Source organism: Trachurus trachurus (assembly GCF_905171665.1).
Source record: "Trachurus trachurus genome assembly, chromosome: 23".
Lineage (NCBI taxonomy): Eukaryota > Metazoa > Chordata > Actinopteri > Carangiformes > Carangidae > Trachurus > Trachurus trachurus.
Genome location: NC_139912.1, coordinates 8,684,960 through 8,748,656, shown reverse-complemented (window position 1 = coordinate 8,748,656; position 63,697 = coordinate 8,684,960). Strand labels below are relative to the sequence as shown.

At 41.7% G+C, this 63,697-nt stretch overlaps 1 protein-coding gene across 1 annotated transcript; it reads right to left on the bottom strand.

Moving 5' to 3' along the window:
• Positions 1-4,178: 4,178 nt before the first annotated feature.
• On the bottom strand, positions 4,179-43,184 carry syt1a (synaptotagmin Ia; the record flags this gene model as incomplete). The annotated part of the gene is made up of 8 exons (XM_083999165.1): positions 4,179-4,385; positions 6,764-6,897; positions 14,890-15,007; positions 18,954-19,121; positions 21,248-21,415; positions 27,371-27,496; positions 31,260-31,432; positions 43,013-43,184. 8 exons carry the CDS (start codon positions 43,182-43,184, stop codon positions 4,179-4,181), a joined length of 1,266 nt encoding a protein of 421 aa, XP_083855291.1.
• Positions 43,185-63,697: the final 20,513 nt, after the last annotated feature.

Sequence of the window (63,697 nt, the reverse complement as noted above, 5' to 3'; positions counted from 1 at the left end):
ACTGTGATGAGGCTTGCCGCGCCTCAGAAGAAAACATGACATGATAAGCTTCTGTATCAACAGGAAATAAAACATTTTTATTTATCATTTGTGTATATGAAGTTATATAACAACAGTCAGAAAACTCCACAGAGTGAATCACTACACAAAGTGAAACAAAACTGTAAAACACCTCGTCAAAAATGAAGGTATACACAGCAAATATAACTGTCAGCAGCTCGCCGTCACTGCGAGCGATATGGCAGGAAAAAACACCCCAAACAGTTCTACAAGATTACAGAGAAAATTTCCACGCACAAAATACTCAAGCAGGCAGTTGATATACACAAAGGCAACTAGGATCTTTCTACAGCATCAGATTCTAATACTTTACACAGCTTTGTTTTTGAAAGGTCAGTGTGGCTTTGTCGTCGGTGTCACCGGAGAGAATCGTGAGTTCCTTGTCACACAGAGAGCTTGATAAGGTTTTTTTTTTCTTTTACAAAGAGAAGAATTATTTGGGGGTTTGATTATGCATGCATACTTTGGTAGGAAACCGTAATAAGAGGAGCATTGCGTTGCAGTGCAGATAATGGCTTTTTGCTTTGTGCAGGGTTTCTTTTTTTATATATATACCTTCCCCTAACACACACACTTCAATCGCAATCCGATGTGTTTCTGCAATGCTGCCCATTACTGAATTCCCTGATACGTTTCTACAGGTGTCCTGTCGCAAATTTTGTATGATTTTCTTCGGTAGTACAACCATTTTTGCACTTTTTGTGTTCATATTGAATTGCTCAGGCCATTTCTTTTTGCAGAGCATTTTTCATTTATACCTTGTATTATAATCCATTTTACGTTTAGATCTGAAGCTGTACTGGAATTCATGAGTCTACAGATGCAAAACACGTCAAATAAAAGCATCCCTCCGGCGGAGAGGGATCGGGAAATGCAGCTGTATCTAAAGTATATTCAATGGTTTTTGGGATGCTATTGGACAGGGGAGGTTTTACCCCCCGAAGGGTTAAGTAAATTAAGTCATAATAGTTGAAAAAATATAACAAAATGACTATTTTTTGTTTGTTTGTTTTTACAACAAAAAGTGCAAAGTACATCTAATCTCACGGTTAAAGAAATCTACACTAACACAGTCCATACTGTACATTCAGAGTTTTCATCTCAAATATAAAAGGGATTTTTGAATCAACAGGGCAGATAATAAATAATAATAATAATAAAAAAAAAATCCATGATGGAAAATGAAACGATGACAATGATGACATATAAGTATATGGATGATAGATTAGAATGATATTTGCGGCTGAATAATCATATTCATGTCACTTTATATTTATTCTAGATATACATTTTGGACATGATTATGTAAATATATACATGGCATTTTAAGGGGATATCTAAATGTAGAATCTCGTTTGGTATTTAACTAATACTCCCTGAAACTTCTGATGCTGGAACTGTGTGCAAGAAGAAGAAAAAACAAACCTGCGAAAAAAAAGGGAGGGAACCCTAAACAGAGGTCAGCAGGTGTCAAGCTCCAACCTATATAAGCTGAATCTACGTGTGCTGTGTCCTAACCATCTCACTGGAAAGGAGGAAACGTCTCTCTGGACTGGGAATCATCCACCTAGGGTTAGAATCTATTCTTTCCTCGGGCTACGCCACCCACGTTAACACTATGGGATGAACATACAAGTATTGCACAGTGCTCAACAAAATGCTGTGTGAGGCGACGACCCCGCTTGCACTCGGATAAAAACGTCTTTTAGTTTCGTGTTTTTTTCTTTTCTTTTCTTTCTCTCTTTCCATGCCCGTGTGCAGTCGGGCGACGCCATACGCTCTCTCTTTCTCTCTCGTTCTTTCTCTGCGTGTAGAAGGGAAAAATGGCATTAAACGCTACGACATCACTACAGAACAAACTGGTTTCGCTACCTACTGATAAGTCTACATCTCTAAGCACACACGGCAGTCACAGTGATACACAAAGCAGTCCTCAGAGACTCCTATGGAATGACAAGTAGCTTTTTTCATAATAGTGCTATCAACTACACAATAACATTGAAAACATTTAGAAAGTCCTCCTGAAGCTAGCATCGAGTATATGCAAGAGGTTCCTCCAAGATAAGAGACTTCATGGTTTTCATGGATTAAAACTCATTCCTTTCCTAATTGGACCCGTAGTAAAGGACATGATGGACTAATAGCCTACACAGACCATTAACTTTTACGGTTATTTCTCATTCTCCTGGTGTAGTCCTGTGCCAACATGGAAAACGAAACTGATGTAACTGCTGTTGGCTGAAACGTGATTTGTCATCATTGCTTTTTCTTCTTATGTAATTAAGCTGATCAAACAGAACAGGAGGAGTTTCTGGCCCCCCTCACCCCCCTGCAGGTGTCCTGAAATAAAGCCAGCCAACAATCGTCCAGAAATGGTTAATAAAGAAGTCAACAAGCTAAGTTTTAAAGACATCCAGTGCAAAAACAGCAGCCACATAAAAAGTTAAAACTGGCAGTAAAACATGGCTAGCTCTATTGTCACTGTGAGAAAGGCAACGCAAAGCAAAGACTGCGATTCAGGGCACCATTGCAGCCAAAGACATTGTTCCCAATAAACCAAAGCTACAACCACTAGCAAGTGGGAGTGTGCATGAAAGAGAGGATATCTACATAAGTCACCTCCCTGAAAATGGCAGTGTTTAGAAACTCGCTTCACCTCCGTCAATAGTACATTGACCCCAAGTTACTCTTGATTTTCTTCCTCTCCTCTGATTGAAGGCAAGGGGATAGTATCAGAAGAGCATCCCCTGGTGTCAGTAGATCTCCCCCCGTCCCAGCCTTTAGTAAAGATTGTAAAAAAAATCATGCAGTTTACGAAAAATAGTCAAGACGTTGAATTGCTCTAAAAAATAGTCCTCTTAAAACCAGGAGTCACGACTCTATGTTTTTTTTTTGTGTTTTTTTAAACTCCATCTCAAAGATCGGACCCTGGCCTGAATGCGATATACTTCCAACAACGACAAGGCTGTTTAAAGTAAGCAGTTAACAAAATATTGTTAAACGAGCTTAAGGACACAATGGCTACAGCTTGGTGCTTTTTCACATGGGGTTTGTTGCTGAAGGGTTAAGAAATGATTCTTTTTTTTTGTTTTCTTTTTTTTTTTGGTGGTTTTTTTTTTGTGGAGGCAACATTTTTGACTGTCGGAAAAGAAAACAAGCCCGTCAAAGTGAATGATGGCCTTTAAAAAAATGAGGATGTATTTCACTTAGAAGAAACTGCTAAACGTGGAGAAATGAAACGCTAACTGGTTTGTGTCGACTATTGTTTCTGGTGTGCGTCAAGCTGAAACGTATAGGTCCTCTGACTGAGAAATAAGTACAAAAAGTCGTAAGAAATCATGTGCTTGTATAATTTCCAGCAGCATTTTTTTCCCACAGAACCATAGTAGTTAATGGCCTTGTATTTTAGAGTTTTTGTGTGAATATATTCATCCGTTTGTCTTTTCTGTGATGACCCTTTCCTGAACTTAAAGCCAGACATTGTCCTTTACAGTGTGAATATATTTCCACGAGCATCTCGCAGGTTGGAATTTGTGTTTTTTTTTCTGGAATGCAATAAGGTAATAAGGTAGAATTTTTAAATCCTGGGATATATAATATTGGCTTTCCTCTATATCTGCATTTACATAATTTAAAATAGAACATCTTATTAAAAACATCAAGATATACACAGATTAGGAAACGGGTAACAACATACAAACACATAAACTATAAATCATTTTTGTCTGCATACTTATATATACAACTGTGGTACAATAAATTCTTTCAGTCATGCGCTATCTATACAGATCATATTGCTTAAAAGAAGGGGGCATTTGGTCGGGGCAGTTTAGGGCTCGGAGATGGAAAACAAATAAAACGCTGAATCAGAATGGAACGAAAAATAAATAAACGAATAAAACAAAAAAAAGTAGGAACCCGATAGAAAAAAAAGCAGAGGACAAGATGTCACAGGGAGTTTCAACAATTAAGACTGTGTGTGAAATTCGGGGCAGTAAAGCTGGGTGAGGCGGGGGTTAAAGAGGGCAGGGGGTTACATGGATGGACCCATATATCACTGAGGTATTTACACATACTGGCTAAAGAGTACTACAAGGCGGGTGCTGAAAGGGCCCTGCCTATTTCTTGGTGGAGAGCTGAGCGTCCACCTCCTCCTCGGGCTTCAGCACGTGCCACTGAGCGATGGGTCTCCTGGGGTTGGCCAGCATGTCGGACCAATGGCGCAGCTCCGTCCCCAAGCTGTTGAGGCCCACAAAGACCTTGCCGATGGCATCGTTCTTGCCGATCTTGTCATAGTCCAGAACAGTTATAACAATTTGCACTTTCTGCAGAGAGGGAAGAGTGGGAGAAGTTGTAGACGGACAAATAAATCAAAGTGTCGTCGGCATATTGTCGGTTACATCCACTGAAAGCCAAGTTTGCATCAAAGACACAATTCTAATAACTTTGGTTTTATATTTATTGTTTGTGTTGAGTTTATAGTGTTCTATAAAGTTAATGAAAATTATTATTATAAAAATTTGTACCAACAGAAATCAACTGCACAGAGGGATATACAGTAATCAGAGACTTGATCTACAATATAGGCTCCATTCACAGTAAGTGATAGTCTGAAGGAACCTTTCTTCTGCTTTAAGAGGAACAGTGATACAAAGCATGATGCTCCTTCAGACATTAATGTAGCTAAACAGGATGTGACACTCGTGACCGGGCCTCAGTTACATCCAAAGCCAAACACTGCAGAGTGTTTGACCACTCAGGGGCCGGCCTGCGACTCAGCCTTGGTGGTGTGTGTTTGTTCAAAGGGACACTGCAAAGAGGAGTGACCTGGACATCAATCTCTGGCAGAGAATATGAATTAGTGCACAAAGAGCTCTGATTAAGTTTCGATCCAGTGGCACAACTGAGACGGAGCCGCCGCCACCTGCATGAGCGCAGAACCACTGTTGAAAAAGAGCATGCCTAATCCGCCATGTAATGAAATACTGAATAAGGTTCCCAGATGGCCAGTTGGGGTTAGTTGATTTTTAAAGGGACAGTTCACCTTCAAATTACTCATTAAAACAAGACTGTTTCATGGGGAATTAGCAGCGCCCATTCATTAATTAGCACTGACCAGTCAGTATTGTCCTTGCTGTGACTCGTTTACCAATAATAATCATTATTGAAAAGATACATAAATGTGAACGTTGTGTCAGTCTCAGCAAACTCTTTTGTCTTTATTTGTTTTGTACTTTCTTATTACTGTGTTTTCATTTGATGTATTAAATATGCTATTTAAATTAACTTCCCTTGTTTAGATTGTTGTATTGCATTTCAAAATCAATCTATGAGCTGATCAAGAACCAGAGTTTAACCAGTTATGTGTGTGGTTATGGGGAAAAAGGCTATGGATGAAAACAAATGCAGCTAAATGGTGTCACTTGCTGCTTCACAGCTAATTGCGTGTGTGCTGAGGAGACTGTGAAACAACCTTAGTCAATAACAAACCCTCCGTCAGCGCTACGAGACAGACCAATTAAAAGAAAACAGTCTTTGCAATTCCCACGCAATCTCTGAGACAATTAAAATCTTTAAATTAATTACACAAATAGTCCCAAGGTCAGCTTTAACACAAATCCAACACTACGCCTCTGCTGATAAAAAAGCGCTTCATCTGTGACTCCCTATAAGCACGCGTTGTTGTAAATGTTAACAGGATGGGGAAAAGAAAAGTGCCTGAGAGATCGATGAACAAATTAAACTGTATTTGTTTTCTCTTAAACACAAACAAATGAAATATTGTGGGAGTAAGTCTGTGTCTTTATCTAAAACCAGATTCAATACAGCCAGAGGCCTAAAGAGCCTAAAGAGCTGTCTGTCGGTTGTCCATTAACTCGAGGCTCACTACGACCTCTTTAAGGAGCCTCGTTGGCATCTGCCATGACTTGAATACTATTCTTAACCTCATGCCTTTGCGGAGAGCTTCCCATACACCCAATCAATAACAAGTTTATGATTCAATCAGTGGCACTAATAATTATTTAATGATCGACCTGGCTCTAGGTGATAAGACAAGAAATGCAAATTTGGACAACCTACTGGTATCAGCAGCACTAAATAAGGGCCTTGATTTGGATGAGGTTGATTGGGATCAACACTGTTTAAATTGAATCTGAGGCTTGTGGACCCAAACCCGTGATTTGTGAGCTGTGACAGGCTTAATCAATTTGACTCAATTACTGTCTTGCCTGAAGAGATAATGTTGTTCATTGCTATTCCTTTCTGGCACGGTTTGTGCATTTTTTATTCTTTGTTTTATAATGATCTGGAGAGAGATTCCTACTTGTTCTGTCACAGATACAGCTTCCCTATGCTGTAGTAGTCGGTGTATGCACTCTGCCAACTTCACCTAAATCCTAATGTGCATGGTAATCATTGTAAAACATTGTGATGTATATGCTACAGGTAATAACAAAGTGCAGAGAATCACATCCACGCAGCAATTGGCTTGTCAAATTGCGAAACCGAGGCTGATTTAAAATGAAGTGCCTTTGATTATACTGTTATGATGAAAAGCCTCTAAACTCATTATTTGGTAAATGAGCTCCCACTTATCAGTTGCTCATATGAAACTAAATCTTTGCTGGTCTTTATAAAACAATTGGTCTCTACGGTGTCGCACAATATGAAGGATTTTTCTGTGCATGGACAAAGGATGTACCTGGATTTGTTCAAACGGGACTTCAAAGCTAAAAGACTCGTTGTAGTAAGGGTTGAGGGTGTTCTTCTTGATTGTCGTCTTCTTCTTCTTCAGCCTCTTGCCGTTTTGCATCAGATGGATCTTCACATATGGATCTGCAGACAAAGAATAGAATAAATTCACATATATATTTTAACCTATTTTACTTCTTTCACAAAACTTTAAAGCCACTTTTCTATTGTTCTTCTATTTGTCAGCACAAATTATAGGAGGTTAGAAAGGGTATTTTGTGGAGCAAGTGGTGATGATTGATGCTTATGCTGTAGCAATAGTAAAATTTACAAATGGCTCATGTATGTTAATGTACATTAATTTGCTTTTTTTATTGGCCGCCACTGACATCATTGGATGACTAAGGCAAGCATGTTCGTAATCAGTTATCTATTACTTTTAAAAGCTAAAGTTGGGGTTTGGGGTAAGGGTCCATAGCTGAGCTGAACTGCAGAGACAGGAGATGATTTTCTGTAGGTTTGTCCCTCTTCACAAACATGTTCTCTGTAAATATACATTTTATTATAGCAGCTTTAAGCCGACCTCCAAAACCAACAGTACCAATGGCAATAATGAATAAATATCTCCAAAACAAGCAATGGTCAGTTGTTACAAAAGGCAGCCATGAAAACCATGTCTCTTTACATCACTCGATTAACCTTCCCCCATTCAAGAGCCTCATTTTCTTCTGTCCCAATGCCATCTCAAGTAGTAGCCAAGTGGTCTGCTTCGTCCATCCTCATCCACTTCTTTATAGCAATCAGGTTGAGTGTGTGTCTGAAAACGGCGAGCCACCCATCGCTTTCATTTATGACGTGACGCTGCTCCTCCTGATTTGTTTACGTCCTCCCAACTGTCATCACAACTAAATTGGACGATCTAGAGGAGAGCCGGTGTCTTTGTTTAGGCTCAGAGGGAAAAAAACGGACAAGTGGATAGTGGCAGTAATCACCTCGTCAAGCTGTGAAATAAATACGTTTTCACGTCTTTAATTGGTCCATTAACAAGACAAGGTAAAGCGGTTAATTTTCACATTCAAAGAGATCCAAATGAAAAGTCCAGGCAGCGAGAGAATTCCTCTTTAAGTTTGAGTGGCAAACAAAAAGGACCCAAAAGATGAGTGACGATTCAATAATCACTGCGGTTCAAAGAACATGTCTTCGTCTCATTCATTCCCTTTATTCTCACTAAATTTGATCTATTGTTGCACTTGGTTGGTGCTTATTAATTTTGGAAAGTCAGAAAAAATATGTGCCATGTGTATTGTTGAGTCGTCATTTATGTTTTAACACACAGAGAGCGGACCAGCCAAGACATCACTGCAAGTACTGTATAATCTTTACTCTTTATTAACCCCATGTGTGTGTCTGTCATTTCCCTTTTTATTTCAAGCTGCTTCTACTCTTCTAGTCAATCGACCATCGATGGAGAGCTGTTGGGATGTTCATCTTTCAGCAGGTTCTCTGATCTTCATTAAGGACGACTGAAGTTCTGTTAGAGTCACCTTTGGCTTTTATTGACCGAGGAACTTCTTGCCTTATTACTTTGACCAGACACCATTTACCACAATTACCACAAGCCCTGGTGGCTCCAAACTTGTAAAAGTCATAATTACAAAGGTCACTGTGGAAACAATCAAAGCTTTAGAGATGGTTTTAGACCCGTCACTGGATTTGTGATCTGTGTTTTGCTGTGGGAGTCTAGTTCTTTGGACTTCTTGCTTAATTGTTTATCCTGACACGCAGTTTGACTTCTGGGATCTCGTATACCCAGATGTCTGCCTTTCTAAACTATGTAAAATCATTTCATTTGGCCACAGATGGGCTCCAATCAAGTCCTCAACACATCTCAAGGATAACTAGAAGGGCACTCAGAGAGTTTCCTCCGCCGTCAAGGCCGATGTCAAACAACATACTACGCCAGACTGAGGAGGAAAGGTGATTAAAATTCATAGTAAATGATACTCAAAAAAATATTATTCCTGAGCACTACAGCTCAACATGTGTAAAAACATTCTTTCATTTTGATAAGATTGTTGTAAATCCTGGTGCCACGTGAGAAGAATATACAAGGTTTAATGATGTCAGACCTCAGCCCACAATCGTGGAGATTATACAAGAAAACGGTAATGAAAAACACCTCATGTCATTTATCATACAAGACAACACGCTGCTTTAGCAAGACAAAAACAAATAACCATAATGATCTCAGAGATGCTAATAAGGTAGTCCCTCACCGGAGGCTAACAACAATGCCCCCTCTGCTAATACTCAATACTCCACCTCAGAGTTGTGCACTGGAACAAATGAGGAGCAAGACTCTGAATCGGGTCTTATAATTGGTTGTTGAAATGCAGTTTGCCCCGATAATCTGGATTTATTCCTGGATCCCATCAACACAAAGTCTTTATTATGCTTCATGTTTTTCTGTTTATTGATGTGTGAGGCTGCTTTGAAAAAAAAAAATAAAAAATAAAAATCAGTTTTTAGATGGAACATTGGTTGGATTTCGAGCAATAGCAAACACCGAACAAGCTTAGCTCCCTTAATCTTTTATCCAATTTAGGGAGGGGGGGATAAGGACCTGATTGCAGACGGACAGACTCATCCAGGGCATCTGACATGAATATAGACTAGAGAGAAAACCACACAAACAGAGTAAGAGAGGGAAAAAAAAGCAGCAGCATAAATAGATGACGGAGACGTGAGTGAAAAGGTAGTGGGCTCCTAATGGAGTGGGTGTCCATTATTACTCTCATGCTGAGAAGAGCTGGAGTGCTGGGATGATGCAAACAGTGAATGAGGATGTGTTGTCACTTTCTGCTGGAAATGGAGAGATATAATAAATAGTAGGGAAATAAGAAACCTCTCCAGCCTTATCTAGTATATTTTGTCAAATAGCTAAATCAGCCTATTATTTACTGTTTTCATCCATCAAGTCAGTGTCACATTTGTCACAAATTTGACATTGCAAAAGACTCAACTTTGGGAATCTTGTCGACTAAACTCAAACTCTTATTCTTTTGGGATTTCTCTTCTATTTCTGCACTGAACTCCCATAAATCACTTGCCAATCCTGTCATATTGTCAGCGCCTGCCCTGGGATGAATGAGTGAGTGAAGTTTCAGCAGGTTTTCTTTGTGTGATCAGCCATGGGTGGCCGTCGTGGCTCACAGAAACTCCTCAGTTCTTCTTCAGTCTCCTTATTTCAAAGTAATCTGGCGTAGGCAGGAAGAGCGAGAGAGAGAGAGCACCGAGGTCTAAAAGTCGAGCACAAAGGCTGAGGAACCGCAAAGGGCAAAGAGAAAGAAATAGTTGAGCTTTAGGCGTAAGGAATTGGGTTTGATAAAAGACAGATTACATAACATAACATCACAAAATTGGACTGGACTCATTAAAACATGATGTAACGCTAATTTGAGGCCGCAGCTGCATATCTGATTGATATTTGGATACTCAGTATAGTGATATCTATAGGCACCATGTACAGTAGAGGTCATGCATCCTCTTATTTTGGCGACTGAGCTTGATTCAACAAAATAAAACAGCTGAAAGGGAATATGCAAGATAACCCTTTCTCAGGCTTTAAAAAAAAAGGCAAAGAAAACACACCTGTGGCGCCACATCACTGCTATCCAGACGCTCTTATCTTTCTGGCCAGCAGATGAGAGTTTGGCATTATTGAGTTTTGGGAGGCTCGCCGTACCTCATATCCGGCCCATTTTGCCGTCTCATCCCTGACGGATGTAATCTCTCCCATTTTATGGATGAATGGCAGCGCCCCTGATGTCGGAGCGCCTCCTCACATATGTGTACAGCACAAAGGCTCGCCTCCGCTATCCTAAGGGTAACTCATCTGAGCGGATCCTGGATCTCGGCCACGGTTTCATGAGGCGATGCGCTATCAGTAGCCCATACATTTCCCCCAGGAGGCTTGCATGCAGCAGGTTTCTGGATAAGTGATGAGCTCCGAGCCAAATCAGCTGCAGAGTTAAGTAGAGCTGCTAAAGTGGTCTAATTTTAAAAGTGGTTACTTGTAGTTTTGTATTTCAAGCTGTGAATAATTGCCAGCTGTGAGTCATTTGGATTATTCTAGCGAGGACGCAGCGCCGTCACAGCTGAAGCCACAATACTTTATTACGTGCACAAACACGCAGAATTTGTTTCTTCCTTGAGTGTTTCCGTGTTCACCGACTGTGGCCGCTTGACGGAGCCGTGCCAAATGAACACCAGTACAAAGCAGGGTTAAATATAGCCCGGCTGTCATCTTAGCTTTTCTCCCATCATTTTGGATTTGCCACGGTGGGTGCACCCAAGGGTGACTGTCGGTTTCGTTTTTACACACACAATTCAGCCGTGAATCACACACACACACACACATGCCACAGTGACACTTCCACAGGTGCAGACCCACATGAACCATAAAACCGCCTCCACACAGTGTGATCCACATTGTGTTGCAGAGTTGTTTACACAATGAGAATCTTAATCATCTTGGAAATCCTTCTGTAACTCATCTGCTTCTCATTATCTACACATCTTTGGGATTTGTATCTTTATAAAGCAGAAATTCTGGCAAAAATACATTTCGCATCATTCCCTAATCACTTTCAAATTGCTTTCTTTTCTCCGGCTTGTTCATCATTTTAATGATCCCTGGGTGCGCTGCCTTCCTGACTGTGAGAAGAAAAAAAAAAAGCCTCTTATAGTCCGACCAGCCAGAGGAACAAAACAAATAAACCCTTTAGCCGAGAGGTTTGATGGTGAGCCGGAGCACCGGGTCGGGGCAGCGCGGCTTCATTACCGTCGACACGGCGCCTGTGTGCTTTGATAACCTCCCCCACTGCGGGCCATTACCTGGTTATGTGCCGCCTCACAGCCCTCTGGGACGTCTTCAGAGCTACAAAGAGGGTGGGACAAAACACTTTTTTTCCTGCCACTACCTGTACAAGACCACATGTCCTCATTCAGAGTCGCTTCCAGGCTCTTAGCCTTTGTGTCTGACACTGCTTTTGAGCTTGACTCACCTTTTGATGGCGCACCGTGCCGAGGATGCACCGCAGCAGCAGGAAATACTGAGAAATGCATCGTTTTAAACAACTTTAGCGCAAAAAAATAAAATGACCGAGCTGTGGGAGGCTGAAAGAGCCGTTCACTCTTCCCGCTGCTGCTGCTGCTGCCGTCACCGGCTTTTACGACTCACTCTCTCGTCTTTAAGTCTGTTTTGGAAAACTGTGAAATTACACCATTACGCCACCTGGAGTTTCAAGATTTCTCCGAACTCTGATTGTCTACAACTCAACAAAATGGGGTGCGTGTTGGAACTATACATCGCTGTGGAGCCAGCTAAAGTGGAGAGAGGAGTAACTCGTCTGTAATGAGGCCGGGATTATTTTGAGACGACAGCTAAAGAGCATGGTGCTCCGAGCGTCACCACCGTTGAACAGCAATAAGTCAACTGTAAGTTCAGAAACAACAACTTTAAAAGTTTTTTGGGGTCTTTTTTGTTTTGTTTTTTACCTTCACAGCATGGAGGTGGATTTTATGAGGAGCCAATCAAAAGAATTATTTCTGATTATACATTGGTTAATGATAATACCCACATCGTCCACAGTGAGCCATAATTAGGCATGGTAAACAGGATGACAATAGAGGAGAAGGCTGATCCCAGGCCATCAATTACTTGTCCTCCTCCTTAAGCTCTGGCTGAGCCGCCTTGTGGATGTAGGGCTAATTATTGTTATTAGAGACCTGCCCATTATTTCATCCATCTGCTGTACTTTTTAAGTCTGTTCTCGGAGCAGGAAAGCAGTCGCAAACCATTAAAAAGAAAAATCAAAACTCAAACTGCAATTTGGAGTATATTCTGGTCGTGTGTAATTAGAAAACGTGCAAGGTGCTATTACTGTATGCTAATAATTCACCCTGAAACCCACAGACGAGCGCACACAGATAAAACATGCTCCAATTAAACGTGACATACAGTACACCGGTGTCAAACTGTCTGGCTTCCCTGCTATTTCCCATCTCTGTCAGAGAGAAACCTGGCCTTCAAAGTGAACACATTCACACCTTTTTCACATTCTGGCTAGTCAACGTGGCTGACAACTGAAAATGTTGACGATCCCACGATGCAAATGGACACAGGTGAGAGCTAATGCCAGTAGCATAAAATGGTGGCGGGGGAGTTTTTTCTCTCTCTTTTTTCTTTTTTCCCTGCCAAATGGCTGCTCACGCCGGTCTGATAGATGAAAGGGAGCTCTGAGCTTTTAATGTGTGCTGTGTTACTGTACTGCAGGATGTTAAGGCTTATATGGAGAGACTGGGCTGTCAGGCAGAAAGTAAGTGGACCCAGGTGTATGGTAATTGATGGAGAAATTACCATAGGAGGGAAGTGCACATCGGGGAATTTAAAATGAAACCACTGAAGAAAGTCAAAGGAGAGGCAGGAGGGGGGGCGAGAGGTCGGGTTATTGTGTGTGTGTCTGTCTGTGTCTGATATGATCAAAAATGACCAGTCAATACTGTCTAGATCTTGAAGGTTTGAATATGATGCTCTGCTTTTTCTTTTTTGTATCACCCTGTCAATATTAAAGCGATGCTCAAAGAGAAGCCTCACACTCATTATCATATTTCCGGATTATCAATGAGGAATCTTTGTTAAGGTAAATGCAGAGTGTGTGATAATTTGTGCAGAACGGGTCCTCAGACATCAATAAACAGACCTTGGCTTTAGCACCGACACTGTTACACATGAAAAAACCCTCATGGTTGCCACCCATAATTTCATTATAGGTCAATTTTGTCTGGCACAACCTGAAATGTCACAGTTTAAATGTGTAAAATGTCACTTTAAGACTGGAACCCAAATCAATTAGTCCCTAAAATTTGCAGAGAAAATAATGACAAATGTCCCATCAGGAGTTCCTCAAGATAAAGGATGCTTTCAAAACAGCAAAAATATACAATTAACAGTAAAATAAAGTTATTTAAAGCAGAAAATCATCACAATTTAAAAGCCTGGGAAGCAAGTGTTTAGTTTATTCCCTTGAGAAACATAATTAATTTATTTATAAAAATTGCTATAAATGAATAGTTTCGGCTCCAACTGGAGTATTTTAGGGCAAAGTATCAGCTTGAACCCCAGTGTGTGTGTGTGTGTGTGTGTGTCTGTGTGAGCTCCATGTGCTTATTATAATCACAGAGCGACTGAGGTGTGTTTGGAAGCTGTAATGTGCACACAGCTGGCTCCGCCATGCACCTTTGCCCACATTGCTCACTTGTCCCCACAGGAGACATACAATTTCACAAAATGAGATTCTTTCATTTCCGCTTCACAGTACGACATTAAAACTTTTATGGGTGGAAACTAAAAAGCAACTGAACCCCCCCCACAACAACTCTCTAACTGGGAACTCACAGTGGATTTGTGGTGCGGCGTCCTGGGACTGTGTTAGAGAGCTGGACCTGAACACAACATCTGTCCCTCTCAGACTGATGGAAACACACTGACCCTGCACTGTTTGTGGATTTTCCAGTCACCAACTTTGTGTTTGTGTGGTGTGGTGGTGTATGCACAGTTTCCGTCCCTCCTCTGCTCTATCAAGCGGTTACCATGACATCAGACCTTCTATTCAGACTTGAATATATTGTGATAAATGTCATCTATTGATCTTAATCCCACATGAGAGTATTGTTGGAGCGACGCCACAGCAGGAATGTCTCATTCTATCTTTTCCCCCCTCACATATTGTCTTCATTAGTGCGTGCTACATTCATTATAATCACACGTGTGTGTCTTCCATACAATATTACACTGTTTCTTCAAGGTCTGAACATCTGTGCAAAGATTTATTTGAAGGGAAAAAACTCAAAAAAGTCATGTTTTCTTTGATAAATGTAATCATGACCAGTGATGTGTTTGGGTGGTTGTTATAAAGAAAAAGAAACAGCAGTGTTGTAGGAGAGGCAAAGTGAGTGCTGCAGTGCATGTATAATTACAGACAAAAGCCCCTGTCAGAGGGAAAGTCAGTGGGCTCACACTCATACATACACACACACACACATAAACACACACATCATGGCAATTCTCCTCACCTGACAGGCCTCCCACATCCATTTTCTTCAGGTTTTTGGCTTCGAGGACGACCACGGTCAGCTTGCCGGCGGTGGGGACGTATCGCAGGGAGAAGCAGATATCTCCCAGCTTCTCTTGCTGTCAGGGTGGGAGGGGGGAGGGTTTGGGGGGGCAGAGACGTTGCAGAGGTGAGAACAGTTTTAAAAGCAACTATTAAATCCAAATGTACTGCGTCACATGCTCACACCAGATGCTCACCGAGAGGCCAGATGAAGGGGAAAAATTTAAACTGCCTTCCAAAAAACACACTGGAAATTGTTCAGTCGACCAAAATCTGAAGCCTGTGCTTTTCTGCTTTTATTTTTTTTGTAGTAGATCAGTTAGAAAGCTTTTCATGCTGAAAGCTGTAAGCACCGGTCTGTCTGTACGAGAAGTGATAGTTTTAACAGTACCGGAGGTTTAAGTAGAGTACACTGAAGGGTTGTTTACAGTAATTACAGTGTCCAGTTCAAATCAGGGTGCATATCTGCATTGAAATAACATCACTGATGGAAAGACGTTCTTGGAACTGCTTTAAGTGCACAGCGTCAGCAAAGATGATAAAGTTGTAAGTGCAGAACTGGAAAATAAAATGACACTCAAAAGCACAGAAATGATGATGTTTTTGGCGTTAAAGTGTCATTTAGTTTCTTCTGGGGCGCAGTATCATTTGGCTGCAACAACAGTAAGGTTCATCTGGATGGAAACATGTCCAACACTGATTTGAAATGAAAGAAAGTCAAGTCAACTGCATTTCTAAAGCACAGTGTTAAGTTGAGCTGCACAAAGGACAATGACATAAATCCAAGTAGGAGGAAGTAGGAGGGACAGGGTTCCTACACATTTGAAATTTCCAAATTCCACACTTTTTCCAGACTTCTCGGTAAAAAAATTCAAATAATTTGTGATATTTAAGTAAATAGACGTGCATAATATAAAAAAAAAGCATGCAATTTATCATTTGTTTTCATTATTCTGAATGGATATGCCATTATGCAACCGAATCATTTCCAGGAGATTGTAGCTAGGGACAATAGTTTCCATTTTCCATACTTTTCCAGACCTGGAAATGTAAAAAATCAAATTCCATACTTTCCATACTTCCCATACTTTTGCATAGGAACCCTGGAGGGAGATCATCTTATATCCAATGACAAGTGATTCCATAATTTTGAAGCAACAGCTGCAAAAGCTTTATCATCTTTTAGCGGCACAAACACAAGAGATGAGGTTCCAGATCCAGGTGATCAAGGAGCTGAGTGACACTGAATACAATATATTATGTGTGTAATATAAAGAGCATTTAAGTTCCCTTTCTGTCTCTGGTCATACAGATAAAACCTCTGCAGATACAGTTCATGACTGTGCTGACATTGATCTTTAAAGAAGTGAGCAGTTGCAATTGACTGGAAAATGTTTGCTGTCAGGAAGCCCACTGTTCTGTTGTAATGAGATTAGTGTCTAATATGGGCACGGATTATGAGAGGTGTTTTTATTTATACAGCACAACAACTGTGCAAAACAGAATCCACAGCACAATGAAAACAAATAAGATGGACAGAGATCAATTTTTGGAGACGGATCTGCACCCCGCATGAATATTTTCTAATATATTGTATATCCAAAACCGGCCCACTGATGTGCTATCACGACAAGCTGTTAACAATGTTAGTCATCATGTGAGCCAGCTGCCTGCTGTCCCGGTGAATAAATGGACAAATAATCTAAAAAAAAAAAAAAAATTAAATTAAATTCCAATTTAAGTGACTAGACATATTACAAACAAGGGCTGCTAATGCTGCAGCTGCTGCTACTAGAGCCAACGGCAGGCACAATGAGTCTTATTACATTTATAGAAACAACTGTATTTCATGTTGCATCTTTTTTGATTATATGGAAATTCATCCCATGTGATATTATTGACTATTTAACACATTTAAACCACTTTCGCTTGACTTATAATGACAATTTACTTCATTTACATGTGCATATATTACTCTGCTCCACTCTGCAGGTCTTATTCAAATGGGAAAGTGGTTAAATCAACAGTATTAACAGTCAAGACTGAAATAAATGAGGTAGAAAAGTCACAGAATACAAAAATGCAACCTGTGAAGTGTGTTTTGCTGGGTGCACGCGTCATATGCTTCATATCACACAGAATCTCTGAGTCATCGCCAATCAATCACACCACACCACACCACACCACACCACGTTTTCAATCTTCTGCTGCTGGATTGGGTCTCTCTGTTTTCGGGTTTGACTTCTTTTGTTTGTCACTCATCACTTTGCTGGAAGAGTATAGCGACCGCGAGCTCTTCACTGGCTCACACACATCTCCATCACAGCATCACAACACAGCCTTATTATCATACGCCGCCGAGCACAGAGCGATTCATATTCCTGCCATATCCCCTCATCAACACGAGGAGCAGACACAGTCGATAACTCTCGCTCTGGTCACACCTGCTTTACATGTGGCCATTTTGAAGGGAGATTGTAAATTGTATGGATATCAACCTTTTTTTTTATTCATTACGTTTCAAACAAGCTCTATTTCCTCTTGTAGAAATATATGCACTTTGTTTTATACTGCACGGAGCACTCTTCTTATTCTCATCCATTCTCCTGACTGGGAGCTGCTGATACAAACCCAATGACTCAAAAATCTCGCTTTGATGCGCCCGAGTGCGAGCTCCCGTGGAGGCCAGCGACTGAGGGAGTGACAGTTAATTCTGTCTGTCAAGAGCAGTGACCAGGCTGAACTATAAAAGGCCAAACGTTGCCTTTTCAACTCAAAGGCCACTTTTGAAAAACTTGCTACTTCGTCTTTGACCTTAAAAAGTGAAGAGGATTGTTGGTACGTGTGCGTAGGTGGGGTATTAAACCTCAACTTCTATTCATCCTGCTGCTTTTTCACTGAGGTCACTGCCAAAAGATTTCATACCTTAAAGAGCTGCTCTTTCTTTGACTATGTGGAAGTTCTTCTAGAGCTTTATTTGCTTTATATACATGTTTTAAACCAGTGGCTCCTAATCTTTTTGGTTGGGTACCTCTTAAAACACTTCCAAGATATATACATAGGACCCCGAATCTCAAGTACCAACTAGAAAATGAACCAACCAGATGCTCTAAAACTCATGTTTGCTCAATCTCTAGAAAAAGAGAAATGGAAGCTTGTAGTTTAGGAGAAGATATAGGAGCATGATTTCCCAAGATGTTGGACTATTCCTTTAAACTAGACTTAAATACTTCCAAATATATATATATAAAAAAAACGAATTAAATCTCTGTAATAGTTACAATTACTTAGCTCTGGTGACTGGTTACGGATCACCAGTTATTCACTGCCACAAAATGATTAGAGAACTCACATAATAAAGATCATAATGATTGATTCATAATAATGCATGTTACATTGTCAGGTGTTATAAGGTGGAGAGCCTGAACACTGAGGGAAAGGCTCCAGCGTCTCAAGCCTTGCGTAAAATTGTCGGGTGCAGCAGGTGCAACCTAACGCTATAAGGAAGTATAGTGATGCCCTTCAACTCAAACAACTCCACCAGCCATTCAGCACTGTTATAATTAACCTTTAAATCAAACCACCGTAATGCAAAAGAAAGAAAAAAGGAAAAAGAAAACTGAAGTTCCCCTAGCAACACGTGCTATATGCCATGACATTTACCATGAAAATTGAATCTCCTGAACTGTTGCCTGGAAAGTCACACTTCTGTTAATTGAAGGGGAAGTGTGGACATCTGATTAAGTGACATTTCCAGGAGAGATGGATTACATCAGCCACGCCACCACATTTGTGGTTCAAGAACAAATGGCCCGCTGCACACAACAGAACAATCACTGTGATATCACTTACACACACACAAAAAAACATTTAACACAGAAACAGCAGCTATTAGACTTACAAATCTGAACCCTGACACTCTGAGAGTCAGTAAATTATATCAAACCGACTCATTTCCCCTGTTCTCTTCTGACTGAACTTTTTGCAGCGTGTCTCTGCCCACGCGGGGATCACAAGTCTCACCTCCTCCTTCTCGGCGCTCTGCACGTCCCGCCACTCCTCCGTTACGTGGCTGAAGTCCACCTTGTTCATGGGCACCTTGATGTCACCGATGGCGTCGTGTTTGGAGAAGCGGTCAAAGTCGTACACCGTCATCACCAGCGTCTTCCCGCCCAGCTCCACGTAGGGGACCTGAGGACGACGACAACGGTCAACGACAGGGAGAGGACAACCACCAACGTGATGAAGGGTTTGATCTATTCATCATCTCTTTATTCATCCACAAGCGGTAGCAAGACCAGGTGTAAGCTAATAAAATAAGGTCAGTATTATATGGTAGTGTTGTGGTCAAGACCATCTAACCTGAGACCGAGTCCAAGACCAAGACCAAGAGGAGGTGAGACCAAGTCCAAGACCGAGACCAAACCAATATAAGACCAATTTACGAGACCATTACTGTACTCAGTACCAGTCATAATCATGTGGGTTGATATTTACATTATTCCTCAGATATAAAGAAAAGAAAATTCTATTTTATTTTTTTATTTTTTTATTAAATCTATACCATATTAAATTTGAAACAAAGTTTGGATTGAAGAGAATAACACTCCCACTTTTGACTGTGGTGCAACCAGGTTTTCCAGATTGCTACACAAGCATTTACTTTTATGGATCAATTCTTAAAGTTCTTAAAGTTACTGAATTACATCCCATAAACCAAAGTGAGTGAGTGACAGAGAGAGACATCTGCAGTTAAAATTAAGATGTAACTGCAGCTGTGGTCTTGACTGGTCTTGAGAAGAAATCCCGAGTCCAGCAGCTCGACCGTGACCGAGACCTTGACAATGTGGTCTTGAGAACTACAACACTAGTATATGGACCCTTCAATGTCAACTGAGCTACCAGTTTATCAGGGGTACCTGTGCAGAGGGGTGGGGGACGGGGGTGATCTAATGACCTCATAGCCTAGACAATCTCTAAATGAGATCAGATCATTGGATGGATGTTCAGATGAATCATGCAGCTTCATTTAAGGTGCTAGGAGACTTCGACAGGCAGTGACACATCTAAAACAGGTTGAAGTGACAGGCTGTGTCCAAGGCAACCATATGCACGACGAGTCATGAGTTTAACTAGATGTATGTGGAGACCGGTGATCAGCATTCTTCCTCTAAAAAGACTGTGATATGATCTTTCGGGCCAGGTTGTCCGTGCAACACCATGCTGTATCCATCCCATTGCAAAAGCTCATGATGTTCAGTTGTTTGCTGCCTTTTGAATGAGAGGCTTTTTGTTCAGGACTGTTTGATTTCAAAAAGGTGTTTGAAGGTTCGGTTATAATAAATACAGTAAAACTTTGACACTACTGAACTTCCATAAAAAAAAACTTTATGATGTCTCTATTCTTGAGTTAATTACATGTCAAGCAGAGTCCGATTTGTGTTTGTGTAGCGGGTGGCGGGTGGAAAAGTGGTGGGTGCTTTGATTCCAAAATCAATCACAACAGCCCCTGCCCTGACAGACACTGTTATCAGGCTTTAAAAGACAAGTGAGGTGTGGGGGAGGGTGGGATGAGAGGGATGGGGGGGGGGGTCCAGGCAGCAGTTGTGATGTGAGTCTTGACTGCATTCAATTTAGGGGATGCAAAGTTATTAAATGGAAATAACGTGTTGAACAAAAAAGAAAATGAGAGATAAGACTCTCTCGTTTGTCCTTGACATTATCTCACAAAATCATCTCTTCTTCTTGACGCTGTCGCGGCGGCGGCTTGTAATCACCTGCAGTCTTGTTTTTCATGGTGCATCACAGATTTGGAATTAAGTATTACAAAAAGAAAAAAAAAAAAAAAAGAAGCACATAAATAAACCTGTTATTGAGATGGATATCACATCACATTATGCATAACTTACACCAAACCACCTGCGCTCTTCACTGTCGGCTGAATAACAAAACTTTCCCCACTGCTGAGCAACAGCTATGCATCCATTATGGCCGAGGCAAGGCCAGAGTGTAGCAGTGCATCTGCCTGTGTTAATCCCAATCACATTGAGCCTGTGTGTGTGTGTGTGTGTGTGAGTGTAACTCTGTGTGTGAGAGATATTCTGTCAGGAGCTTGTTAATGTGCCAGCTGGTTGCTGTCTCCACACCTTCCCAGCATTCTTAGCTGCATGCAAATCAGATTGTCAGTGGAACCAAAAGATCTGCTGCTACAAAAAAAAAAACAAAGTGATTGAAATGTGGAATATTTTTTTCAGCATATGGTTAAAAAAAACAACAAAACAAAACAAATGAAATTAAACTTTTAATGTGAGGCGTACCTTGAAGGTGAACTGCTCATTGAAGACAGGATTGAGGGTCTTCCTGTGGACCTTGGTCTCAAACTTCTTCTTCTTGTCAGGCAGCAGGTAGACCTTCACATAAGGGTCGGACGTGCCGCCCATGTCCATGGCGGGCAGCTCTGCCGCCTGGATGATCCCCACCATGAGCTACAAGAGAAGATGACGGGTAGAGAAATGAGGATGGTGTCCAACTGTCCTAATTATCACAACCGTCATCCCACCAACATCCTCACAGAGAAGCTGCACCTCGGAGGTGTCAAGAAATATTTCTCGATCATTACTCTGTGACCTTCAAGGACATTGCTTTTTTCTTTTCTTTCCAAGTGTCTTATCTTTTGATTTCACTGGTAATAACCCTTCATAATGGCGGCTTAAAGACGATTCAGTGTCATTTCTCTTGGACATGGCACCAATATAGGAAGGTTACATTCAAGAAGCCTGGAAGCGGCTGAAGAGATCGCAAAAGGTCAGGATGTGTCAGACCACGAGTGAGAGGACTGTTTCTCGTCACACAAGGCTGATAATTGATAAGCACGGTGGGGGGGCCGGGGAGGCTGATTGACCTGCCAGTCACAGCCTCTACTCCAAGGCCTCTCAGGAGGCCCAGCTAGTCAGTCAATCAACTTCCTATCAGGCAGCCATCAAGCAGCAATCTGGAGGCTGACCAAGGCAGTCAGCCATGGAGCTCTACAGCTGTCGGTAGCTGCATCGGTTGGGATTACTGTGCAGAGCTACCGGTCAACGCAGTGGTGAATGAGCAAGTGGGAAACAATGAAGTGCAGTCGGTGATCAGCTTCAGATAAATAACCACCAATATGAAGGGAAATCAATTTTACTGACGAAGATTTATTGATTTATTGATGCTCTAACACTTGCTGAATCTGTGGGCAGAGGCAAAGGACTAGAGTTTAGTTACCAGCTTTGCTCTTTTGGTTTTAACCATATTATAACAGTTTTATCTACAATTGGCTTAGTGACTGTTAGTGCTTCACTGGCTTTCAGTTTGTGCATCATTTTTGCACTACTAAATTCACAAAACAGTATCATGTCAAACTTGAAACACTATTTCAACACTGTGCTAGCCGTTTAAAGTCTGGAAAAATCTAGTTAGAAGACCTTAAACTGGGATTGATTGGTCAAAGTAGATGCAGGCAACACAGTTATTCAATACAGCAAAGCTAGACAGCCTAGCAGACTTCCAAATATCGAAAAAAACATTAAAATGTAGATATGTCGCTAAGAAAGTGGGCCAAAAGAAATCAAACGTTTAAAACTAAAAAAACAAAAGAAGCTTTAAATGAATGGTTAAAATAATCTGTGGTTAAAATAGTCAAATAAGACACTGGCAGCAGCTGATTTTTCATCCTTAAAAAACTGTTGCTGTTTGCCTCTGCACGTTAATGTGTAACTCAACTAATGAGATTATTCATGCCTCCAGAGAAGCTCTTCCCTGAGAATCACTAATGTGCTGTTGTGTGCCTTACATCCCTGTTAGTACTCACTCTGGCATGAACTATGAATTTATGTCTTGCTGATTAATTTCATTTTAAAGCAGGTTTACTCTTCATTTTATCGCTGTATCAACCCACAGAAATCGTATCAGTCTCATTACGAGGTACAGATTTGCATAAGGAGGTGGTGGTGGGATTCCAGTAGAGAAGTGTATTGAAAATGTTATGAGGATGTGAACGTACCACAGATGTTCACTCACTAACACACATCATATATGACAATGGTGAACACAGGGTGAGTACATCATGGATAGTATGGGATGTCCGTAACTGTTTCCCAGGTTGTGCACAACATTTTCTTGACATTTTGTTGAAAACATGCTGCAAACACTGGATCACTATAATGCACATCTAAAATCTATCTTATCAGGATCACTTACTGTAATTATATACATTAAATGCAAATAAAATACACACAGTTATCCCAGTTGTTATTTACCTAAAGCTAAATATACTGTAACCATGTTTTGCACTGTAGTGCTGTGAAGTGGCACTTGGATTTTTAAAGTGTGGCAGTTCAGCCTCGCATGCTGTCCCCCTGATTTCTACCCATCAATCAGCCCGGTCTGTGGCAGACACAGCATGTCATACCATCTTTACTCGGAGAGGCACTGACGCTTGAGAACAGATAAGAGCAGGATGTGGTTGGAAATGTTGAGGCTTTCATCTAATCGTATCTTTTCTGATGCTGTTAAGAAACCATAAACCCAACGCTCATAACACTAGATGGTATTTTTGTTCCACCACTAAACTCGTTGAATACACCTCTGCTCAAAATCAAACTAAGCAGATTGTAGTAAAAATTACATATAAATGCCCCCATCCAAATTTCACTTAGTCCCCAACTGTGATTCTACTGAGTTTCTTCAAAATTCACTTTTTCCCTCAAAATTGGTTTAAGTATAACTTATAAAATCCTCCAATTAAAATAACTGAGTAATTTGGTGTTATGTTGTAATTTTCCCGCTGCTACAATTTCACTTCAGCTGTTTTAATTCTGATGTGCAACAATTAGGTTTTCATATCCTACAATCAGTGAAGACCCCAGTGTTAATAATGAACATTAACTAGAAAAACTCTAACTAGCAAATGTTGGCAATTTTTTAGAAATAGAAACCGAAATATCTCATGATGTATTGCCATGAAATTTTTCAGAAATCAAAAGGATGAATCCCAAAATACTCTGCTGATCCTCTGACTTTTCATATTCGTAGTTTATATCTACACAACTATTGAACAGATTGCCACAGATTCATGTTCTCTTCAGGAAAAACTGTAGTAACTAGGCTACTGTATATTGATCCCTTAAACCTTTTGTCTTTGGTTCATGATCAAATGCCTCCAAAACAAATGACATAAGGCTGATTAGAAAGTGACAACATTGTAACATTAACATCACCAGCGTTTACTTTAAAGAAGACCACAACTGTCTCTTTAAATATCTTGATTTGTTTATGAGACAGAAATAGGTTTAGTTTGTTTTGGCATCTACACTAACTACTATCTCAAAATTTAAACACCTGACTAATCGACCATCAAACCCTCTAGAGTAAAAACGTAAACAAGTGCGGCTGTGTGTGTTTGCACATCTGTGTGGGTGTTTCTGTTTAACCAGGAGACTGGAGCTGGATCACAGCGGAGGGCTGCTGGTATTAACCCCTCTCTGTGTTTGTGCGCCGCTCTCCAGCCCGGTGAGCAGCACGCTGACCAGAATGGCTAAAGGACGGTGATTCAGCCCTTGGCAGCTCATCTTGGAGGGCTTTGTCCGAATGCATCACCGCTCCGCAGTGAGTCCACACACACATACATTTACAAAGACGGACCAACAGTTCTCTTCCTGAATATTTGCAGCAGAAGGTTTGAAAAATTAACCATCAAGGGGGAAACTCTGAAACAAATAATTAGAAAAAAACTGAAATATTAATGTTTTGAAATGCACCCCTTGTTAATAATGAGTTTAAAATTCACATATTCTGACTGGACACAGTGCAATAGACCCGCAAAAAGAGCAATGAATATGGTAATGATGTTGAAAGTAGGAATGACATTATAATTCTCCTCCTGCTGTGCTGAGAGGGCTCTTTGTGGTTCATTTGCTGTGTATTTGCCTAATGTAGTCGCTTTGTCGCTCCCTGAGTGATTTGGATCTTTTACAGAACCTTTCGTCTCATTAGTGTATAAAAACCCAGTGTCATCAACACCAGGGGCTGCAGCCATTTGTGGTGGTTAACAGACAGAAACAAAGCCGGGACTTTTTGCCACGACGACGACCTGACATTAATCTACGAGTCTTTCCCCACATCTTCTTGTCTTTGTACACACACACACACACACAGTGGTGTTTCCCTCTTTTTCTTGGCAGGGTGGAGCGTTTACTCACAGTTTCCAGGCCTCATTTAATGGTGCTTACAGCAGGAGATTAGAGGAGGGGGATCTTTTCACATCTTTTGGTGACTTTGATTATCTAAAGTTGTTCAGTTTGACCAAAAAATCACGTAAACAACCAACTCTAATTAAAACCAGACTTACTGACTGCTATAACTTACATTTAATGATAATATTTCTGACTTTTATTCATTCAATTTGTCTTTATTTGAGTTCCTTATCCATGCACAGCAACTATGAATTAACTAAGGCACAGTTAATGTCAGGGAAAGTGTGTGTAAGAAACTAAAACCCTCTCTTACAGTTACAGAAAGGTCAGAGTTACAATAAAAAATGGCATCCCTCTGCATTCTCCAGCATGACAGGTAGAAACACGATACAAAGGGCAAACTGCTCCGTTTGAATGTTATGGGTTAATGGGATCACTTATACTGTACTATACGTCGAAGTGCCTGCAGCTGAAACCTTTTCTGATGTCAGAAATGTGATTATCTGAGTATACAGGCAGGTTCAAACTTCACTTTTTTCACTCTTCACACACAACTACATGTGTTATTTTTCTCACAAAAGTGTGCGACACCTGCAAAACGGCGACCGTCTAAGGAGGAGGAGGCGGCTGTCGTCGCTGTTTGAAAAATTCTCAGCTCTTCTCTTTTCTACTTTTCACCATGAATGGAAGTGCATCCACTTGGAAAAGGTATCAACACTTCTTTTTTTTTCTTCCATTAGATGTGGTTGGACAACGCTCGTGCCTTCCAGCTGTCACACTGATCATCTGAACAAAGAGAGTTCACCTTTAAAAATGAAAAAAACAAAAAAAAACCTATCTGTAAAATTATCCCGAGAGTAGACAATACTTGCTTGTTTCCAAAGCGACCCCCTCTTTAACAGATGGTATTTACCCGGTAATAACGGAAATTTCACACCCAGACCTCTACTGTACCGTATAAAGAAACCTGCAGCCAAGGCACTGAATCAATCACCTGTGTCAGTTCTCCCTCGGCAGTTCTATGGTGTTCACATTGATTGCATGGGTCTCAGAGCCTGAGGATTAAAAAAGAAAAAAGAAAAACACAATATTTCCTGAAGGCCACAGTGCCTCTGCAGTTTGTGTCCATGGCTGACTGACTGAAAGTGGGTCAGATGTTTTTTTTTTTTAAGGTCCGCCTCGCCGAGAGTTTCCTTAACTTCGGACGCAGCTGGAGCGGCAGCGAAGCCGAGGTCACTGTCATGAAGCGTGAAAACTGTCATCCATTCATTACACCCCAGCTCCACTGTGGAGCTTATTACCGGTGTAATCAAGAACCTCATACAAAGACCTGTCACCGCCTCCCACTACATGACAGATCAACTCTGTGAAATGTAATATTGTCACCATAATATCCCTTTTTATGAAATAACTCAATACTTTGTCATTTTTCCCCCCCTAAATGAAACAAGGACCTGGCTGACTGAACACTAACAGGGTCGTCTGCAGCTTTGAATTTTATTAGTTTCTTTATTGACTTGTATTGATAAATATTATGCAGGTTAATTGCTTTAAATTCTAAACCAAATGCACAAGTAAAGTTTTTTTTATGTTCGTGTGTGTGTAGATTTGACGATGTACCTATGCCGGTGTGTGACTCGGTGTGTGTAGGTGCAGCGAGTGTTACTGTCTAATCTCAGGCTGTCAGTTCTGTTTATAATAGCGAGTTAGCTAGCCCAGAGAGGGACAGCGCTGTGTTCACGCACCGCGTCTATTATCTGTCACACAACATCTGGCGCCAGGAAGCTGATGTGCCTCCTCATTCTGCTTTTTTAAAACTCAGTTGCTGGAAAAAATAAAGCAGATGGATATCTGCAGGGGCTGTTTTCAATCAAGTAGAAAGAAAGAAACAAATTCAGTGGCGGTGGACTAAATCCCAGTAGTGTACTGTATGTTTTTTTTTTTTATAAGGCTCACTGGCAAATCCACAGACTCGACCACCATGATATATCCCTGTGAGATTGCTCTCAAGCTCCAGTGACCGAACTGTTTGCAGCGCTGCTACTGCAACAAAAGGAGAATGTAGTGCACAACCCGGTTTTAGGTCCTGTTTAATCTCTGGAGGGATGGAAAAAGTTGGAGCACCTCGGAGGTTGGGTGTGACCATACTTACGAGGGAGGACCCACTTTTCTCAACTACGACACACAGAGAGAGGGATCTGGAGAACAGAGCCTTACCGTATTCTCTGTGAAATTGTAATCCAGGGAGTATTGTAATTTGCCCAGTTTCTTTTCCTCCTTCGGCTCGGCCTCTTGCTCCGTTTCAGTCAGCCCTGTCTCCGCATCCTCCTCATCCTTCAAGGCCTGAAGGAGACACCCACCAAGAGTCAGTGTCGCCTGTTTGTCGCTGGCGCTAGCACCCAGCCAGCCGTTCCCCCGCCCAGGTCCTGCCAGTGGACCTACTCCTGTAAAAGCTGTCACTTGTTTTATGACGTATAAAGGGGCGTAAAACGATGGGTGGGGGGGAAGCAAGCACTAAAACATCATAGCATTTAACACCAGGACATGCTCTGTGATGCACTAAAGCCCCGGGCCTGGTCCCCTGATGATGCTTTTCTATCAATCTCTGGGTGTTTCTGTCTAAAGGGAGAAAAGATCAAATGATGGCGCCAGAGATGAGAGCAATGGGCAGGCATTAGAAGAAGAAGAAGAAGAAGGGTGGAGAGACATTAGCTGTGTTCGAAGTCATCCACTCATTCACTCACTCCCTATCCCCTACATATGATATGATATACACGGTAGGGCTAGGACAATATGCTGGGACAAGTCTGCATTTTAACATTTATCTGAACACAAATACTGTAGAAGCCTATAAATTAACATATTCCATTATAAAGTGAACTTAAACCCTTTTCAAAACCTGTACTCTCTGTATTTTAAAAAGGCTAACAAATGCACATTGCACAATATTTAAAAAAAAAAAAAAAAAAATCAATATCAATTTTTGAAAATAAAAAAATCGATTTAAAAATCGTCAAAAAGGATATCGCAATATTTATGTGAATCGATTTTTTCTCCCACCCCTACTACACGGTAATTTTCTGGGACAATAAACTGTTGAAATATCGGAAGTTTGGTTGGTCAACTACTGTTGTGTCGACCGTGAGTCGTTAACGGCTCGCGTGTGAACTGTGGCTATTAGCTTAGCTCGTTAGCTCGTATTTACTACATATTCTACTACAGTTTCTTTATTAGATTGATTTAATGCTGCCTGTTATTGTTCGGATGCTGCTGCCCAACTCCTGCTCCTCAGGCGAGGCAAACGGAGCGAAGGCAAATACGTCTGAGGAGGTTATTGGTAAATTGCCTGAAGAAATCGTAGCTAACATGCTAATTAGCTTGCTCTTCTTCTCTGGCAAAACACGATCGCATTGCATTGTGGGGAGTAGAAAGTAGTGTACATCGCTTGTTCACTCAATTTTGCGGTGCATTGTGGGTGCTTTGTTGTCTACTACATAGTGGATGAAATTAATAACGTAGAATTCGAACAACACTACAAAATGGCGAACACACTATATAGTGCACTACAGCCGTGATAGGGGGCGATTTCGAACACAGCTATTGAGAGAAGACAGGAAGAAGGGGAGAAAGGGAGAAAGAGAGAGAAAGAGAGAGAGATGCTTCCAGAAAAGATCACAGTAAGACAATTCCCTTGATGTTATTTCAGGCAGATCAAGTCTCTGGCAAAAAACACATATCAACTGGGAAGTGTCTGTAAGTGGCAGAGTGAGAAGTGAAGTTGCCCTTTCGCTTTCGCCTGGCACTGAGGTGGAGGGGTTGCAGGTGGTGGCATTGGTGGTGGTGGAGGGGAGAGAGAGAGAGAGAGGGGGAGAGGGGGAGAGGGGGAGGGACAGGAGAGGTGGGGGAGGGCATGTGGAGGAGTTCTGCTATGGGACCAGCATGCGATTGAAGAGGCAAAAAGACTCAAGGTTTCTCAAAGGTCATTCAGCATCAAAAGTTGCCTTCCAAGAAGTCTCTGTTATAGGCATGCAGAGCATTCTCCGTCGTACAACAAACCGGTTGCTCTCGTGTCTGGTGCTGGTAACCCCCCCTCAAACATTCAGTCACATGATCATCATCATATCATAACCCCTAAAGCTGTGATGTTGTAACCCCTACTGTACGCCGATGGTAGCTAGAAGCATCATGCCAGCGGTGGGTGGGTTGGTGGGTAGGTGTTGGTAAAAAGGGGGTTGTAATGTACATTGGGGAGTGGGGGGGGGTGGGTGGGTGTGGAGGGGAGGGGGGGGGGCTGCTCCTATTAGTTTGTCAAGTTGCTCATGTGGAAAAGCAAAAAGCTGAACAACACTGATTGGTTTTAAATGGCTCCCCTGAGCCACTTCGTCTCCGCCTTCTTGAGTGTTGTGGTTTTTTTTTTTTTTCTTTCTGGTTTTCGTTGACATGTGAAAGTGGAGCAGGTAAAATGATTGAGGAAATAAAAATCCCCATATTTATCCCCCCAAAAAAGTGTGTTTTTATATGATTTTCTTCGGGTTAATTCAACTCCATCTGTTCCACCTGTGTTGACAGATGTGACTGCAAGTAATACAGTATGTGAAAAGCTTTTTTTTTTTCTTTTTAAATCACCAGCTTCAAAAGATTTACTTGTAGAGCCTCTCAATCATTCTACGTCTGCCTGCCGCCACTCGTTTGAAATGGAAATGCAGGATTCAAAAGGCAGGAGACTTTAGCGTGGCACAGAAAAATCAGTGTGGTTCAACCTTGTCAATGCGCACCCAGTGTTTCTCTCATTCATATATTATATATATGTGCATATGCAGGTTGTACACACATATATACAGTAGATATACATGTACTGTGTGCATAGTTACATATATTTGGTTCTACGGGAGTAAGTCGTTGTCAAGAGGCTAGTAAAAAAAACGTCAGAGCAGCAGGCTTAAGAAGATCCAACAGCAATTAGGAACCTACCGCCAGTGACCATCCCGAACAGTCATCAGACACAACACAGATAAGGAGGACATAGAAGGAAGAAACACAAATTAAAACAACCACACACAGGAGTTAACACGCCAGAGTCTGGGCACACCAGGAGAAATGACCGCTTGCCTCGGAAGTGGCAGATTCACCGATGTCGGGAAATTAGTTATCAACGGTGACCGATAATCGTCCGTTTCTTTTGATCAATGAAAATAAAATCGGATTGTGTAGAGGTAGTGAGAATATTGGAAATTAATAGAAAGTGGTCTTCTGTGCTGAGCGAATGAATGGGCCTCGTTGAGGTTGAATTTAATTTAAGCTTTTCTTCCGCGATAAGTAAGTCAAATGAAGGATGAAAACACAGTCAGTGGTTTCTGTCTGTGAGATTCGGATCCAGCTCTGATAGTTGAGGTGTAGCAGGCAAATTAAACACCACTTTGTACACGATCCCCACCGAGGACGGCGGCGTAGCGACACTCCGCCGGTGCAATTAGTGTGCTAACTCCATCTGAAGTGTCAGCGTTTCATAGCTTCTCGTTCTGCGCTGCTGTGGAAACGTAGAGTTTCAATTAGATTCCCTCCTCCCTCCCCTCCGTTTGTTACTCGGTTTTTTAGTGATGTCATTTCTCTGGGTGGATACCACTTCATTACACGGCAAAAACGTTACTCACACTCTTCAACAAGAGAGCGGGTCCTCATATGACAAAAAAAAAGAAAAATAAGAAAGAAAAAAAAAAGAAAACACTCACAGGAACGAAAAAGTAGGAGAAATAAAGAGAGACTCAAACACTCTCTTCAACCTGGAGCCATTTAAATGACTTCCATTAACTCTCCTGTAATTAGACTGGATTCTTACTTTAATTAAATGATGAAATATCAGAGGAAGTAATACTGCAGTGCATAACAACAGGGACGTTTCTTTGCAGCAGAACTATTTTAATACTGTTGGTGAAAACAAAACTTTATGTGTTGATCCAATTAATGCAATTTTCATCAATACAATCTGACATTCTAATAGCATTAGAAAAAAAATGTTGATTTACTCTATCTAAGACATCTTCCTGGATAAATAACTTCAGCATAAAGTTATCATTAATTTTAGGAAACAATAGTTCAAAGTCTGTACCTCGGTTTTGGCTCCATCTTTGACGTCCATCATGTTGATGGCATTTTTGCCCTTGTCTTTGCCCTTCTTTTTGTTTTTCTTCTTGAATATCCATTTTTTGCAGATGCAGAAGCAGCACGCTAACACCAGGATGATGGCCACGAAGGCGATAGAGACGATGGCCCATGACGGCACTGTGGGAGAAAAAGCAAACAGGAGAGAGCTTGGATGAGACTTTCACTGTGGATGAAGAAAACAAGTTGTTCAGTGAATCGGGGCCAAAGCTGTGTTTAAGAAAAAGTTCCAGAAAGTGGTGATTGCACCGACTGACAGGTGAGATAAAGCAGGGAAATGAGTGTGTGTGTGTTTGCGCCTGCAGATTTGGCACAACCAATCAGCGCCGAAGCCAGCGCTTGGGGTCCATCAAGAAGTGGCAGACTAAACGATCGGTGCTGACTGTCGGGACAAGACCCAACTGAACAGCTCCAGCCAATTTAGTGGAAGTAACAGATGTTGGCATTTTCCACTTGCCATTTAAACAAAAGATTTCCAGACAGCTGACACTTTCACGGCAATCACCGGCAACACACAGAAGTTGCCGGGGACTGAGAGTGGGGGGTAATTTTCGCTGGGTGTGCTCAAGAGGCATTAACAGAGGTACGACCATGACAAGTCAATGATGCAGGAAAACCAAACGGGTTCACGGGGGTTTGACACACACCGTTCACGAGCTCTCAGCTCCCAAATTACCGCTGAAAAACAAAAAAAGTGTGAAATTAATCTTTAGTGTGGAGAGTTTGTTTTTGCCTTTTCTGTTTTTTTTTGTAACAGAGTGCAGTTTTACATGAAAACCTTTCTTCAGATGTACTTTGAGAATCGTAAAAATGAGAAAGTCCTACAAAGCTTTTAGGATTTTTTCCCTTAACTTTCAATAAATCATTAATTAAAACATAAGAGGTCTCCTTCTGTGTGCTTTTCTTGATGTTGCATTCAGCTGCTTTGGGGGGAAGAAGATAGAGATAGTCGGTAACTGTCAGCAAAAGTCCACATTTCAATTCTGATTTTCCAGTTAAAGGTAAAAACATTATTTAACTTTATGTTACAGGAAAAATATTTTTCCTTTTTTTTCTCCCGCATAATTTATCCTTGTGTATTTTACCTTGTTCATTTCATACAAGCTGTACATTTACTTATATTCATCATGCCCACCCACACTGTGCAATATTTCTGATCAAGCAACATGCATATATCATTTTTTCTCAATTCAAAGAATTTACATATTTACATAACGGTACATATTTTTGTTTTATATACTGTATATTTTGTACATAGTGAGGTCTTTATATTTTTATTCCTTACTTTTCTTTACTCGTCCTGTTCTTCTATGCTACTGTTGCAAGTGAATTTCCCACATGTGGGATCAATAAAAAGTTTTATGCCTTTGAAAGATGTTTTTCCTCTCAAGGAAACTGAAATAAAAAATCAGATCAAATCACAGAAACATTACTGATGAATTCAAATAGGCAATTCACTGTGTGGTAGCTGTTTTTCCTCCACCATACAGTATGTTGCTAACCTGCTGTACTGTACTTGCAGAGATGACATGCAGTGAACTCAAGTCACCTACAGAGACTGTCAGTGACTGTACTGTACCGTCAAGCTGCCAAACACAGTGACATCTACAGTGTCCATATCCATTTCTCCTCACAGGTGGAGTATACACACATACACAACACACAACAACACAATGATGTGGATGGAAGAAGTGGGTTGCTCTAAGCACCGGAGAGACGGCATGAAACTCCAGATGGGCTGAAAATAATGAGAGACCTTGCAAACAGACTTCTTCATTCAGCAGCCGTGATCGCTGCTCCTTCATTCCACTCAGCAGACACCAAACACCTGGCAGCCCACTCGTCATTTTAATAGAGAAGAATAACTGGCAAATTAGCCAATTTTACAGCCGTGTTTTCGGGTTTAGTCAGTGATAACTACTCTGAGAGGCAAAGGGAATACTTCTGACTGAAGCAATTTGGACTGCATTAGCTGAAGACTTGTGTGATTAGATGAAAGGAAATATCCCAAAAGATGCATAAAGTTCCTGTCACGGTTCGTCTTATAGGGAATTCACCCACTAGTGGTCAGAAAATCCAACAAAGCAATAAATAACATAAGCCAGGTCAAACTCCAGCACCTTGAAGACTTTATCTGAAAAACTCCAGAAAGACCCATCAAAACAGAAAAGTATATTACAGTCTATCACTCTGGGGTTTTGCTCGCCACCGTTCAGCTGTGGTTCCTTCGCCGAGCTCCAAAGGGAGCGAGAGAGGAGAAAAATCGATGCTCTGTTGACAAAATCAATAAGCACTCTCCTCTGGGGGAAAAAAAATGGCGAGTGATGCTCTAAAATAACTTTAGGAGCTACAGCTTTGGCCTTGCCCCGGAGCGCTGTGGTAATGGAAGTGACACTGGATAGGCCTCGTTTGCAATAAGCCACCCCCATAACCAGCCGCACTTCCTTCAGAAACTTTCCAGAGAGTAAACTGTGTGGTGGCGGTGGCCAGGTTTAAGTTGAAAGAGACTGACCGTCTACTGGGATTTTGAAAATCTTGTTATTTTTAAGTTAGAGCAAAGATTTGGTATCCAAATGATGAGTCAAAGAAAAGTCGATGCCAGATTATCCTGCTTAAAGTTTGATTTATTTTTAAAGTGATTAAAGATGATCCTTCTAAATTAATTAAGACTTTAAAAGAAACACTCATGAATGGTTAGTAAAACATTTTCCAGTGCTTTAATCAATGCAAATCTGGGGTTGGCTGGTTCTTTATTGATTACTTGGTGGTATTAATGACTCCAGACTGAATTGAGCATGTCAAAATGTGAGTGTAAATCCTTTGGTGTTAATGTAGATATAAATGTTGTAAATCTATTTATAAATGCTTGTAAATCCTTATAAATTGGTAATTAATTGATTTTAGTCCAGATCTTCCACACCCCTTTCTCTGAAGGTCAAAGGTCAAGCCAGCTAAAAGCTCTAATAAATGCTTTATTAACCATTAACAAAGCCATTAGTTACACCTCATAATCTGTTTCTATTGGCTGCCAACCAGATGTATTCATGCTCAGTGCTTAAATCAATCAATAGTACATATAAAAGCAAACACTTCAGGAGACAGTGTTTTAACAGACGTGATAGATTGCAGACAGAAAACTGTGATAGGATAAACAACCACCTCTCTGTAGGAAGTCTGATTTTGTTTTTGGTTTTTTTTTCAAATGGAGATGCTGATTTAGAAAAATTGAAATCAATATCCTGTAAAATCTCTCTCTTCATGACCACAAATGTTAATGTCGCTCTATAGTCACGTTGGCATTTCATCAATTGCTTAAAATGCCTGATGGAGTTCAGCCATTTAAGCTGTTACAGTAGAAATCAATGCATGAACACCGGCCCTTATCTTATTCATCAAAATGAGCGTCTTCCACTGAAAGGCACTTGTGTGTTCCTTAATTAAAGAAACCTGAGTCCCAGAAAGCAATAAAAGCATCCCGTAATTAACGACATTGTGCGAGTGTCTTTTCTCGAGAGGGAGAAACAGAGCGAGAAAGTGAAAGAAAGAAAAGAGCGAGAGGCAGTAGCACGCCACCAGCATGCAGCGCTGCAATTCAACTCCCAGCACTTATCTCCTGTTCCGCCGTGGCGACGACATGGCATGGAAAATGGAGTTTCTCTAATGGGCGGGTTTTTTGCGCATGATGAAATTCATGTTTGCCGTTCCTCAAGGCTCAAATCGCTTTTCAGCACCGTCATCAAAATGGTACGGAAAAACCAGAGCGGCGAACAATGAGAAACCTTCAGAGGGCTTTAGACACAATGACATGTAATGTATTGGACATGCTCTTTCTTTCTACAGTATAGCAGCTGGATGTTTTCTTCTGCACAAGGTCCATTGGTAGATGATTTCATATTTTGTAGGGATTGTAAAGCCCTCTTGGGAAAATGTGGTGTTTTTTCAGTTTTGAACTCTATGAATGAAACATGACTTTTACACCAAATGTCAAGGCAGCGTAGAGTACAGTATGTTATAAAGCACCGAACATATCAACAGAGTATTTTCTATTCTGTTTGAAATTCTTTTTTTACTCCAGGAATTCAGAGACACACAAAAGCCACTCTGGCTTCATTCATCTCCACAATGAAAACTGGCACCATCATAATTTCCTCCTCTAGTGCTCCGCTGTAGTTTTTATACAGGAAGTGCTGCTAATCCTAGAATAAAAGCCGTATTCAGAGTTTCTCGGGGAATCCATTCGGCGTAACTCAACACCTCATTGATAAACACATACAGTACATGAACATTAAAACACAATTAAGTCAACAAAAGGTTGGGATATTAGGAAGAGGTTGAAGTGGATGTGACAGTGGCATGATGGTTTTTTAGCAGAGTGAAGTGTCAGTTTATAAAAGCTCCAGTTTGTATGAATATGAATATATAATACATCACAGTGCTGCACTATCTGGTGACCTTTATGATGTTAAAGGGATAGTTCAACATTTTGGCAAATTGGCCCATTGCCATAATCGCTATAGTCATAGCAGTAGGTTCGTTACCTTTAATTGTCGGTGTAAGCTATTTTTAGAACGGAGGAGCGGAGCGGCAGGCTGCTCAGGGCTATGCAATGGAGGCTAAGGGAATTTCTTGGTTTTCCTCATCAAACTCATCAAATACACAACCCAACAACTCCAAAAGGCTGTCGTGGACAAGTTGTGAGCTGCACATTCACCACGCTATGAGATAATAATGGAACGTTACCAGACAGAGTTGTTTTAGAGGTAAATTCATGCAAAACCGCTGATGCGCGTTGCCTTCAGGGACAGTTTTTCAGCAAGCAGTCTCTGTATTTACCCTGTATTTACCTCGAAAACGGCTCCGTTTCGTAACGTTGTGTTATTATCTCATAGCGTGGTGATTGTGCAGGTCACAACTTGTCCATGAAAGCGTTTTGGAGTTTTGGGATTTTGTATTTGATGAGTTTGATGAGGGAAACCAAGAAATTCCCTTAGCCTCCATTGCATAGCCCTGAGCAGCCTGCCGCTCCGCTCCTCCGTTCTAAAAATAGCTTACACCGACAAATAAATGTAACGAACCTACTGCTATGACTATAGCGATTATGGCAATGGGCCAATTTGCCAAAATGTTGAACTATCCCTTTAACATGTCTAATTCGAGCACTTTTTCACTTTATACACCTGCATTAGTTACGAGGATCCACTCTTTACAGCTCAAACACACAGACTGATATATTGATTAACACATCATACAGTACACAGACAATATATGAGCAGTTATTTCCAGTACACCTCCTCTGAACCGCACATTGGCAGCGAGTGTGGGAGTGAACCACTTAAAGGAAAAGCAACACAAATGGAAAGAAACTCGCAGAGAAAGATGTGGGAATTGACACCAGTGACCCTCCACCCACCGACGTAACAATAAATATTGAACTCATATTACTTCTTCTTAGAACACAGGATATTTTCAGTGGTGCCTGGCACAGCAACAGGGGTATTAACTCCACTGAATATTACCGTCATGGACGTTTTGAATGACATATCTATATTTAATCGGTGGAATAGGAAATATCATTTGCAGCAGAACCTCAGCCCGGCAGATTTAGCTCTGATGCAGGCGGCACACTGCTGGGTTTGGGTTTTCAGAGGAGAGCTTATCAGGTGTCTCTCTCTCTCTCTCTCTCTCTCTCTCTCTCTCTCTCTAGAGCCGTGAAAGGAGGTCAAAGAACAGCAACCACAGCATAAAGCAAAAAAGTCAGGTGTCACTGGCTGACATTTACTGTCCTTTAAAACATCCTGTAGATGCTCCTGTAAGAGAACCACCATAGATACATACACATAGGATTTTTTTCAAACCTGCTGCCTCAGATGTCCTCAGATTTATGTATTCTTACTGTTTACCATCATTCACCATACTTTAAAAAGGGACATATTATGGATATATCACTTTTTGAAGGCTCTTTAACATATATTTGGGTGTTTGGCTTGCCTTCCAGCCCCCAAAACATGAGAATTGACCAAAAAAAAAAAAAGTGTAATGTGCAGGCTCCCTAGGTTGTGGTTTTACGAGCTGTTCCCTCAGTTGTCTTCCAATGATGTAACTAGGATTTGAATTTGCATAATACCACCCCTACCTGGGACCGGTAGAAGGGGCGGGGCAGGCAGTGGTTCATTTGCATTTAAAGGGACAGGCACTGAAACCAGCCGTTCTGAATAGGGCTGTTTTGAGAGGATGAAAAGAGCTGTGATGTTTGATCCTTGGGGTATTTTGACCAAAGCATGTCACACACATGTCTTTAAGACACCTGGGAACTATTTTAATTTATGAGAAGGGGGCATAGCATGTCTCCTTTAACACTTTAAATAATTGGCTTGGGGTTATTTCTACCAATATATCAATATAGTAACATCATCCTGTGTAAGAAATAACTTTAACCATTCGTAATGTCCTACACACACACAAACCAAAGTTGTAATAAAACCAGAATTATCCTTAAGTGTTTTAATTATGCTTCATTTCTGGAAATGACAGTCAAATGTATAAAGTATATAATCAGCATGAGTTTTTGCCACTTAAAGTAATTAATTCTTCAAATTTACATTATAAAGATCATTATTAATGGGAGCTCAGCTACACTGAACCTGTTCTACGCCCCCTGGAAACACACAGAGATTTACATTAAGGAGACATTAAAAAGAGAGACAGGTGTTATGAAGTGGATAGAGCTCCATGGATGCATTAAAAAGGGTAGTGTGTGTCCCTGTGTGCGATTGTGTGTGTGTGTGTAATATTACATCTGGGTTGTATCCACTTGCAGCAGCCCAAACTAATCCAATGTGACAGGACCCTGTTGGTCAATTAACCTTGACATTATATCTTGTTATGCCTATGAGAGCAACACAGTCCGCGCCCTCTCTCCCTGCTGTGGCTTGTTTAAGCAAACAATATGATGCAGCAGGAAGCGTCCTTCAACTATAAGCAACAATGATTCACCATAAGGTAAGTGAGAGGTAATGAGAATAAAAACTGTATGCAGGGACCTTCTCTGTGTGTATGTGTGTGTGTTTCTCTTCCAATGCCAAACAAGGTTTAATTTAAATGTGCTGGTCCACTTGTTTAAATGATGTATTTCTATTCTGCTGGGTCCATTATTCCGATTATGATCAGAAAATGTGGACCCATTAGCACAATGCATTTGCAGGGAATTTCTTTAGTTAAAGTGATACTGCATTAGCGCGGCATAAAGTGGGATTTGCAACAATAGGTGTGGTAATGACATGAAATAGAAAAAGCAGTGACCGCAATTTTCCGGGCACAAAGAAAAGCAGAGGAGTTAAATGCGCTTCACCTCTTTGTCGGAGTAAAAAGCATATTCACATTGAATATGTATGGAATGACTCATGTTAGTGAGGGTCTTGTGGTTTGTGGTGGTCAGCGCTCCTTCGGTTCTGCTCATTTGGCCATTTAAACTCAAACATGAGCGCCAACTCCTGTAAAAACCGCAGCTACAATAAAGTTAAAGCAAATATTTTACCCTTAAATCTCAGATCTGTGAGGATAAATGACACCAAAACTTTTCCAGACTTTAGAGAGAAGAATCTTTTCCCCCTTCTGGCGACTGAAGTCTCAGAGGGAAGCTGGTGCTGGTTTAAATTGGGTCTGTTTTTTGCTTCGATCGTGCCCCTGGTGGGTGGGAGGGAGGGAGGGAGGGAGGCGCGTGGCGGGCACGACTTTAGCGAAAGCGAGGGCAGAGAGTCGACGGCCATGGCTTGTTGCCAGAGCAGCAGGCAGAGCAGAGACAAATAGCTCGGCTGATCCACCACCGTAATCCCCGTTAATAAACTCTGCTGTCTGTTGACTGTTGAGCAGCCACCGAGTCAAACAAGTCGAGACGCATTAAAACTCTGACGCATCTTTTTGCATTGTTTTCTTAAGCTTTGTGTCAATAACACCACTAAGTCTTTTAAGTCTCTTATTTTTGTATTTTTTTTATCGGGAACCATCTGGAGTCAGTGAGGGACAGGACACAGAAGGATGCAGTCCCTCAGTCCACAAACCCCCCGGCAAAAAAAAAAAAGTCCCAAAAGTCAGTGACACTGCAGGAGAAAGAGCTTTTTTGTGTTTGTGCTGCTTTGGGATACAACAAGTAAAGACAACATGGACGGTGCATCGCTTTGAGTTTGGCTTGGATCAATTTTGCAGGCTGTATTTTGCTGAATTTTGTTATTTACAATGTAAGTTCCTTGGGCAAAAATTGAATAGGCTGAAAAAGAACAAGTTAATTTTCATTTTGAACTGAATTTCAACTCTTTTTGTTGTTTTTATTAAAGGGAGCATGGTAATACTTTTTACTTGATGTACAAAAAGTGTATTTGTTTGTGTAAAAAGCACAAAAACCCTGATTAACATAAATACATAAATACATAAATAAATAAATAAGTTCCCATTGTTTACTTTATAGTGAAATGTCAATCGCTTGTCTGTGTTATTTGGAGTAATGGCTGCTGGAGCAGGCAGTCATGGATCAAACAGCCTGTGTGTCCAGAGGTTAATTGTTTATCGGGGAGTAAAGCCTCGGGTGTTTACAAAACTTACTAAGAAATTCAATACACTGGTTTCCGTGGAAGCAACCTCTCCACTCAGCGAGGAGTCGCAGTATGGTTTAATGTGATTACGTGTGTGTGTGTGTGTGTGTGTGTGTGTTTTTCTGTAAAAGTGGAAGGATTAATAATTCACAAATTGATCAGAAGGCTTCATTTTGACACAGAGGGAATCATACACACTCATTTTTGTGCAACACAATCACGCCGGTCGATCGCTTGTTTCCTCTGTGTTTTCATTCCAGTAATTGATGTTTCTCTACTTTTCTCTACTTCTGTTGTTTCATTTCGTTTGTTTCCACAGAAACAAAAAGCCGGTTTCACTTCTCTTGCATCAGGATTTTGCTGCTTTTCTTCGCTCTGCATCTTTATAAACTGAAAAAAACGTGAACATTGTCACCTTCAGCTCCGGGAATTCATGATGGATATTCTTCCCTGTTGTCTGACATCTCATAAACAAACTGAGACAATAGCGACGATAAGATGCAGCCCTATACAGAATCTGCAATATGTTTTTCTTGCAATATGTTTATAATATCTAAAATGACAGAGTGAAATCTGTCAGACTGAAATAAAGTTTTGCAGCATTGCTGGAGCCGTCAGCCAACAGATGGGGTCGAGGTAATATCCCCGGCTCCCGCAGATCTTGACGGACAGAAATTCCAGCTACAAGTTTAGTCCATGTGACGGCTCCATGCCACCAGCCTCAAAAGCCGGCGGGGCTTAAACTGGGTTATGAGCCTCCTGCCACAGCGATACACACTGTGACTGTGCAGCTTCTCCATCTCCTCCTCACAGATTCCTCGTTAAAAACCTGCTCCCTGACTTTCTGCAGACAGCATCGATATTCCACCGAGTAAACAAGTCTCGGAGCATTCATCATTCAGCTGAGCAGCACCGGGGAGCCAACTCACCGCTTTTGATTGAGGGTGTGTATGTGAGAAAACAGTAATTTATGACTCTAAATAGTGGGGAAGAGTTTGGTTTTTTTTGGGAGGAACTTTTCTGCCTGTGGTATAGAGAAGAAGAACTCTAGCTCTTCTCCACGTTCCAATGTCATAAATTGGAAGCGATAATGAATAGTCGAGTCCGTTTCCTGAAGATGATGTGAAAAAGTTGTCAGGCCGGGGCTCGGTGTGGCGGGAACAGCAATATGTCTCAATGACAGACGTTCGATACTGAGCCGAAGGGGACGAGGACATCAGCGGCTCCGTGAAGGAATCACAACGCTGAACACTGAACATTGTTGATCCTCATTCAGCACCACACACACAGCACATATCGAAAACTGAAATGTGCTCCCGTAGCCACCAGGTATCTGAATGGAAACGAGGGTTTTTACTTTGGTAAATGTGCCGCCTGGTACAGAATAAACCCTCGGTCCGTGGATGCGGGAATTTCTCATTCTGACTTTTCCTGCTCTATTACATCTGTGGGAAGCGGGGGAATATGACTAGTGGTGCCATTTGTGCAGGAATGAGGCTTTTTCTTCCACGGGAGCCATTTCCTGTCGCGAGAATTACTTCCACATGAGCCCGTGGATGTATCTATATTTAGATTCCTGCTGAATGCATCTCCAGGCGCCGATTTATACCGTATGACACAGTGACAACCACATTCTCATATACTTAATATTATAAAATTCTCCAGGCAAAAAAAAAAGAAACACGTGGATGTGGAGGCATTGTGTGGAAATGAAGAGACAGTTCAAGGCTGAGACAGAAAAGCGGAAAATCTAACAAGCAAATAATAAAGGCTGTTACGCAAAATTTACTGATTTATCATGTCAAACACTTGAATTACTGTCGCCAGATGTTTATTCTCCACTTCAGGCGCTGTTACTGCTTTTTGGCGAGATAATTCAGTGAGACAGTTCAATCCCAGTAGTAAACACTCTGCTGAGTTTTTGCTGCTGCTGCTATTGAGACAAAATAAAAGCTGAAATAAGTCACTCGTCGACTTGATTCACTAGAAGTCTTTGTCAAAGGTCGCGGCCGACAGTAGCAGTTTTCTTTGTGCGTCATGAACAAAAAGTTCACTCGCAGCCGCGGCTGAATCATGTCTGAGTCACAGTTACACCGGGATCACAATGCATGCGCTGAATGGTCTCTGATGGAGCCACTGTAAATCAGAAGGAGCGTAATTACGACTTTGCTGCTGGGAAACAGATTGTTGAGGCATGACGGCGACAACAACGAGGATTTATTCTCTTTGGGATCCGTATTCTTTTGAATTTTCATTGTAAACTCAGAGAATCGGTTGTAACTTGGCATTTTCACAACATGTTGTTTTGAAGAATCTGCCCGACCGGGAGTAAAATGCTACCAAGCAGACTCTTTTGTCACCGAGTCAATTCAGAGATGGCATCGCATCCTTGTTAAATGATACACAGGAGTGAAATCAAAGTGTTTTATGCGCTCTGTTCTCGTCAGTGAATCAGTGGTGTAACATAAACTTTTATTCTATTTGTCATTTATTGAGAAATAAATGTTAAGTGTTCCATGTTTTATGCGTTCAATATTTAGAAATAATCTCAACAGGAAGAAACATTGAAGCATAAAGTTTAAAGGAGACATATTATGTCCCCTTTCCACAAATTAAAATAGTTCCCAGGTGTCTTAAAGACATATCTGTGACATGCTGTGGTCAAAATACCTCAAGGATCAAACATCACAGCTCTGTTCATCCTCTCAAAACAGCCCTGTTCAGAACGGCTGGTTTTAGAGCCTGTCCCTTTAAATGCAAATGAACCACTGCTTGCCCCGCCCCTTCTACTGGTCCCAGGTAGGGGTGGTATTAGACAAATTTGAAACCTAGTTACATCACTGGAAGACAAATGAGGGATTTCAACCTAGGGAGCCTGCAAATTACAGATTTTATTGTCAATTCTCACATTTTGGGGGCTGGAAGGCAAGACAAACACACAAATATATGTTAAAGAGCCTTCAAAAAACTATATTTCCATAATATGTCCCCTTTAAAATAAAGTATTGGGTGGCAACTTCTTGATTGCTCTGCTGATTCATTTTAAGGATTCATTTGTTCAGCTACAAACAAAAAGAAGAAGAAGTGATTTGAATGAGAAGCGTAATCCACTTACATGGGATTTTGTTCAGCTCATTCATGAACTTGTCCTTTAGCTTGGAAAAGTTCTCGTCCTTCTCCCCGCCGCCTGGCCCGGCCATGTTGGTGGTGTTGGAGCCAGCTGTGGAGGAGGAGGCGGTGGTGGGCAAGGGCGCCGCCGCCAGCGCTTCCCTTCGACTCTCATTCATCGTCGTGGCGATGCTGGGCAGCCAGGCAGATGCTGCTGCACATGTGGGAGAAGGAGAGAGACAAAACAAAAGTGGAGAGAGGACAAGGGAGGGGGGGGTTATTATTTTCTTCTTTTGCATTTATTTATTTTTTTATTCGTGCTGTGACAGATGCATGTCAGAGGCAGAGCGCTCGCCTCGTCAGATGACTGAGTTGACGCAGACAGTGTGAGCAGCTGCTGGCTCAGCCTGAGTAAACATCAGCTGGGGTCCAGGATGAATTGGCCAGTGAGCTGAATTCAGAACAAAGCTACTCCCTCATTGCTTAAACTCCAGATTAACATCACAGAGCAGAGATAAGAATCATTATTTATTACCCCCATACGACACAGGCAGCAAATCCCTGCACTGCTCCAGGCTTAATTGATACTCTGAGCTTATGAAATGTAGTAAATGTTACAGGGCAGACGGGATTACAACTCCACTTATCACACCCCGGGCTTTTTTCTTTCTTTCTTTCTACACAACAGGTGTATTTACTTTAACACACGTCTGTTGTGAGGGGAAACACGGAAACCACGCATCTCTTGTGTTAAGCTTTGTTTGTCTATGTGTGTGTGTGTGTGTGTGTGTGTGTGTGTGTGTGTGTGTGTGTGTGTGTGTGTGTGTGTGTGTGTGTGTGTGTGTGGATATACTCATGTGTCCGTGCATGTGCGGTGCTGTGTAATGTGCTGTATGTCGCAGCAGCAGCAGCCACATGCGAGTCATTATCTCTGTGTCACCGTGGGAAGTTGGTTCCACATGATGTTTCCACATCATTTCAATGCTGCCTTAGGAAAACAGGAGGAGACTCGTACAATACATTACTGTGACACTAAAGGCACCGTGGCTTTATGGTATTATAAGTATCCAAAGAAATTCTCCACATGGGAAACAGGACCTGGGCTCGAAATCCAAACTTCTTAACAAGAGATGCAACTAATGGCTATTCTCATTATTGATTAATCACATTAGTTAAACTATAAAAGCTCCATAAATAGTAAAAAAAGGTTAATTTCTTGTTTTTTATTTTTATTTAGATATTTCATATACTGTCACATACTGCGCTTCCCAAAAAAGGTCAAATCTTCACATCTGTGAGGTCTTAATCAGCAAATGTTTAATGAAAGTTGCATATCATGTAATGTTTTGATTAGGGCTGCCAAACAATTAAAACATTCAATCTTGATAAACTGCAAATTAATCACACTTTATTTATACTTTTCAAAATACACCCTAAAGAGAAACAGAAATTCAAGTGTTTAATAATAGAATGTAACTTAGTTTAGCTTGTGACTGTGACTGAATTCATTTCTGGAAACTGATTCAGACTATGGGTATATAACAGGATGTGTGTAAATTGTTGATACAAAACATTTTTTTTATCGTGTTAAGTTTTAAAGCCCTGGTTTAGATTTTTAAAAAGCACCATCCACTCTGTGACTGTGACTCCAACACAGTCGTCCGACTGTCGGACCAACCCTGCAGCCCTGTGACTGCTGTGCAACTGCAGGCAGCAACTATTTATTGTCCACTCTTCCTGTGCAGGTTGTAATTTGGCTCAGTCGCCATGGTTATATAAAGAGGATAATGACACACTAAAGTTGTGGAGGGTTGATAGCACAGTGCTCATTAAACTCATAGTTTTTCCTTTTCATAGAGGTATTTCATGAAGTTATGGAGCCAAATCCTGTAAAAAAAACAAAAAAACAAAAAAAACATTCTTAAGTAATTGAAAAACGTGAATGTAACCCAGAGTGGCCTCAAATAGTTTCTGTTCCTGAACCTCAAAGAGCTCAGAACAAAATGTGGTGGCAATTCCTCCGAATATAATCTTCAAATACATAAAGGGAAAGGAAGTTCAGAGAGTAGAGACTAGTTATCTGTCTTCGAATATATATAAAATTAGCCTTTTCAAAGGCGGCGGCAGATTTAGATACAAGGAGTGTTTTCAGTATTTATGCCTTTCCATTAAAAATTAGCTGCATTTAAACTCGATAAGCTTTATGTTAGGTTACAGAGACAAAATAATCAGCCTCACTTCACCAGAGGAGCTGTGCAGTAACTTATAGCTGTGGGGGAACCTGGTTTCTCATTTTCTAAACTCTTGGAGATTTCAAAGCTGAAGTTGGAAACAACTTTGCAGCGTCAGCTCTTTTTCTCTAACTCTTAGTTACCACTGCTACTGTTGACTCTGGTGAAGCCAATTACCACTTTCTGGGATTTAAAGACAAAATACTGGACATAAAAGTGAAGAAACATTGTGTTTCCATCAGGGATTGTTTTCGGGAATCTTGGAGGAAGTTACTTGCACTTATGTCACTCTGCTGCCTGAACGTTTCATAGTTTATTTGATGGTAATTGTGGATCTGAGCATTAGATACAGTCTATCTAACTTATAACAGGATACAAACTATATTCAAGCACAGGATGCGTCTTATTATAGCTAAATGACATTAATAGACCTTGATGATAATGTATACTGATACTGTAGCAGCATCCTCCTGGTCAGCACCATGGACAGCGGTCATTTCAGCTCTACATCAAGGTTGTGTTAGTTATTAAAAGACGTCAAAGCTGCAGTCAGTTCGTATTATGGAGAATAACATACTGCATACTGTATAATGTAAGCAGTCTGAGTCTTAAGTTAACACCCCGTTCCACCAAAATATTACATGATGTACGACAGAAATCACACATGCAGAGATATTCACAAGAACCAGAGGCGGTGCAATTATTCCAATTCAAATTCAACAGCATGTGGAGAGGAGGCAGGAGGAGACTAATGGCGGCGTAATACCTAAATACATTCAGCGGATCCTCAGCCACGACCACAGCCTCACACCAGCCGACGTGACTCTGCTGTTGCATGAATGAAATAATCAAAAGCCCCACACGCATACAGCTAAACCGACTCCACTGTATGGGTTTCTTTCTTTGTTTCCCCCTCGGTGCGAAAGTTCGTATAATTACACCATTTGGTTAATTTACCACAGGCTCACTCACATCTACCCAATTATAACAAAACCCAGGTTTATAAACAGAAGTCACACAGACTGACAAGTTGCTCTTTAATTGGACGGACGCTGATGACCCGTCTCTCCAGCAGATTGGAGAAGCAGAGAGAAAACAGATTTGATTATCTGCAGAGAATCTCAAAAGAGCACTTTATTTCTTTTCTGTCTTATCTTCCAGTTATCACAGGGGCAGTTCTTGTGCAGGGAGGTTGAGTTTGAACCCCATTTATTGATTTCAATACACATGCTGGATCTGGATGAAATGAACTTGGATCAGAAAGCACCTATGGTTGTGATGTAATACATGACTTCCTCTGTTTATCACTTGCTGAGAGCTGCTGCTGCTGCTGCCAGTCGCTGTGACTCACTGTTGGATGATGATGATGATGATGATGATGGTTTTGCATGTTTTTCCTGCACCTTCGCAACCGCACTCAATTACTAACTGTTCCGTTGTTATGTAATGAAAGAGCGCATTATATTGTTGACTGTATTTGTCGAGCTAACATTGACACTGACTACTGTATTCTCTCCCCTGGTCCAAAAACCCCACGCAAGAAATCAATAACTTTTTACAGACAGTTTTCTTTCCTGTTTTGATATCTTTGTGAATACAGAGATCACTTGTATGTTGTTTATTTTTATTTTTTTTGATAAAAATCAATAAAATCTTGAAAAAAAAAATGAAAAAAAATCAATGACACACACACACAAAAGAAAAAAATCTAAGCCCACTTTTCTTCTTTTCTTTCTTCTTTTCTCTCTGTATACTTTTGTGTGTCTTGTTTGTTCTCTGCTGTTGTTTGTAATCACGTATGCACTTCTGTATTATTTGATTGTGTGTTCTCACCCTTTATTGCACCATATAAATAAATCAAAAAAGCTAACAATGACACACAATAACCACATTATAGACTAACAACCCCAGTTGGGCTGGTCTGAGGGGTCTGCCTTTGAGGTTGCATGGACCATTAGCATAGCGAGGACCTTGAGGAGATAATGCATCATGACTTGTCTGCCTTATACCTAACCAGACACATTAATAAACATGCAGAACATGTATATCCTCCCTGACAGTGATAAACAGCCTTGTTTAATTATCCTGGACCAAAGCCTACATGGAAATATTGTCTGATAATGGATGGCATTTATCATCGTATACAATTATCCTGATAGAGCCACAGGTACATGGACGTTCAGTTGTTCACTTTGTGTTTATTTGAAAATTAATTAATTTGGACATAGTTCCCCATTGTAGCTGTGAAAAATGAACAAAAAAAGTGTTTTGCAAAGTGTCTTAATTAGAGTAAGATCATGAAGCTGAACTTCTCAATCAGCTCGTCCAACTTCACACGCGTTGTGTTGTGCAGAAGACGCCGAACTCGATGCGAATTGTGTTTTCGCTAGCATGAGGTGGCGTTCACAATCACTTTTCGTGTTTGTGCCGGGTTGCTGCTCCTCAACATACTGTGAAAGCATGATATCGCTGCACTCCCCAGCTGTGTGATTCTCACACTTTGCTAACACTTCTTTAACATCTTTGTCTGTCACCCACAGATATTCTCAAGACGCGTCATGTGGCTATAGCTGCTGCAGAAAGAAAAAAAACACTTACAAAGAAGAAATAGAGAGAGAGAGAGAGGGAATAAGTGCGGCTACTTTGTCTTCAAACGCTGCACCTCCAATCAAAGCCAGAAGAAACACGATTCATGAAATAATTCAATCTCATGTAAAGGAGCGGCAGTGAACCTTCTCCTGCTCTGAACAAAGCAGCTATTGGCTACCTCGGCCCTCTTAACCCCCCCCCCCCCCCCACCACCGCCACCACCACCACCCCCTTTCGGTTGCATGGACGCCTACGCGTGTCCATGTTCACTCAGCCTCCCGTTGGTTTCCCTTTGAAAACGCTGCAAGGTTAGTGTGGAGGCTGGAGCCATTGAGAGGCACGCTTGGCAATGACAGAGATACTTCAGCACAGGCGAGGACTTTTAGGGAGCACAATGATGCTCTGCAGAGTGCATGTGGGAGGCTTCTTCTATAGAAAGAAGAATTGATCAGGGGGAGAAGGGGAGGGGAGGGGAAAGGAGAGGAGAGGAGAAACATACTGTAGGCCTCTCACTCAATATCTCCAAGTGAGCTTATGTCTGAAGTGAGGGACAGAAATGCAAACACGCTGCTCCACCACGCTTTGTACAAGGATGTGTCATAAAACAATGGGCCTTTACTTCAGCAGACGGTGGGCACGGATCCTCCGCTGTAAACGACACCATCAGTCTGAATGAGAGACCTTTCAAATACACACAACGAGACGCGGCGCATCTGAATTAAATAACGCAACACGTGTTCGCATCGCATCATTTGCAGACGGCAGAAAAAAAAAGAAAAAAAAATCCCGGGCGCTTCTTGATCTCCGCACAAAAATGTCAAATGGAAAACAACCAGACATGAGCAGTGTGTGTGTGTGTGTGTGTGTGTGTGTGTGTGTGTGTGTGTGTGTGTAGGACCACCCATGGTGTCTGTTATGCCTCTCACATCACTGGCACACACACACACACACAAAAAAAGATTGAAACATTAATTCAGCTCATCTTTGCACCTTAATGACTACTGGCCCATTCAGGCACAAGATGACAACTTGTGTGTTATCTCCATTGTCAGTGCCGCCTCGCAGCGGGCAGGACACCTGAGGAGCCCGTCTCACCTGGAGTGGATCGGGTTTATTTATCTTTATGGAAAACCTGAGAGCAGCGATGACCTTTTTTCTCTTTCCAAAGGCTGTTGTCGTCGCTGTGTAATCACACCGTAACATCCATCGCAGCACAGAGCCAATATCTGCCCCGTCTCTATACCGAACCAACCTAGAAGACAGATTTAACCAATATTGTTGTGTTTACACAAAACGGCTGTTTCACTTTAAAGGGATAGTTCAACATTTTGGCAAACTGGCCCATTGCCATAATCCCTATAGTCTTACGAGTAGGTTTGTTACCTTTAATTGTCGGTGCAAGCTATTTTTAGAACGGCGGAGCAGAGCAGTGAGCTGCTCAGAGCTACGCTACGGAGGCTAATGGGATTTCTTGGTTTCCCTCATCAAACTCATCAAATACACAATCCAACAACTTTACGAGACAGAGTTGTTTTTGAGGCAAATGCAGAGACTGCTTACCGAAAAACTGCCCCGATGGGAACGCGCATCAGCGGTTTTGCATGAATTTACGTCGAAATCAACTCCTTCTCATAACGTTCCGTTATTATCTCATAGCGTGGTGAATGTGCAGGTCACGACTTGTCCACGACAGTGTTTTTGAGATGTTTGATTGTGTATTTGATTAGTTTGATGAGGGAAACCAAGAAATCCCATTAGCCTTAGCATAGCTCTGAGCAGCTCACAGCTCTGCTCTGTCGTTCTAAAAATAGCTTGCACCGACAATTAAAGGTAACAAACCTACTCGTAAGACTATAGGGATTATGGCAATGGGCCAGTTTGCCAAAATGTTGAACTATCCCATTAACTGCTCGTCCTGATTCTGTAGGTTTGATCGTTGCAGTTTGTAAACACATCATTCAAACTGGGCCCCTCCTCTCAGGCTCAACTGCTCACGTCCCCCTCCTGCCCCTGACAGCTGCCTTCAAAGTTCTCGTTTGAATATTTGCTGCTAACACCAAGATATCGACTGGAGGCCATCAAGACAGGAGAAATAGCGGATACAGACTTATCAGCAAAGAAAAGGAAATACAGTCCAAGTGAAAGGGCTGGTCACGGTCGTCATCTGCAACTGGAGCATTGATGAGAAGGAGAGCCGTCGCGGTGAGCGCGAAAATGGATGCTAGCGGGGACTCTGCCGACCCAGTCACCACCACACGAGTAGAAGCTCATAGGTGATGATTAAGCCGGATTTCTTTTGTATAAGTCTATATACTGTATATATTTTTTAGACTCTACCTTTAAAGTCACATCACAGCTTCCTGTTTTACAACCTTTGGCGGAAAAGAGCTGAATGCAAATAAGAGAAAATAAGCGACCAATATAACTCATGTATCAACTGATCTAAGCTGCTCTCAACTTTCACAGTCATTCCCGCCTTCTCTACGGGACGCAATAAACTGCTGCTTGTTTCCCTTTTTTTTTTCTTCTTCTTTTTCGCTCCAGCCATCTCTTTGGAGGTGTGCCGCTCAGGTGTAAAACCCCAACCCAATTACAGGGCCGCCAGATGGCCCAGCAGGTCCCCAGCCACAGTGGCGATGCTGGCACACAGCTCCCTCCTATCACCTCTCTCCCTCTCCCTCCATCTTCCTCATGCTCTCTCTGCTGCTCTAACTGGGTCAGCTCCCTTGCTCTCTACCTCCCTCTATCCTTCCTGCTATCTTTTCCATCAACCTTTCATGTTATTTTTTTTCCTTTACTCCTCCCTGTAGTCTCCTCCTATGATGGATCCTTGTATCTACAAACATGACTGAATAAAAAACAGAGATAGTGGGAGCTAAATGAGAAGAGGAGAACCGCCGTCGTCGCCTTTTCTTGAGTTCAGATTTGGACGGCGTGTTGGTATCACGTGGACCGGTCGTCCCCCCACTGGTTGCAGTTTTTTGGCCGGCTCCCTTGGTGCGCCGGGTGTTGCATCTCACGCTGTTTGAGGAAGTAATGAAGCTGCCAAAATCTGCCCAGCCCAGGATTAATACTGTCCATTTTGTCAGCTAATTCAACATAACCCCACAGTTCATAGCAGACTGTACTGTACTGTACAGGGGGAGCGAGACGCACGAGGCAGCGTTTTGCCAATATCACTTCCCCCTCTTGTCATTTTATTGGGTTTCATGAGTTAATCACCCAGTAAATCACCAATTAAACCCATTTTATGAAGAATTATCTGCCAATTATCACAACATGATTTGGCAGTTGTTATATGTCGGTTTGATTTAAACCAATTGAATAAATGTATGCGCAAAAAGAGAGGGATAGTGAAACTACTCATCATCTGTATATACAAAATCGTTATCTCGACAGAGACAAAATGTGCATTGTGCATAATTGGGAAGGGAAGGTTATTATTTCGTAGCCTTAAGCTTGTTAAAATTAAACGACATGTGGTTAAAACCATTTCCCGCAATTAAAGCCACTCTTTAACAGTTCCCATAGGGGATAAGATTGTGTTTTTTAATGGAGTTCATGCTGCCAATGGCAATAAAATCAAACATTTCACATTTGGGGCTTAATATTGTTGTTTTTAAACTTTTACTTCAGCAGTTCAACCTCATTTGACGAGCTGAATGTTCCCACAAAACTAAGAATGTGCCTGCTTCATCGAGCTCGTAAAAAGTTGACATTTTGGAGACACGTGGCTTTTACAGGACAGAGACGAGGGGGAAGAAATGCTTCGAAACAATTGAATCCCAGTACAAATGTGGTAGCAAACTGGGCTAGGTTGTAAATGTCAATAGATACAAAATAATTCACCGTCACTGGAAGTGGCACATCAGATTTAATAGTGTGAAATTACGACAGTGAAGTCACCAGTGAAAGGCCAGTCGTCAATGCTCTGTCATTCAGAGGCAGTAATCAGGAAGAGACTAATTGTGGTGTAAATGTTTTGTCAAAGACGAATCAAAAGCAGCGAGAGACACACAAATGCTGCTGTAGCTGTCGGGATCAATAGTCCGGATCAATGAGGGAGTGCTCTGCCTGAACAATGGACAAATACACAGGCCAGAAACAAGACAAAGACATAAAGAAAATCCCTGTATGACAATGATACGGTGCTGGAGTTGTATTATGTTCATGCCCACGTGCAACAGTGAGGGTTTTAACACATTCACAAGACGCGAGTGCTTCTTTGATTTATTTTATTTCTCTCTCTAGATGTTTTATGTTCATATTAGAGAAGCACAATAACTATCAGTACAGATAATTATCGTCCCCATGTTGGCTGATAATTATCAACCAAAATTCAGATAGGTTCGATCCTACTAGAGCCAATTATTATCCCTTGTCAATGTCAACATTGCCTTGATTTTGCTCATTTTCAGTCCGTTTGCCCCCTAAGTTAATTTGAAACAATAATAAATATAGATTTTTGAAGAGTCATTACTGTTGTTGTTTTAGTGTAGTTTTGATTACAGTAATGATGTTATTTAGTTAAGTCAGAGGCACAGCTATAATGTTAACTTCATCTTTACTCACTACATCTTAACCTTTCTTAACCTCAGGTTTGTATATAAACTATTAAAAATGTTATCGTATAGGTATCGGTTATGAGAAGCTGGAAGTTATCAGTTGAAGTTGAGTTATCGTGCATCCTTAGTCAATATTGTAATTCATGATTAATTCAGGTATCTGTGTTACCATTTTATTTTCTTAGGGGTTCAGATCTTCCCTTGGTTATTTAAGCGTCCTTTCTCCAGAATCAAACAGGCTTAAATCACAAAAAAAAACATCACAACTTTCCAACATATGCACCCAGATATTCTTATTGAGGATTCTGTGAACATTATAACAGCAAAAAAAAGAATGTTAGAAGCCAACTATAAATAATGAGTTTTTCTTAACGGTACTCTGATAATTAAAACTGCATTTAACGAAAGGAGGGAAAAAAAGACCTTAACCAAAGTATAAGCCGATAGCTGGCTTACTTTGTGCATATAAATGTAACTAATGAGTCGGATGGGTCACTCTAGTAGAAAAACAACTCATGCATGAAGCCTCAACCTGCACCTTGGATGAACACCAGATCCCACTGTGCTCCTTCTCTCTCTCTCTCTCTTTCTCTCTCTGGTCTTTATTCGCTCCTCTTTCAAAGAAAATCTAAAAAAAAAAAAATCACCTGGAGCAGCAAACCAATTTCTGTGTCATCGCTGATTCACACACACACACACAGACACACAGAATGTCATCTTTATTAAGTCATCTGACAGGAGCACATGTCGGGTACCACGCCAATCCAGCCCAGGTGGAAAAGCCTAACAGCCCAGCTAAACTTTGGTAAAGTAGATGAGTTAGTGAACTGGCACATTAATAACAGGCTGTCAGTCAAGTGTCCGTCAGCATCTGCCAGGCCCTCATTTAGAAAAGAATAGTATTCCCAGACATAGTGCTCACATGCCAGGAAGAAGAAGAGGAAGGAGGGATGGAGGGAGGGAAAGGGAGTCTTTTATGTATGTATTAAGTCACATAAATGATTGTCAGGTGAGCTGCCTGCGGAGAGCAGAGATAAGACGAGGCTGAGAAGGCCCCGTGGCCACTTCCCCTTGTCCGGTGCAGCCTCTTTACTCAGTTGAAGCCAATCTCGGGGGGTAATGGAAGTGGAAAAAGTTATTAACCCCGCTTTGCAGGGAGGGCAGGACAGCTCCATTAAGCCAGTGCACAAAGATTCCCCCATTTTCAATTACTGCTACAGCGCCGAGTAAAGAAAGTTCGAAAAAAAGCAGCCCTGTTGTCTGCCACACAGAGAGAAAGACTCGGGGACCCCAGATCCCAGCAGCTCTTATCATCTACTCTTGTTCCTCATATAGCATGAGTCTGACACACTCCCCGAGTTGTCGGTGGATACGTTCGCTCTATTTATATGACAAACATTGCAAGGAGGCACACCCCCCACCCCCTGGAAAACGGCTCTGTCAGCCTGGAGCCAAATGAGAGGCTGTGGAGCAGAGAGCAGAATAAAAGTGTTTTTTTGTTTTTTTGTTTTTACATTTAGATGCTGAATTTGACATTAAATAATGTTGCAATGATGGAAATCAATACTGAGGCATAAGAAGCAAAGAAAAAAAAATCTAAATCAGAAAGAGCTCTCTGTTGGAAGCCAAGGTGCTTTCAATATCCAGCTGTAATACTCATGTGTGACCTTCATTAGAGGAGAAGTCTCTGATCTGATTTCAGATTCATACATTACAGTTTCAGCCTTTCTGGTGATGACATCTGCATAATGAACGACGACAAAGAAGATGAGTCTTTACAATACCTTTTAAATGATGCTGTGTAGCTAAATTGGATTTTCTCCCCTTGAACATTACAGATACTGGCACATGAAACCTTGTTTTTTTTCCTATTTATAGCAAACTAATTAATTCAATGTTTCACTGTATGAATCTCTGAAAACTTTGTGAACATGTTGCAGCTCAATTAATCAGCCTACAGTGTTTTATTCTTTCTCATTTTGACAAAACAAGAACCATTGACTGACTCTACATAGCATTTATGTATTTTGTCAATATTGTTTATTGCTTTTTTTAATGAAAACTCTATTATAAGCTCTATTATTTATCTGTAACCTTGTTTTCTAAAAGTTTATACTGCCTGTTTCTGTTTTGAAATGGCACAAGTGCTCTCTATATAAATAGTTTTATTGAAATGAAGAGCCTGAATAAGAGTAAAAGATTATTTCTTTTCAAAAGGAGTGGTTGGTACTTACTAATGGAGTCCTGATGTTTCCTTGAACTAAAATAATCCAATATTATCTGATCAAACTTCACATAATAAACACCTTAATGCCTAAATAAATACCAGAGCCAGCAGCAATGAAAATAAGTCTTAGGAGAGGCATATTTGTGTAGCTGTTCATATCTATTGGAGCATTCAGTTTGAGTTTGGCCATCAAAGGTCCATTACTCACAAATTACTCACACATGAACTGCTGGTCCACTGTTTCTCTGCCCCCGTGTTTATTGGACAAACAGAGGATCTCAAACACCGGTCGCTGCCTGGCTGACTCTCTCCGTCTTCTATCACGTTTGACAGATACATTTTGAAGGAAAAAAAAACAAAAAAACACCTCCCACATTTAGAAACCCCTTCACCCTGCTTGCGTGCTAAGTTGGCTGCGCCGCCGCCGGAGGGGCCCGGCCAAGCAGGGAGGTGGTCGGGGGGGGTTGGGGGGTGGGCTGGGGCTAATATAGCAGCGCCTGGGGAGTCATGTCTGTTGCAATCAGTCTGATGTAGGATGGCGAGACCAGGGGCCACGGTGCGGCTACTGGTAAGGTGAGTCATGAGGATAAAGGGAAGGCCGTTTGCTCAAACACCGCCGGCCCCTGGGGGGGGTCAGCCGACAGGGAAATCTGCCCGACGACCGCAGGCTGTGTGACAGGGTTGGAGAGGCAGAAAGAGGGTGACAGAGTTTTAATGGTCGAGGAGTGAGACTGAGCCCCGGAGCTGGGCGATACGTTTACTCCAGGAGGTTTTACGTACGTAGACGGTGCTGAGTTCATTCTGCTGAGGAGAAGAAGGCACCACAAGAACCACTACAGAGAATCATACACATCTTTATGAGACGTTCAATGTCAGTACCTTCATGTCAAGGCTTTAGAAAGTGTTCAGGCAGGAAGACAAAATTAGTTAATATCCATACTGGCCATTTAGCGTTAAAGGGATAGTTCAACATTTTGGCAAATTCGCCTATTGCCATAATCCCTATAATAGGGGTAGGTTCGTTACCTTTAATTGTCAGTGTTTTTAGATTGGCGGGGCAGAGACGCGAGCTGCTCAGCTAACGCAATGGAGGCAAACGGTACTTTCGCCTTTCCCTCATCAAACTCATCAAATACATAATCCAACAACTCAAAAATGCTCTCGTGGACAAGTTGTGACCTGCACATTCACCACGCTATGAAATAATAATGTAAAATTACGACACAGAGTTGTTTTCGAGGCAAATGCGTAGCTGGAACTATGTTACAGACAACGGCTGCTGGGTGGAGTGATTTCAAAAGCACAAGTAGTTCCGAGTATTTGCTTCATGTGCTGTATGTAATATACGTACATATTTACATTATTATTTGATGAGTTTTGAGGAGAAGGTGAAAGTACTGTTCGCCTCCATTGTTTTAGCTGAGCAGCTTGCATCTCTGCCCCGCTGATCTAAAAACAGCTTGCACCGACAATTAAAGGTAATGAACCTACTCCTACTATAGGGATTATGGCAATAGGCAAAATGTTGAACTATCCTTTTAAGAGGCACATGGTCATGCACATATATGAATAATGGACAGTACAGTAGACTGTATTTAACACGTGGCTATAAAAGCACTGTTGGAGGACTGAGGAAAGAGAGGGTGGTAAAACAATTTCAGATCAAAGGTCCAAATGTCTTTCAATGGTATATGAGCAGAAAGAAGAAGGAAGGCCAGTAGGTGGACCTTTAAGCTTGTAACATATAGCTACTGTTCCCAAAGGTAAACTAACACACACACAAAAAATACTGAGCCTCCATTCAAATCATCAAATAAAGGTAATTTCACAGCTCAGGCTCAACACGTTCTCCTGTTAGCGTTATCATCGACCTGCTCTGAGACAGATATGAATGTTTTTTTCCTCTGAGTCTTGTAGCTCAGTGGAGAAACAACAAGAAAAGCCCTGTAGCTTTGATTTTATTTCTCTTCCGCCCTCCAGCTTTTCTCTTTTTTTCCCCTCTCCTTCACTTCTTCTTCTTCCCACTCACTCCTTCATGCCTCCCGCCGGGCTGAGCCACTGAGATCACACCTGACATGGATTATCAAGACAAATAATCAGGAAGGAAATACTGCATGCAGCTGGGACTTGAAACTACTTTATTGTAGAGTGCCAAAGGTCATTACCAAGTATATACCAAGGTTTTAGTGTTTAGGAAATCATAAACAGGAAGAAGCCTCTCCTTCCTTCTTTGTTCCTTCTTCAGTTAGAGCTAATGTGGCGACGGAAGCAAATCCTTATTTGTTGTTGCAGCCTTTTATCATTTTCTACGGCGTCCGTGTCAAAAAGACACGTCCCCAGGGCTGTTGATGTTGTGCTCAAACAGACCTCCCTTCAAGTGCTCTTTCGCAGACACTTGGCAGCTGACCTTTTAATTCTGTTTTCGAGTGTCGGGCGTGTGGTAGCTGACGACGCTGCCTGGGATTGGCTCAAGCCGAGAGCCGGTTAAGATACTGACTGAGAGATAAAAAACAAAATGCTCCGTCGCTTACGATTTGCCACTTGGAAGAGATGAGATTCAAATAAGAAAAGCATTTTTTGGGGGGGGTAAGTTGTTGCGTTTAAGGAAGAGGCAGCTGACTCCAAAGTTTCTGCTCGGCAGCAAAACAAACTTTAACTTGCGCTGACATTTTCAGAAGGAAAGAGAAAAAACAACTACTAAATAGGACTGCCTTATCTGATTTGCTGCTTGACAAAGACGGATGGACTGTGTGAGTTTCAACTTCAGCGAGCGTATATGCCACGGGGGCTAAATTACGCACTCAAATCAGATTCATTGAGGAGGGGCAGAAAGGGAGGGGGGGGGGGGGGTGAATGTGAGGTCAGCCGACATCAGCATTCGGCTGAGTGACGGCACTGAATCAGCTCGTCCCCTGTAAAGACTTCTTCAGCACAAACACCCCTGCCTCGAATCTAATTGACACTTGCAACAGATTGATGCTCCGATTTCACATTTTGAGTCATAGGATCTTTAAACACACTCACTCACATTCTCGCACACTGTAAACTGACAGGTTGATAACTTGATAGAGGTGTCGGAGGAGGGGGTGGGGGGTGTGTGATTGGAAGGTGACAAAATAATTCGACTTCAGAAATAACAGTGGAAGTGTGGCTGATCTGCCGCTCGGAGCAGATGCGAACGGATCGGCGGCGGTGGCGGCATGCGCGACGAGATGATTGAGATAATCAAAATATGATGCTTTCACTTGACTTTCCCCCTTAATCCACGGATCTACAGTACTCGTGGTTTCCTCTGAAGCTCCTTGCATACTTTGATGTTATCCCCTCTCTCCTTCTCTGTCCATTAGGAAGCCCCCCCCCTCCCTCCCCTCCTCTCCTACTGGGCATCCTTTCATACGCCTACAGCCTCTCACAACATTTCCACCCACACACTTTGTTTGAACAACAGCATGCCTGCCAATGCCCAACTAGCTCAATGATTGTCACTAAATTATAATTTAGCTCTGCTCATTTTGTTCCCTCCAACAGGACAAAGTAAATAATGATACCTGGTGAATATCCAATGAGAGACAGAGTTTACCTTTTTTTTTTTTTTTTATATAGAGAAGACCGGGAAAATAAAAGCTGCTATCATTCTCCATCATTTTTCTTGTTCGTCATTGAGCCGGAGTGAGCTGTCAGATCGGATCTCGCTGGAACTATCATTTAACACAACAGCCTCCCTAAATCATACTCCACGTTGCCAGGGTGGCTCGAAAGAGTGAGACTGAACTCATTGACGGTGGTGGCAGCTTGACAGATAACATTGTGAGGGTGACACTGAAATAAACAGGCATTGTGACCAACAATCTTTTGCGGCTTATCGCGAGCCATCAGGCGCCGGCGACAGTTTTTTTTTTAAAGTTTCCCGTCGGGTCGGGGAGAGGCTCTCTGGTTTTTAGTTTTTTTTTTTGGTTTGTTTGCGAGCTCGTGACCCTCGAGGTTGTGAAAAAGCTCAGAGAGACAAGAGGCGGCAGGGAAAAAAGAGGGATGAGACAGATGTGTCTGTTGTAGGCTACATACAGTATATCTCTTTCCAGTGCTTTGATATATCTCATCTTCATAGCTCAGATGTGGCTATTGCACAGGTGTTATTGGATTTTCGCGACAGAAATCTACATATAGCCCCCCCACACACACACACACAAACCGGATACCATCAAAGAGATTTCTGTTCCTGTGAACATCAAGTCTGTAGATTAGGATCAGACGCAGCCTATACCAAGACCGGCCATGAAATTGGGTTGAAATTGCTCTTGAATAATACAGTCTTGCCTCCATGAGAGCGCGATACAGCGATAGATGGAACACCAAGATGGATGTTTGACGACATACAAGAGGTGAAAATGACACAACATGCTCGCCGCCTCCCTGTCTCCCCGCTGGCAGAGGCGTCCCCTGCAGATGACCCTGTGTTTTGCTGTTTTACTGCTCGCCGCTTCCAGAGGACTTTGCAAGATTCTTCTTCCTTTTTTTTCCCTCCTGGGTGGAAAATGGTCAATTGCAAGCTCCCAAGAGTCCAAGTTGATAGCTTCAAATTGCGGTCAGAAATCAAAAAAAGCTATTCAATTTACAGCAGAGGGCTTCAACAGGGGGTCTGTGACCCCTCGGGGGTCCGCGGAGGTGCTGCAGGGGGGTTGTGGAATCTTTGGTTGATTAGACAGTGCTTTATATCTTTAAAGTCCCCCTAAAGAGGCATTTTAAAATTTGTAAAAAATAGTCTGCTATGACTATTTTTTGATTAAAATTGCTTTCCCACAAAAAAAGTTGTTTAAAAGAACTCCCATTGAGGCTAAAAACACGTCTACCACATCTATGTTTCAAATAAAAACGTCATTCTGAATAGCTTGTCTGCATGATTACAGTACCATGCAGTTGACAGACATTGTTGATATTGGCATTGGTATCAGTGAACAAGGTCTGTTTATAAATGGCAGAGGGACGGCCCCCTACTCACTGTACCTTGTACACGTTTAGAAAAAACATGACTATATCAACCTGTGTGCTATTTCAAAAGCTTAGTATTGAATGCACAATATTAAGCTACACTTATACATGGTACTGGGCCTAGTACAATTTTTTTAAATAGTAGGGGTCCCTGCTCCATGTCTCTGTCAGTTTGGGGGTCCCTGATTTACAGTGATATAAAGCAGAGAAAAGGAGCATTTGAGAAGCGCAGACTTTGAAAGCTAGCTTGAATGTTTTGATTAATAAAAGACTGAAAGCAATAGCTGTTAATACGACCTAATCCTTTCAGCACTACCTGTAATCCTGTTTTGTTTTTTTTGTGAAAGCTTTTTTCTTCCTCTTCCCAACTAGCTGGCTGGCCGGTGCATCCTCATCCTCATTTACCTCCACCCCGCCTTCTCTCACCGTTTGCACGCACGCAGGAGAGACATCCCTTTGCTAACTGACAAACAAAAGATGAATTAGAAAGTACAAAGGTTAATCATTTCCTCCTCCTCCCCGAACAACGCAGCCACTCAAACAACAGACTCGCCACTCGCCTCTAAATCCTCCAGCTCTGCATCAACCAACTCACTGGGCTCCACACTTGGGAGACAGAGTCATAATCATGAGGATCCCAGTATTGACAGACAAAGCTCCAAACCCAAAACATCTGCTGCCGCGGTTACCCCCAGGCAACAACAGAGGATCCCCCCCCCCCACAACCCCACACCCTCCCATCCTCCACCTCCCACAGCCCACATGATAATTATCACTGCTGGCTGTGGCCGAGCCAGCAGTGTACCATCCATGCTGCCATGTCCAAGTGACGCTTCAGTGAATTTTGGGAACTGCATGGTTCTGTGATTAAAATAAATGAGGTCCACAGGGGTGTCTGCTATTTGAAATCAAGCATGCCAGTTATTAATCTGGTGGACGCATTTTTTCATTGTGTATAAACAGCACAGTGTTTGTGCACTGATCCCTGTAAACTCTTATTCTTTCTGAACTGGGAGCTGTCCGTGGTGCTGAAGGAGAAAAAAAAAAGTGTGTCAGTGACACAAACGGGAAAGAAAAGCTGCTCTGGTGACAGAAATAATCACACTGACTGAATGTGACCAGACTGACCATTTCATTTGTTTTCTATTGGGGAACAGTGGACAACAGCTACACACTACAAACAACAAGAGCCTGGCCTTTTCACACTTGGTAGGAAGTGGGCGGGGCTCAACCGAGGAAGTTTTGCTACTGGGCTCCAATTAAAGTCAAACTGTAAATCTGATCACAGTTCGGCGAAGCAGACGAGCTGAATCTTTAATGTTCAACTCTTAATATCTGTGTAGCTTTCCTTCAAATTTTAACTCCAAATGCTTTCTGTAGCTTCACCTTAGCACCTGGTTCTACTTCTTGATAAACCTGGGTTCCAGATCAGAGACCCTTTCACACTCTTAGTACTTATTACTAAGCAGTACTCAGCTGATTGATCTACACCACTGGATAAGTAGCTTAGTTGACTGGAGATGGACTATGAAATCCTGGGGGAGGGATCCCTCTCTGATCTGAATCAATCAAGCATCCAAGGGTAGAGAGAGTACTACTCTGTTAGGATTGAATTGTTAAATCCCGAGAGGTAGCTATTTCAACTTAAAGAGACCCTGAGGAGTTTGCTTTTGGTTATAAAAGAGTCTCATATTAATGTGGATGAATCTACGTTACCCACACTTGTAAATGTGTCAATTTTTGATAAATATATAGTTTTGTCTTTATAGTTATTTTGATATTATTATTTAGTGGTCGATTTGCCCAGCATTTCCTAGTTTCCCGGACGCTGCCCGGCGGGTCATGGGAATAACGCCGCCGGATCGCTAGTTGGCATCGTTTATGGTAGGAACTACGACGGTATCTGATCGGTCTTCGAACCTCTGGCTTTCGTTCACATTCTTGGCAAATGCTTTCGCTTTCGTCCGTCTTGCAGTGTGAAAACACTCCACTTTCCAAAACTCCTCGTAGTCCCTTTAATAATAACTTTCCAAAACCACAGTAGGGCATTGTGTTCATCTGGCCAACATCTTCTCAAAGTCCCAAGGTCAAGACTTAAGACTATTTTGCCATCACTTTAGAATGAGCACTTTTTAAACCGAAACTCTAAATTTATTTATTTAGGACGGCTTCTGTGACGGTGCTGTGACATCTTTCTTTTGTCTTTTTATCTACCTTTTATGCTTTTTAGGAATTCATCTCTGACTTCTCTTGATTTCACTGTAGAGCACTTAGGTTGTCAATATAGTGTCGATTTTTCCCCTAAGTTCCTTCTTCAGTGTGCGATCCTGCAGAGAGTTGTGATTTCTCAGCTCTGCCAGCTCAGCTCCACAACAGCGGAGATTATTCCTTCCCTCCAGGAGAAGCTCTGCCACAGAATTTGTCTAAGTAAACTCCAATCTGCGCACTTTGCAGAGAATTGCATCTGACACACCACGCTGTCAGAGTGGATCAGGCGCAGGCCCAGGATCCCCATACACATCCAATTTCACTGTGCATCTTAATTCCAAGTAGGCTGTTGAAATCTCCCCCCTATATAAACCTCTCTGTCATGGCTTCTCATGAGTCACTGAGCCTTCTGACTTCTCCGAGCGCCCATTTATAGCTGCTTCATCAACACTTTTTTTTTTTTTCCACAGGGTGCGAGTGTGAAGACTCCACATGGATTCAAATGAGATGTTTGCTCATTCAGATGCAAACGCTTTCACAGATGACTCCGACAAAAGCAGTGAGTCGACGAACAGACGCTGCAAACACTTGAGCCTTTTGTCTACACTTTTTATATTCCGTACTATAAACCACACTGAAATTTAACTGGCTGTTGATTGAAGGGGAGCTATAAGTGTAAGACTGTTAATGCCCTCAGCAGAGATTTATAGGAATGCCTGTGAATATCAATGAATCAAGTGTTGCGTCTCCAGGTGGGCAGGTTTCTGTCTTTCCAAATGAATCTTCCTTTATGTGGTTTATTCCCATTTGAAAACTCAATCTTCTTTTCCACTTATTACCCATAAATCCCCAAGACATTCAGGCCATAAATGATTCCTTTAAGCCGGAAAAGAGAGACCGCCATTATGGCTCTGCGACTCTGATGATGGAGTGATACAGTATTACATTTTGTTTTGTGGTGTTTCTGTTGGATTTTAGCTCTAATTAGCAGGAAGAAGGAGGATTAAACGATGAACTTGTGAGTTTAAAATGAAACAAAACAATAGAAAGAGCAGAAAACATGATGTTGAAGGGCTTGAGACGGTAGAAGGAGCGTAATTCCTATCGATCCGAGTCTGATTTAACAGTTGACTGACTGGCTGGAGAAGAGGAGTGCCCCCTGAGGGACAAACACAGCGCTGCAGACACACAGGGTGACAGGGCTGGTGGAGAATAATGAAACACACCATGGAAGGAGGGAGCCGGAGGAAGAGGGGTGTCCAGGTCAGATCACACAGGACTGACACTGGACTTGTACTGAGGCTGACGGCCGGCCCGGGAACTGGCTCGGTCACTGAAACATGCCTCTGAGAGCAATTAGGAGGCCAATTACTTTCTTCTTATGGAGGATGGCATGTCAGGACTCGCCGGCTCCAGTGTGGAAATCCTTCTTGACATCTGTCCCCGGCAACAACCTCGACGGATGCTTCTCATTTGCCTTCCCGATTCTGCTTCTTAAAAAAGCTGACTGGCACAGCTGGACAGCTGCAAAAACTCCACAACATCACAGGGAGGAAGTCTGGAGGGGAGGGGGCTGCTGCTGCAAACACACAAGTATCAGTGTTTGTTTGGCAGTTCCCAGCGCTATGATACATTCAATGGATCCATTATGAGCAAATGAAGCATAAACAAAAGCAGTCAACTGTCTTTCGCTGTTTACCGCCCTGTCAGTTTTGGCCTGATTTTTACTAAATGTCTTATTAAAACTGAGATACTTGGAAATTTAAATTAGCCTTTTAATTAACTAAGCATGAGCGCCATTTTGTAATTTAAATTATGAGCGGTGACAATGTGAGGCAGGATGGGCTGCTGTGATAATTCTTATTTCTGCTGAACAGCAGGAGATT